General features: G+C 46.9%; 2 protein-coding genes across 2 annotated transcripts; both read left to right on the plus strand.

Moving 5' to 3' along the window:
- Nucleotides 1-6,220: 6,220 nt before the first annotated feature.
- Nucleotides 6,221-57,162, plus strand: LOC144128027 (alpha-tocopherol transfer protein-like). Its single transcript, XM_077661079.1, has 7 exons — nucleotides 6,221-6,663; nucleotides 6,743-6,856; nucleotides 32,813-32,956; nucleotides 34,282-34,533; nucleotides 39,009-39,202; nucleotides 43,142-43,252; nucleotides 56,894-57,162. Exons 3-7 carry the CDS (start codon nucleotides 32,827-32,829, stop codon nucleotides 57,080-57,082), a joined length of 876 nt encoding a protein of 291 aa, XP_077517205.1. The 5' UTR covers nucleotides 6,221-6,663; nucleotides 6,743-6,856; nucleotides 32,813-32,826; the 3' UTR covers nucleotides 57,083-57,162.
- LOC144130160 (uncharacterized) lies at nucleotides 28,443-31,147 on the plus strand. Its single transcript, XM_077664166.1, has one exon. It carries the CDS (start codon nucleotides 28,602-28,604, stop codon nucleotides 30,909-30,911), a length of 2,310 nt encoding a protein of 769 aa, XP_077520292.1. The 5' UTR covers nucleotides 28,443-28,601; the 3' UTR covers nucleotides 30,912-31,147.
- Nucleotides 57,163-72,089: the final 14,927 nt, after the last annotated feature.

Consider the following 72,089-nt stretch of genomic DNA (forward strand, 5'->3'; position numbering starts at 1 on the left):
ATTGTAAAAACCAATAAAAAATCCGCATCATGAGGGTAAGTGAGAGCGTCAGCATTGATACAGTGCCATCAGCTATCGCACGCCGACTAGGTTACGCAAGCTTATAAGGTATCTGTATGGCAGCGATAGAGACACCGTCTTATGTACTTGTTCAGGTGATCCCGACTGTTGCTTGCAGTTTCTTGAGAATAGAAAGAAGCTCCTAGAAGGTGGATCTATTTCACCAATTCTGCATATCGAGCTACGATCCCATTAAAGCGCTCATCATGCTTTCGCTCAACTCGTCGGATTCCTCGACGATAAAATTTTCACCGCTTGCAGATTACTGCGCGTAGTAGCAAGGCACTTCTTGGTGGCCTAAGCGCACTTTTAAAAAAAATACGGCTGAATATGAAAGCTGGCTATGGCGCCAAAGGAAAACATTAGGCCTTTCTGTTGTCAGAACTGAATCTGAGATCAATATTAGGAAGAATACACGACCGTTCGCTGTCATAAATTACAGCCTTGAAGTTAGCGGAACTGCAAAAAAACGCATAATTTTTTTCTTGCCTTTTCCAGTGCAATGACCTTTATCCCATTTCGACATTCTCCAGCACCAGGCACTTGCGAACACATGCCGGAAGTATGAGGCTCATCTATCAAGCCCTTTTTGAGGGGTCGACAGTTCTCAACATTCTCTGCGAAATATGGCAGCCACCAGTGCTTTCTTTGCCATAACATTCATATTATTTCTCCGATTATTTTCAGTTACGTACTTACGACGTGTTTCCATTACTAATAGCTCCGTCTTGAAACCCGCTTCGAGGCTCCAGCAAGCCAAGCTTTAAGCGGCAAAAATGTTTTTCGTGTATAAAGAGCGCGTAATAGCTAAGACTTCACGAAAAAGACGCCGTGAGTGCCCGAGGTTCTACAAATGATTTATTATAAGCATGTAATTTTTTTACTTTCCCGCCAAAAACAAAACTAAAAGGAACAAAAACCAGGAGTGGGGGACATCACTGCCCCATCATCCTTTCATGTCTTACAATTCTGAGAATGCGCCCTCCAAGAAAACAATTTCCCGACTATCTAGAGATAATGAAGACTAGTATTTGCATTTTTTTAGTTCGTTTTTGAGGAAAGGATATGACACAGTATCTGTCTCATATATCGTTGGACACCTGTACCGCGCCGTAAGGGAAGGGATAAAGGAGGGAGTGAAAGAAGAAAGAGAGAAGGGGTGCCGTAGTGGGGGGCTCCGGAATAATTTAGACCACCTGGGGGTGCTCTGACATCGCACAGCACACGGGCGCGTTAGTGTTTCGCCTCCATGAAAACGCAGCCGCCGCGGTCGGGTTTGAACCCGGGAACTCCGGATCAGTAGCCGAGCGCCCTAACCACTGAGCCACCGCGGCAGGTTAGTATTTGCATGCAGAATGGCCCTTATCAATATGATAAGTTTTGAACGCCTCTCTTACTGTCTAGTCCTTATGATTGTAAATGACAGGGGTTTGATTAAACAATCCAGCGTCTTCGTGTTCGGGTTATCGGCAGCACAGTACTAAACTCAAACCAGCTATCTACAAGGAATTAGGCTCCTTCAGGCCTACTATAGACAGTTAGTTGAAAGTAATAGCTTGTTTTGTCTTTTTCGTTTCGTCTCCGTTATTTCGCCCTGTTTTTGCAATGCATCAGGACCAACTTGGCCACCTTTGTGTCCTAAATATTTCTCCGCTATGCATTGGTTCTGGAGCAGCTGATGTGCTCAGAGCGATGTAAATCATGTCAGATATTGTAATCACAAAAAAAAAAGATGAGTGGAAAGGCTCGCTGAAAGCCCCTACAGTGTATTTGGTCTTTTGTCATTTCAATTATTCGAAAGTTAGCACTATTATGCAAATGCGCTGGTAATCGTTACTTTTTCATTCATGAAGCCACGCGTCACCTGCCGCCATGCTTAGTGTCTGCCCAATGGCAAATGAACTTTTATTTTTCTAGCGCCACAAATAAACCGCACCAATTGTTTTTTCCAGTCTCTTGCAAATGCTTCGAGAAATGAGTGCTCCTATGCCAATCAGGAAAAGGCTTTGGTGCGGCACGGCAGACAGTATACCTCCGATGAAAACAAAGCCCTTATCCATTAAATATTGCGTAGTACAATGGCAATAAGAACACCGCAAAATTGTTCAAATCCGCCACGCGAAAAAGATAAAAAAGTGCTATTTTCAAACTAAATCTCCCGCTTCAAAGGGAACGTTTCTTATCAATCCGGAAACACCTAATCACACACTAGGCTATTTGTAAACATCGAAATTGTTATTGAATGGAGTTCACATGTATTCGGCCGCAAGTAAAGAGCTTAAAAATAGTCAGTGAAGCTGAAATTGTGTTTGCCTTCAGGACGACAGCAGGCTGGCGGGACCTGTAGATGCGTTCCACCCAAGGTGCACCCGTCGTAGACGGAACTTGCCAGGGGCACATAGATCTTGGCGAAGAAGATTAATGAGTCAGCGAGATGTTTGTATACAACTCGTGTACAGGTAATGATACATGAACCGGAAAAGGGGGAAAGCGTTGGAACTGTATGCCTGCGATATATTCGCCCTTTGGAGCAGAACACCAGACAGGGTTCCCAAGGCCAGTTTTGAGCCCTAGTAGTCCGGCCCACATTCGGCGTTCCCCCAGTTGTAACCAGCGACCGAAATTATTTGTCTACAATCACGTGCCCAGCACCACATACTTCGACAGGGTTATCAAACCCTCTCTCATTGTAAAACAAAAAAAAGCACAAAACGCCGCAAATTCCTGCTATTTCCTATCCGGTGTCTCGCAAAGGACTGCAACCAGCCGAACCGCTGTCAAACGCTCGTCAGCCTTAATTGTGCGCCCGCTGGAAGAAAGCAGCTGAACCATAGCCGCCAGCACTATACGCCCCTTGCTCGAGGAATGCATGCCGCTCGTTGTCCCGATGGGGCGGAAGCGCCCCCACTTCTAGATGAAGGCATGCGCTTCTTTTTTTCCCCCCACTTCCAGCGCATACATTCCAGTCTCTAATTCCACTACAGACTACCCCCTTTCCCCGTCGGCTCGCTCGCGAAGGGCACGGGAAACCACCGCGAAGCTGGCTCTATCCGCATTGTTGCCAGTGAAATTTGCTGTCACGTGCGCAGCCCCTTCCACTCCCCCCCCCCCCCCCCCCCCTCGTTTTTCTGTTTACCGAAAAAAATGCTAAATACGGGTTTCTGCTGACTCGCGCGGGTATAGATCTGTCAGTCTCCGATGATATATCGATCAGGCGGGCTTGACTTTCCGCTTGCTGTTCGCCAGGTAGTGCACGTGTGACATGAACTTTCAGTGGGTGCTACCTCAGACGGCTACGCCCCACCTCGACCGCTCGTGCAGTGTGCCGCGCGCGCGATTAATTCGAGACAGGAAGCTGCATGCGTGCGGCTATGTATATACAGTTTATTTCTTTCCTGTAAATAACTGTGCGCACTGGCCGCTCGCGCGCACTTATTTTCGAAGAGAGCCTGGACATATGCGCGCGAGTGGTGCGAACTTGATTACTTTCTGTGTTTTGTAAATAGTGTACGAAGCTCTCCCCTATCCTTTCTTGCTATCGCTCGTAGTTCTAGCTATGCTCTCCCTTTCTCTTTCACCTCCGGCGGCTGCAGCTCGGGTGCTCAAGATATTAGAGAGTTTTAGTTTCACGTACGTACAGAGTTCACGCACGGAAACGTGAGAAGTCTACGTAGCATAAGCGCAGGTCGTATCAAACCCTTTTGCACATACGCGACAGAAGCCGCGCGTTCTTCCTAGCGCCATCTACTGACAGATGAAGGCACTGCTGTAGCCACTCTAAGACAAGACGAGTCAAAGCCAAGCCATTCGAACTGCGTCGGAGCGCTGCTTCGTTAGGCTTAACAGGTGGGAAATTGCCCTTATATCTGAAAAACGAAAGCTATTTGTCGCTTGAAACTTTATGCTAGGGCAAGAATGGGCAAATCGTTGGCGAATACAAGTTTAGAAAACGATATAGCGTCGAGGGATTAGCGACGAAGCTGTTACCGCTGTGAAGCGGTGGACAGGGCGCCGCCATGTTGTCAACGCTACGTACGAAAGCAACGACGCAAAGACCGCAACGTAAAAATCCGAATCTCACGTACGTACGTGAGACTCGCGCATACCCTTTGCGTTCTGCGCATGCGCACTGGTCACCCGTAAGAGCTCTACGTACGCGAATCCTCTACGTACGTGAAACTAAAGCTCTCTATTAGATAGCAGTAGCCGCGGCCAGGAACATTCTTTTCCTTCAGTTTTTTTCTTGTTTTCTTTAAAACAATCACCCCTTTCTTGATGAGAAAATTTATAGAACCCTTGTGAGCCATTGACGACTGAGTGTAGCCACCCTGGGGGCACATAAAGCATTTGTCGTGAGAACCACACCTTGCGTTGTAAGCGACCAATAGCTCCGAGCGCCTCCTTGAGCGAAGGCAGCCTGTAGGAGGAAAAGCAGGGTACACTGTGGCGGTATTTGGTTGGCGCATGTTGAAGTGTAGATATGGAGCGAAAAGAAAAAAGTACGGGCACGCTGTATGTTCTCGTCGTATTAATGTTTAAATAAAGCATAATTTTATACGCTGCTCCGCCCGTCATGCACGCCACAGTCGATTCATGAGGATTGTATGCATCTAACCATGCTTCCATTTCCTTGGCCGCAGTGATGAGCCTTGAACGAAGCGACAGACGTCCCATCGGATGAAAAACTCTTCACGGAAAGCAATCATCATGAATAAATCCCAGCAGAACGCTAAACCAGCCAATTAGCCACTCTAACACAGATAAGCAATCATTATTCCTGTTTGCGATTTCTCACTGGATCAAATGATCTGATGACACAGTCACAAGTACTTCTATAGAAATGTTTGCTAATAAAATTGAGGAATTGGACTTTTCGTTGTTATATTGTACATATGTGGAATTCTCTTTGTTTTGCCTTGTACACGTGACGCGATATTTTGTTGTTTTGGATGCGAATCAATCTTTGTGTCATGTGTTCTTGAAGTAATTGATACGTCTGCTGTTGTACTATTTATTTAGCATCCCCACTCCTGCATGGGTCCGAGATTGGCCTGTAGTGCAAGCAAAGAAAATAAAACTCAACTCAGGCATGTAAAGACAGCATTTTGCACTCTGCTGGGAAGCGTCCAAGCGTCTTATTTTCCGTCGAAAGGCCGCGGTTCCTCGCAGTGCCATCAATATTCCTGCTTATCACTGTTTTATCACTTGGAAGCGTTGCTTGTTTGTTTAAGCAAGAGGCATGGTCTTGGAAGTGTGCGCATTAAGGTGAGCAAGCCTGCGCGAATGCTGTAAAGGACCACTGACAGTATGTTTGCTCCACCTTATTTAGATTGTACCATGCATTGTGAGGGAGCCGGACAACCTCCAGTTTCTTTGTGCGTACTGCACACGCATCCCAACAGTATCCTGTATCTGGCTCTCATAGTATTCCGCAGTGAGGTGTCACCTAATAGCGTACACTCGAGCAGTGCCTTTCGTTGCCTATGTTTCAGTGTCTCAGTTTCAGCGTCTCAGTAATATCCTTTACTATTGTGCTTCTCCATTTTTTATCTCCGAGCCCTTCCTGCAGCCGCTTCCCCCTTTCCTATATTGGGTCTTCTGTTGTAGCATTTCTTTCTCTTTATTTTTTTTTTGTTCGAGCGTTGCACCTGCACCGCCGTTTGCGAATGCAGGTCTGTAAGGTCGCACTCTCCTTCCGTTTTTTTTTTCTTAAATGCCCGGGAAATTTTGCAATTTTCTGTGAAGACGACTTCTCAGATAACGCAATTTTGCGAGGCTCTTCCGCGCTCTTTTTGCTGGCATTTAAATAATGGGGCAAAAAGGGCTAACTTTGTAATTCGTAGCGAGTGAAACCCTTGCGCGGATGCGCGCACCGCCCTTCGGCTCGACCCGAGTGTCTGCGAAATTTGGACTCAAACAGTGCAAGTCCGCGAATGCATTTTTCACGCTTGCTCACGAGCTCCCTTTCACAGCCCGCACGATGTGGCGATCAAGCTCGTAGAGTCGCTGCTGCTACCGCAGACAGATCACCTGACAAACTGCGGACAGAAATGACCTTGGTGTCCTTCCCCCCCTCCCCACCGCCCCGGCAACACCGCCGGCGAGTGATAGCGTTCGCGTAAAGCCGTTTCACGAAGCGGAGATCACCTTGCTCCCAAATAGCCTGCCCGCGGTCGCACGCGTAATAACGGCGGCGGCTGGCGGAGGACGGGGAAAGTAAGCCGCCGATGGTTCCGCCCTTTTTTCTGTTGCTGTTCCCCCCTCGGCGCTTGTTGCGCCCTCACCGCGGCTGTTCCCTCCCGCGGAGCCGACTTTTTCCTACGAGCGCTGCGTCGCCGCCGACAAAGCTCGTTTCCTTGACCGCCGAAGGAAGAGGCGCGGCGGAGCTCCGCAGAAGGCAGTGAGCGTGCGTCTGCAAGCGCTGATAAGCCTCCTGCTGTTTAGGAGTCATTGACAGCTACTACAGTGCAGTGGCGTGTGACGTAAGAGTTTCGGGCTCGAGTGCTGGAGAAACGTCGGTCTGCAGATACGGATACTTTGCACTGCAGGAAGTGTTGTTCGCCAGCCGAAACACTCGCGGCACTTTATGCAAGGTAACCGGAGGTAGGTGTTTTGCCTCTACGAAGCTCGCCGACGGCGACCGCGTACAGTTCTTTCACTACCGTGCATACTTGTTTTTCAGCGCCTCTGGTGAGTGCGTTGCAACTTCAACAAAGCGGTGAAGCGTGGCAGCTGCAAGACGTGATCACTCTCGTCGCGAACAAGCACTTGTTTCAAAGAGGAAAAGCAACGACTGGTATGTACGATTCTTTGTTCCTGATCAAATAGAAAAGTTCCCCGGTGTTCAAACGGAACCAGCTGATTTGTAAAGAATATTCCCGTAACATTTACAGAACGAAAAACGAATTTGTTATTTTTCTGTGGGCGCCTTTTCTCAGGAAAATAACTACATATTTGAATGCACTGCTTTCGTTACGTTCTAAATTTTGCTAGCGGGGTCGTTCTCATACTTGGCAGGCAACGAAGAATCCAAAGTACTATCGTGATTATTCGCGTGACGTCAGTCGCAATGCGTGCCAATGTATGCAACAGCGCATGTCCAAAAGCATAACTGTCTAATGCCCGTTTCACGTGTTGCGAGTAGAACAAAAATATTCGGCGCAGTCGGTGATGTCGCAGCGATAATTTCGGTCAGTGCTTTCGCATGCGACGCGTACCCAACGAAATCGGTCGAAGCGACAGACAATGGTAGCTTGATGTTTGCATTGGCAACCTATGATTAAATGCGAGAGTAGTGATACACGCAATGCGTGGATTTTGTTATGACCGGCGTACATTTAGATGCAAGGCAATAATTCCTGTATGTTTTGACTGCAGTTATGCTTTCGCTTCGGCGGCAGCTTCCATCTCACCCAACTTCGCACGCCGTCTCGACGCTAACCGTTTGTCAGTCCCAGAACGAACACACAGGAGGGGGGGGGGGGGGGGGGGGTAGTATCCACTGAGAAATGTTCACTATCCGCCAGAACAAATTACGGTAAACAAAAACTTAATTTCCGTATAACTGATATTCTTAACAGACATGATTTCAAATTGTACTTTGTAAACAAATTTTCACAACCCCTAACTATTGATTATGTATGCGCATCCTTCTGCTGCTCCTGCTATGATCGCCCCCACCAGTGTGTGGCACTTAAAGTACGTTGTTTGCCCCTAATAGGTTTTCCAAGTAGTTTGTTCATAATTTGTCACGTATACTGGTCTCTATACGATGATGTTTTCTGCATTGATTTGCTCTTTATTGGCCACCACTGTGCTCCTGTACGACTTACCTTCCCTGCCTGTAAGTTTTACTTTTTTTTCACGTAGCTTTTGTAACGTCCACAGATATTTTCAAGCTATTTCATTTAGCTTTTGGCCTGTGGCCTGTTCAGAACATGTACGCACATATGGAAATAAAGTGGTCTGGTCTACAAAAACAAAAAAAAAAAGAAGTTCCATCCGCACGGATACCCGTCGCGAGACGCTCTCTCCTGCCGCAGATTGACGATATACGCAGCGTCGGGAGGGGAAAATCGCACCTTATGAAACGGGCCTAACCAGAGGTTTTCCCAGTATTTGAAATTAGGGAAGGAGGAGAAGTTGAGGATTGAGGAGCAGCAATAGTCGTTTTCAATTTTCATTTGTGTTGCTGATGTGTAGCGTTGGGCTAGCAACGTTTATGACTCCAAAACTCAAGACAAAGAGGACAAAAATTCCTCGTTGTGTGTAAAGAAGTAAAATTCGTTACGAATTAAGGGGGTGCCCCCTCCTCCCCCCAGGGGTGCGTAGGGAAATCTCTGGGCCTAACTCGAAGGCGGTCGCATTGCGTCAAGCCCACACAAGCAGAGCGGTGCTATCCTGCAGCAGCCCCAGGGGCATGCAGGCCACGGGATCTAGTGACGGGTGGAACCAAGCCAAAACGGAAATCCTCCTTTTACCTCCCCGTCTTGACCTTAGGCTTCCCGGAAAGGTATGTAGTTGATGACGGGTCGCTTAGTATAATATCACTGAGTTAATCAAATACACAGCAGTGTGATGCCTACACGTGCGAAGTTCCCTTCCCATTCCAAAAATGTGGTGCGAAGTAGCAGTAGGTGTTTGAGGATTTCAGCCTTTAGCCACGCAGCTGGAAAAAAACCGCAGTTCAAGCTTCCAGCTGCAACGTTTGCAACAAAATGACGCCAGGCTGGGATACAGTGCTACCGTGCGGGAGCTTCCCCCAGCTAGCTGAGAAATTTGACGCTGAATATGCTCTTTAAGGGACGGAACTCAGCCGAATTCTGGAAAGGGTACCATCATCGTCATCACTCTGACTACGGCCACGTCAAGGCAGAGGCCTCTCCAATGTCCCTCCAATTAACCGTGACTTTTGTCAGCTGCGTTCGCCGTATCGCCGCAAACTTCTTAATCTCATGCGCCCACCTAACTTTCTGTCACGCCTTGCTTCTCCTGCCTTCTGTTGGAATCCACTCCGTTACCCTTAAGGATCAGCGCTTATCTTGCCGTCGTATTACATGGCCTGCCCAAGATAATTTCTTCCGGTCTCTTAACGTTACGCCTATCATTTTTCTTGCCTTAGCTCGCTACGTTGTCTTTAACTTAAGCTTAACCGTTTTCGTTAGCCTCCACGTTTCTGCCCTATAGGTGAGTAACGGTAAAATACAGCTTTTGTATACTTTCCTCTTGACGGACATTGGTAAACTGCCATTCATGACCTGAGAGAACCTGCTATATGGGCTCCAACCCATTCTTATTCTTTTAGTTATTTCCCTCACGATCTAGATGAGTGGTCACTACCTGCCCTAAGTAGACGTATTTTGTTACCACTTCCAGCACCTCGCTGCCATCTACAAACTGCTGTCCCCTTGCCAGACTGTTTAACATTACTTTGCTTTTCTGCGTGTTAATTTTAAGCACTTTCAGCACCTCGCTACCATCTGTAAACTGATGTCCCCTTGCGAGACTGTTGAACATTACTTTGGTTTTCTGCATGTTAATTTTAAGACATACCGTTCTGCTCTACCTGTTTAACTCATTTATCATGTTTTGCTGCTCATCTCCTGAGTAACTTAGCAAGGCAATGTCATCAGCGAATTGCAAATTACTTTGGCATTCTCCATTAACTCTTATACTCAACTGTTCCCAATCCTAGCATTGGCGAGATCGTGTCTCCTTGCCTGCTGACGCCCTTCTTTATTGAAATTTTATTGCTGACTTTAAGGAGGACTATGGTAGCTGCGCAGTCGTTGTAGATATCTTCCAGTATTTCCACATACGACCCTGATTCCGCAATTCATGTATGACTGCTGAGGTTTCCACTGAATAGAATGCTTTCTCGTAATCAATGAAGGCTATATATGGAGGTTGGTTATATTGTGCGCATTTCTCTATAATCTGATTGATAGTGTGAATGTGATGTATTGTCGAGTATGCTTTACGGAAAGGGTATATTGACATTAGGTTAAACGCCCTCAGGAAGCGTAACAAGTGAAGCTCCTTAGTAGTAATATGGAGCTGATGTGTGAATCGCTGGCCTGCATCTTGTCCTGACGGGACGACACGGCCGTCGCCCGGCGCATGCGCGCTTTTCACCAGTATAGCAGTCTCAATATAGATAGCGGAGGTTCGATGTTGTCTCATACTGGCACACACTGCGATGCACTGGTGGCACGAGCGCCTTCTTACCAACACCGTTTGCTGCAGTGGCGCCAATAGCACAGTTAGTTTTTGTGCAGCCGCTTTTTGCAGCGCTACTTTTTCCTTAGTCGTGGCAGAGCAGGTGGACACTTTACGGCTTCGAAGGAATTTTCACGCAGACTTCTTCCCGTGCTTAGAACGTGCTGAGGATGAAGTAAGAAAAGTATGCGCTGTATCCATGCGGTCATCTCTCAGCTTTTACGTTAGCTTTCGCGCTACTTTGAAGTGTCGAAAAACGTCCAAGTGTGTCACGGAGCCACAAACAGTCTTGCCTGCACGTTGTCTAGATTTCAAGTACCTCTCTAAAGCAGGCGCTAAGACTGAGAAGACGGTGCGCGTCAACAAAGTGTCTTTACTTTGTGCCACGAAGCCATTTCCTTGACAACTATTCGTCAAAAGCGTCCCTCAGAGCAAGCTGTTAGATAGATTAAGCGTACGTTGTAATGCTGTTTTCACTTCGGTCACGAATAGAGTGGTCAGTCATTTGTTGGGCCGTTTGACTCTCTTTTAGGAATTGCTATTTCAGTAACATTTACACTACGCTCTGAGCCTTTTTCTCAAGGCAAGAAGCATGGAGAGTGCCGGCCTACAAATAAAACAGCCACTGCCTTGATAAGAATCGCGTACCGGTTCTTCCGCGAGCAAGAAGGGACTGAATGGGGACCCGCGCACAAGGAAATGCAAATAAGCGGTAGCGGCGGCATTCCACACGACGAAGTAAACAGTGGGCACACCTCCAGCCCACTCGGGTACGATTTTCTTAAGACGAACATAGACGCATGTACCGAGCACAAAGCGTGAGCTTTTACAACGCTCCTTCATGCACGCACACTTCCTTGTAAGACGAGTTGGCACAGCGGACCCGTTGTAGCGCCGTACGAATCCGTAAAATGAAGCTGCAACACAGGGGCAAAACAAGTTTTTCTAAGGGAAGACGCTGATATTTGGCCTAATGAAGTAATACAGTTCAACCTCGTTAGAACAAAGCTGAAAGGTCCCGGCGATTACTTGGTGATAGCCGTATACCTTTTTTATAGCTCGTGTGTCCTCGAGCTTCCAACGGGAATCATTATTCTTTCGTTGTATCCTTTATTTCGTTATTCGCCTCGTGCGCTGCAGTTTCATCCGTACATGTGGCGCCATCTGGGAGGCCCAGCGGGAAAAAGGTGGCTGTTCAGATCAGACGTCGCCGCTGCAGCCGACGCTGCGCTCCCCTGACCTCGTCGTGACTCTTCGCAAGAACAAGCTGGAAATGCCTCGTAAAACACCTACCTCGTTTATGTTGCGTTTATGGCAATCCCACACCTGAATTCGGGTACACTGCCTTTTATTTGTTCTGAGCTTTTTATTTGGTCTTTTTTTTCGGGACTGCGCAGTCACAGCACGACCTATCGCATGAATCGAGCGCAGGGGAAGCGAAAAGAACCACAGAGCTGTAAATTCAGATGGAGCCTTTAGAGTAAGACTGTTATGCGCACATGCCTGACTCGAAGCCTCAGGGCAAGTGTTCAGACATTACTCGCGTTAATGAGCGAACGCGACGTCAGTCCGGCCTGCAGAAACTCTTTCCTATGACCTGCTGACCGTTTCTATCACCGTTTGCTGCTGTTCTCAGCGTTTGCTTCTGGGGAGTTTATCCTGCCGTATACGCACGCCACTGGTAGCAAAGCTCATAGCAACAGGGCTTTCTTGTTTGCTTGCTAGGCGTTCGATCTGGAGTCCCACAAGAACCAAGACAAAACGCCTTTTGAAACAAGCGAGTCGATTTACTGTTGCCTCGATGAAAATGCCGCCGGGAAGCAGTTAAATATTATGTTTTATCGTTTTTCCTGGAAATCATACGAGTGCAAAACGAAACAGCGCTGCCGAGAGCAGTACGGCGTGCAGGGTAAACAGGCCAGCGTGGAGAACCGATAGAGAAAATCGTCAAGTGATAGCTGTGTACACAAACAGTAAACAAATCGAGTTTCACGCACTGTCCGAGAAAAAACTGCGAAAGCGACTACCGTTGGGCTAATTTACAAAACATAAAAAAGCACTGTATATACAAAGCAGCTTGTATGTAGCGCCCTGTCGCTAATAATCCCACAAGCGTCACACTGCAAGCATCCTGAGTGATGCCACCGGCCGCATGAATATCGTCCGAAGTAATTTACGCGCTGAGCGTTCACGTCACTGCGCGCAATACCTGGTGATGAGCAAGAGGGATTTCAAGCTCGATGTTTCTACCGAGTGCTCGAAACCAACAGACGGTGAAGAAACGAGCCATAAATGAAATAAACGCCCCTCAAAACTGAGCCAGCACATATCTCGAAGGTGTCCGCGGACATTGCTGCACAGAGAGGTTTACCGCACGCATCATACAAAGGCTTAAGGTTGCAGAAATCTGCGCCCGCACACCGAACCGTTGTTTTTAAAAACGCGTCAACATTTACATTCTTCCGAAAGCTACATCATCACGCGCTGATGATGCTAATTAAGCCGGCCATGCATGCTGCTCTTTCAGGAGATCGCTCAAGCGCGACCTCGCCGTCGTTTGGACCGAGCGAGCGAGAAAGCAAAAGAAAGGTGGTGGGGACCGAACCTGCTAGTGGATATCGACGGCGCTTTCACAACAATGTTGTAGTTGCACATATGCCTGAACCAGCCTCTGAGGGCAGATCTTCAGATGCGACCCATGTTACTAAGAAAGTGTGTGGTCTGCGCGCCCCGCAATTTTTTTTTTTTGCAACACTTTAGCAATGGCTGTTTGGGTGTAAACTCCTAAAACGAAGCGCCGCCAGCAGAAGCGCTCACGACAAGAGACGCACCCAAGGCGCCGGCGTACAAAAAGCGCGCCTGGCGGAGAACGGGCTGTGACTTGCATTGCTCTGCTTTTAGTTTATTTTGAGACACAAACACGGTGCATGCGAATGTGCAAGCGACGCAAACACAAAAGCGGCAGAAAGAAGCCCTGTTCTAACGCGCTGACGCTGTCGGTAAGCACGCATTTTACGGCTTGTTCCGCTGCCTCACACGACAGCGGACAGCCGCTTTCCGCGCGCGCCGCGCGTGAGGTGGCGCCACCATACCAGCGCACGAGGCGGACGACCAGGTTTGACTGTATCTACATCACGTAGGACCCAATTAGTTGCAGACAGTCCCAGACGCATGTTGCCCCGTACGCGCCGTCCTCAACTAAAATGTACAAAAAGATGTCGGCGGCACCATGAGGTGAGTAAAAAAAAGGCGAACAAACGTGGAGCAGAAAACTATTCACCACGGCTATGCACACAAATACGACCAGGCCCAAGATTGCTCAGAGAACAGAGCCTATATTCAGACCCTTGAACACCGGCGGTCATTATGTCAAAACGGGAAGAGATTATAAGGACACAGCGGCTACTATCGCCTGGCCAGCGCAGCCAGGCCTGAAAAACTGGCTGACCGAGGCAGGATGAAAAAGAATGACTGAAATGTCCAACCCGGTTAGGCTACGGGGAAGAGCTGCTAGTGAGAGCACTACGCCTTTCATCCGCGAAGGTGATCGAAAACGAGATGATTACAAAAGCTTGCTAGCTTTGTTGAGAAGAATTTCAGGCGCAGGAGACCATCTCCAGGCCGGTTCTGCTATTTTTCTGATTTAGTAGCTTTGAACGCATGACTGCAACGCGAAGGTCTTAGTTTTAATTTGCTGTAGAGTACTAGCTTTCCAAAACAGTACTACCTCCCGCCCTCCAATGCCAATGCCCCTGTATGCCAACAAAGAAGGGCCTTTAAGGGCGTGTTCAAAATAATTAAATCAAATAAATAAATTATTGTTTATGCGTGAATACAAACAAATACTATTCGCCATTTAAAAAAATAAAATGTATCGAGATCAAGAAGATTGCATTCAAACCTTACAGCAACAGACACGAGGAAAGTGCCATTTCACTGCGTCACAGTACCGACAAATAAAGCACCTCATGACAGTGCGCGATCGCTCATTGTCTGCTGACTGCGGCTTGCTTTGGCTGGGGATAACTCATTCGGTAGAGTGGCTGAGCAGCACCTTGAGGATCCTGCCGCGCCCCTTGGGCACTGGAAGCATCCAAGAACAGAAGAGAACGCTTTTTTCCATTCTTTCTAGGCCTACAGATCATCAGCAACACAGCATGCTTCCTACCGCATGAGTTGACCAGTGTTCGGGATCAACGCGGAGCAAAGAACTAACTTAAGAGCTCATTGTGTTGTCCTCTCCCTAACAACCATATCGAGCTGCCACAGTGAAGTAGTGCAATGAATGATCCTGCGAGCGAGCCGTTAAAAACGAGCGCGTCCGTTCTGTGCTACAATGTGGTCTCCGTGTTTGAGGTGGTCTGAGGGGTCATATCTGTGCTCACCACTGGGTCCAAGAATCGCCGTCGGATGCAAGGAATCACCACCGAACGCCGTTCCGACGTCCGAGCGTGCGCTGCCTTGTGTTCGTGCGCTTCCTCGCTTCTTTATCTCATACGCTGAAGTGCGCACTTCCGGTTTGAGCAGCCCGACGAGCATGCGGTGTCCGGGCGCTCCTGTTGGGCTACCTCCTCCTCGGTTATCTGGCGTAGATGGCGTCGTGGCGACCGGTGAACGCAGATATAGTGATCTAGAAGGGGGTAGTGGGGTCAGGGAGTGCCCGCGGGTGCGGCATTTCATGTCGACAGCGTGAGATGGCGCCACCGGACCACTGGCTGTAAGGAACCCGCGACATACCCGCGATACGCGCTGCGTTCGCAGCGCCGAGAAAGCTGTGTGCATCTGGGGTAACACCGAAAATCGGACGTCTGCAGCTCTAATGCATATTTTATTAAAACCTACCTCTCAAGGCAAAGAGCCCAGAAAAGGTGGAAAGGCGGACATGCCACAAGTTTGGGCGAAGATAAAGCCGACCCGACGAAGAGACAGAACCGCCGTACGACGATCCGGTTGCATTCCTAAACGCAGAGCTCACAAACAGGGCAGAAGTAACAGGGCAGAAGTGTGGATGAGTAAATCGCATAATTTTCAGTCAAAATTTTCGATGCACGTCCAGGCGCAGTCACATTCACTGTTAAAGTTAGCCAAACAATTGCGGCATGCGTACTAACGCATCCTGAACAGAGATATCCCGAATCGACGAGGCTTAAGATTATTTCATCAAATTTAGCTTTTATTTTCCAAAGTACACATTCACTGAAATCTAGAAACAGAATTCCTGCCACGATGATGCAATTAGTAGGCAGTGACGGCGGTTCCTAAATTGCGCGAAATTTCGTAATACACCTGCACAAAAAGTAGGGGAACTGCACCGAAGAATTTTATTGGTACAACAAACGCGCAGCCACCTCCTTCTCAAGGCTCTGCTTACGGCTGCTACGGGAGAGGCACTATGAAGAGCGGCTTATCTTCGTGTGCAATTTCTTTTTACGTCGTTCCTGTCGCGATTGGTTCAGCTCTTTTACATAAAAGTGCAGCCTTGTCAGCACATAGAACTTCAACTTTGCTGTGAGCTCATCTGCATGCTGGCTGCAACCTAAGGCTTAACCAAAATTGGCCTTCACAAGCAGCATTATATCTACTATGCTGTCACTGCAGAGTTCCTCGAGACTGAAGAATACAGTGAATATATCCTCTAACTTCTTCACTGCCCGGAAAGGTTCTTGCGAAGGATACCACAACCCTCCCTTGCCACATATCTGTGAACTCAGAATTTCTGCCTTCTTTATTGGAGTTTTCCAATAGGCTTTGCAGTGCGTGCAGTGATAACGTGTCAGAAACTTTCGGGCAACATACCCTGCCATATGTATAAGGCGGTCGTCGCTCTTCTGCTCTAGATACTCTCTGTGCTCAGCAGGAATACTCTGAAGCATGCGCTCGGATGAAGCTAGGTTGCCTTTCTCGTTGAGCTGGTCGATTGCAGCAACCTTGTCTTCTCGAGCAGGAGCATCGCACGCATCCAGGAGAGAACTTATTTCTCCACTACCTCCATTAAGGTCAGCATTGCCTGAGCGCACTGTCTTGGCAAGATTGTAAAACGGCAAGCAGCTGACGGCAATTAGAAACTGTGTTGGTGTTGGGTGGTCGCTGGACCCGCACGATTGCCTGATTATGCCAAATAAATTTTCCAGTGGATACTGGCTCAATCCGGGTGTCATGAAGTACTTAAATCCCTGGCTGGCAAATTCCGCGTCTTTCCTCATCTTTCGGCACGGTAAACAACGACGGCTGCTTTCCTTTAGTCCAATTGTAGTCGGTTTGACGACCGCGGGAACAAAGAAGTGTCGTTGCCGTCTACGGTTCCAACTTTCACGAATGAAGAAGGCAGCCGCGGCGAAACAAACTGAAATAATGCGCTGAAAAAACGGAGAACAGTGGCGGCTGCGTTTTTTTTTTTTTGAGGAAGAACGCTAAGGCGCCCGTGTGCTGTGCGGTGTCAGTGCACGTTAAAGATCCCCAAGTAGTCGAAATTATTCCAGAGCCCTCCACTACGGCACCTCTCCTTCCTTTCTTCTTTCGCTCCCTCCTTTATCTTTTCCCTTACGGCGCGATTCACGTGTCCAATGATATATGAGACAGATACTGCGCCATTTCCTTTCCCCAAAAGCAACTATTATTATTATTATTATTATTATTATTATTATTATTATTATTATTATTATTATTATTATTAAGCCGCAAACCATGCGCGAACAAACATGCGAGAGGCAGCACATGGGCACCACCAACAGCCAGCCCACGCGACTACAGCGCCGCCCCTAACATCCGGGTCCCGTCCGCTCTCGCCGCCTCGCCGCAATGCATGGGGCGCGCATGCTGCTGAACCCACTACCCCATTCTAGAACACTATAACGCAGACTTCACGCTTGCTGCTGCGCCCCCTCGTGCGCTATTTGTACAGGTTTTCGGAACATCAGGAGAACCTCCCATGAAAGCCGCCGCTTGCGGCTCTTCCGCACTCTCCTCGGCATTATTGTCGTCCTGGAAAATACAGGGGTAAGGGTGGTGCAGCGTGCAGGGCTGCCAATGCACCACTAGTCACGTTTACATGAACGCGACAGAAGTCGATCCCAGTCCAATCTTTGGGGGCAAGTGTAAAAGACATCGAGGAAGAGAGTGAAGCTGGAGTCACACGTCTTCTTTTCAAAGCCTGCTCTTTCTCACGAAAAGTCGACTTAAGACGCATTCTGTCGCATTCGTGTAAACCCGGCTAATGATCATACGCAGCAAAGAACCGTTGCCTGCAACTCCGCGACCACGCAGAAGGAGCAAACACGCATAATCGACAGCGCTCAGCGCTCTCCTTGATAGGAGAGCTGATCGAGGTTATTTACTTATACGTATTTAGTTGCTGCGCTAAAAGAAAGTTGTGCAGTCGACATCGAATGTGTGCATACCACTAGTTTCGAATAGCTCCATAAACCTAATAGCTTTTCGAGCATATAGCTCGAACACTCGAACAGCTATTAGTTTTTGTAGGGATGGGAGGGCTCGAAAAAAACAGAGAATATTGGAAAAACAATTGTTCTTTCTGGTTTTTTCCCCAAGGCATGATAATCAGAAAAAAGCAGGCTGTCTGAAGACAATCAGCAGAAATGGCTTGAAAACTTATATCTGAACAATAAAACCCTGCTAAACGGTTGCGTCAAAAGAATCGCAGAAAAGGTTACAGCTAGCGTGCCATTCTCATTTTCTTGTAATTAGTTTTGGTAGCAATTACCAGTGGCACCGTTTTATAAGAGAGCCTGAATTACTGAGACGTGTTAGCATGCTGTTTTCTTGTGTTGCCCTTTTTGCATTGCGTTCGTCGCGAGCGGGAACCTAACACATTGAGCACTGCTGAGCTGTACTGTTTTGCAGTGCCCCGTTTTACAAATCAAATTTACGCATAAATAATATAGCGCTTATTTTTTTTTATTAGTAGTATACGCCTCATGGCGCTCATAGTCGCGCATGGTGATATTAGATGCAAAAAGTACTATTGGCAACATCAATTAGGAACTGTGCCGTATTACGTGCCTTACTTCGAAGAAGATATTGTCGCAAGTTGGAAGCCATTGTCACCACATCTCTGAGGTGAATCAGTTCCGAAAAACGCATGTCGAAACGCAACATACCAAGAATGATATTCATAATTTTAACATTTTATTGAACATTTTTGGTTAAGTCATTGCTTTATTGCCACAAGGTTGCTTTAAGCAAAAATACCAACAAAATTTTTATCCTAAAAATAATTCATTGAGAGTAGATATGGTCTGACTAGAAGGAGATAAGAGGAATAACGCAAACAACTATGTTCAGAACATGCTATTAGCTCAGATTACTCCGAATCGCTGCTGGAGTCATTTCCATGGTCACTCATCAAACGACAGTTTTTAAGCTCTAGGTAGGAGCGGACGAAAACCAGCTTCTGCACTCTATGCTCCTTGAGCCTATTCCTGTTACTGATGTGGACACTGCCGAACCTTGACCAGTTCCTTTAGCAGGCAGCAGTGGAGGGCGAGACGCAACCGCTGTCAGAGGCTCGATAGCACAAAGGCCTTGCGAGACGTGGTTCGCAGTGTCTTCGAACCTTTTCCTGGACCAGGCGCCTGGGTGGGTCTTGTATTCGGCGAGCATTCAAGGCCATTTTCCGACGCTCAGACCGAGGGCTTCAGCAGCTTGTGTGATATAGTCAAAGGCGTGTTGCACGTTTTCTTTACATAGTGAGCGTCCTCTGTAACTCGAATGAAGCAAATTTGCCGCTGCTTGTGCTGGACGGAGGACGAAATCGCATGTGTCACGGAGAATTTTCACTGCAGTTTTATTCTCACTTGTTGTCAGAGAATTAGGGAGGGCCTTTTCCACTTCTGTAGACACATTGAGCAAGATCTCGTTAACGTCTGATAAGCGAGCGCTGTCAGACTCGGTTTCGGAAATTGCATGAGCAATCGGGCTCAGCATGTCAAAAGTGCTCTGAAAATCCCTCCAGAAATCATTTTCACCAAATACTGTTGTCCTGATTTCTTTGCCTACTCCCAGTTCAGTGGTAATCACAGTTTTTTGCGCAGCTTTGCTGTTCAGAAGGCTTTCGAGTAATGTCACAACACCTGCCCAGCGCGTTTCAGCAGGCAGTTTGAGAGTGGTCTTATTTCCATCGCAGCACTCTAGCTGTTTCTTCGCGACATGAGCAGAGGTCACATGAGAGTGCTTCACAGACTTTACCACACATTTCGCTTTTTAATAACTTCTTGAAGAGTCATCATCTTAACCATGTCAGACAAAAGCTGCGTGGACGCAGCAACCCAACGTAGTAACAGTGAGATATTGCTGCTTTATGATTGCCAATGCAGCCTTCGTGTTGCTAGCGTTGTCTGTAAGCAAGGCAAATACTTTCTGCTGGCCAAGCTTTTCTATTACCTTTGAAACCTCAGCTGCTATGTACTCTCCTGTGTGCCTATGATCTTCTGTTTCCACTGCACTGTAGAAGATTAGGTACGGTGTGGCCACAACAAAGTTCATGGAGCTTTCCCCGCGCACGTTGGTCCAGCTATCAGTAAGCAACGAGATCCTGAGCGCTGAACTGATTTTTTCGTCTACTTGTGTCATCACCCGGACGTACTCAGCTTCCAAAAGTCGCCGCAAAGCGAACGCCTTGACGGCGACACAAATGCGGGCCCTAGAAGCTTGAAAACTTCCCTCCAGTATTTGTTTTCTGTGAGCGACAAAGGTGCTCCACTAGAGTATATCGCGCGTGCCAGAGCCTCATCACGGTTGTTTTAAAACTCCGGTGTCACTCTGTCAAGGAAAGTTGGTATGGAAACATTCTGAGTGGCTAGTCCGCCAGTCTCTTTCTTGTCCGTCATGCTGTCATTTTTTGATGACAAACTCTCCAACTTCACAACTTCAACGGATGGGCTTTTGGAGCGACTGCAACCAAGTGAAGTTTCCGAAGCATCGTCTTGTACCGCTTATGCAGAGGATCTTATGTCCGGTGGACATCTCCGGCACCTTTCAATGTGACTCCTCAAGCGCGTTGCATTCGGAAACTCGTACTTGGCGCAGCAGAACCTGCACACCGCTGGTACCTTACAGCTGTTAAATACGTCAAAGTTCGCCCAAATGTTCGAACGAGGTCTCAACGTGGCTTTGATGGCAAGGAATTCAAGACCGATGCCGCACGCCGACACTGCAGTCCAGGAAAAGTCAGGACACCTCACGAATCAAAACTCACTTCGCGGTCGCCGGACCGCTCTCACAATGCGCGCACTAGCGCGCGTTAATATTACGGAAGGCCGCAATTTGCAAACACTGTTGCCAGATCAGCAATACTAAATGATCTGAGACCACCAAAGGTGCAGTTAAAACTTTTGAAATCAAGAAAAGTGTTGCAATAAAGGACTTAACGACAAGGAAGCACGCAAAAAAAAAAATCATCGCTTTTGAAAATACAGTTGTGCGTACTGTTTTATGCCTGTGTTTGGTATTGTTCAAATGTTTGCCATATTTCCAGAAAAAACACCTGTTTTTTTCCTCGTTTTTGCCGGCATTCAAAATTTCCGGAAATTTTATATACCTAGTTTTTGGTCGCAGCACGTTACCTAAAAAATATAAGCTGCTTTCCAATTTCGCTCTCTACTGACTGCTGCATTCAGAAAATCTGTAAATAATTTTAACCAAGAGTCTATTTGCAGCTTCCTCTGGATTCCTCTGAAATCATTAGATGCCAGGCCCAAATGTATAACTTCTTGATAGCTACTCAAATGATCCGAAACGCTGCCAGCACTGATAGCGCGCTGAGCCACTCCTTGCAAGAAGTGGACAGGTTGCAGTAATTGAGCGTCCTGCTGCGGGCAAATGAGAACAATGCTTAGCTGAAGCGAGAGAGACAGCAGCTTCCATGTTCCTCGTTGTTCATAAAAAATAAAACACGCGACTTCTATTTCTATAGCGATGACGTATACCACTTTAAGGCATATAATTTTATTCCAAATATAAAATTTTGGGTAAGAAAACAGCCCCGCCGCGGTGGCTCAGTGGTTAGGGCGCTCGACTACTGGTCCGGAGTTCCCGGCTTCGAACCCGACCGCGGCGGCTGCGTTTTTATGGAGGCAAAACGCAAATGCGCCCGTGTGCTGTGCGATGTCAGTGCACGTTAAAGATCCCCAGGTGGTCGAAATTATTCCGGAGTCCTCCACTACGGACCTATTCGTTCCTATCTTCTTTCACTCCCTCCTTTATCCCTTCCCTTACGGCGCGGTTCAGGTGTCCAACGATATATGAGACAGATACTGCGCCATTTTCATTCCAACGAAAACCAATTATTATTATTAAGAAAACATAATGGTCTATGAAGTATGCTGTAGTGGAATGCTTCGGATTAAGTTCTATGGCCTGCGAGTTTTTCAGCACCACCTGATTCTCGGCACACGGGCTGCGACCAGCTACGTTTTTCTTGTTTTGAGCAGCCGGGGGAACATGGCATTAGTCAGCCGTTAAGCCTTGCTTTAATTGTTCAGAAAATGCCACTGAAAGTTAATGTATGCCACCTCACAATTAGTTCATCCTTTAAGGTTCTGTAGCGAACTTAATGCGAAAATTGAAATGTCCGATGTTCGTGTGAAAGAACAATGTGTGAGAGAAATGAATAAAATTCTTGTAGAGTTAGTCCACACATGAAAAATACTGGCACAATAAGTTATCCTAAACAGCGTAGAAATTTCCGCCCTACATCACCCTAATTCATGCGACGTAAAAAAGGGCTATCCGCGATTAACAACGTTCGCAATGTGGTCACTGCCTCCGTAGAAGCTGACGACAAGCAGCGTACCTTACGTTTCCGCCCCAGAAAGCTTGAGAGGAGAAACGACCTCAGCATTTCAAGCATGCCGAGACAAAGCTTTTAAAGTCATCCATTTAAGAAGTATCGCCTACTAGCTCTACCAGGCAATAAGAGGAACTTGTTTTTTCGGGCCGCTGTGCCTCTCATTGGGCTACGTACATCGACTTATCGGGCTAGGTTGGTATAAATAAATGTCAACAAAAACGCAAACCCAAATGTAAGACTGCAGAGCGAGTGGTTTTGTCAGCGACGCGTCGTTCTTGCTGAACTTTACTTCCTTGCTTCTCTTGCTGCTTCCATGGCCGTGCTCGTGTTCCTTCCACTTTCTGCACTTCGTTTCCAGTCGTCTTTTCCTCTCTATTGTCACCGGCTCTCGTTTTCTCCGTGATTAGCCTCCACTCGTTCAAAGCAGGGCCCTCTAATTGTCAACCTTCGTGATTTTCCTTATTCGGTACCTAATTTATTGTTGTTTAAGAGTTACAACTTCTACGGTGATGCATTTGCCCAAGAAAAGTTAGAGAACGAGAAGAACGCGGCTGATATCAAAGTTGACTTATGAACCAACGTGACTGGTCATGCGCGCGCAACTTGGCATGTTGAAATCCACGCGGGTGTGCAAGCTTAAACACACGCGATTTACAGGTCACACTTTTGCGGGCGTTGTACAAACTTCTCAATGACACCTTCAAATAACCATTACTTCTCAGTTTGCTGCTACTTTAGACAGGTTAAAGACAGAACCAAAACTACATTCTATTAACGTGACGTGAATTTCGCCCGAACTCTCGGGTAATTCGCAAAAGTCCCGTATTTAAGGTTACCACACTGATTAGGGGGAATGTGGAGCGAAACAAGCTTTTTTTTAAGAGGCTGTCTGTTTTTGCAACCTTGAAAATAATTACAATGCTATTACTTTTTTAAGTTCTTCGTGCCACACACATGTTGGTTATACTTATTATCATCATCAACAATCAGGATAGGCGATTCATTAACAGAAACCTTTATTAAGCTCATATGGTAGATGTTTCAGGGAAACCCGCCACTAATTTTTAAAAGCAGATTTTTTTCATATATAATAGGCTTTTTGCGGCATAGTGGTACTGGTATGGGCGCACGCCAGAAAACAGAAGGATCCTGGTATTTAGCAAAGGGATTAAATAAATGGTAACAGTCGACTTTATAGCAGCCGCCGATTGGCGCCTGAATGCAATGCGGGATTTGAAGCCGGCCGATATTAGCAGCCATATCACTTTATTATTGTCGAAACCGCGATTACCCTCGCCGCAGTGTCCGAATAAATTTGGGCTATTTCTTGCGCCATTCGAAAACTGCGCACCTGAGCGGATCGCCAAGCGACGTCCATCACACCGCGTCACACCGTGCCGCATGTACCACGTGACATTCTCTGCCCTGCCCGCGCTTTAGCACCGAAGTGGCGAGGAACGGGGGTAAATAAGTAGAAGCTCCTCTACCGCGTGAATGACGTCAAATAGTGTAATTGATTTTGCCCACAATGCGTATTAAAACACCGTTTCGAATTTTCTAGATGTTAACAGAGCAGCAGCCAGAACTTCGCACAGCTTAGGCCAATGTTTTAGAACGACCTGTTCCGAATAACTCCGCAAACGAGGCCTGTGTATCGAAGCAAACGAACTTCACGGCATGCAATCTTAGCAGTATCGCCTTTCTGCTTCCTTTCCGACCGCCCTGAAAAGAAAAAAAGGCGCGAGGTTGTTATTGATCAACGCTTTCCGCAGCTGCCTCGCCCTTTCAACGAAATGTAGAACGCCTGGGAAATGCGTGCCGTGCCCCACAGGTGGTTACTACGGAAGCAAAGCTGCGGCCCCGTTTAAAGGTCGACAGGTGGTTCCTTTCTGGGCTCTGCGGCTTCCGATGAACTCGTTTTCTGCAGCAGCTAGAAATTGATTCCGGTGGGAACAAAAGCTGCAGGCTATTACAAGCCGCAACGAGTCTAATTTATTGGTCGACAGAGCAGTGGGAAATCGGCCAAACGACAACAGGCGGCTCTGAACACCCTGTGCGGGCGCGACACCAGCATTCCACGCAGGTGCGAGCGAGCTGTTTTCACTGCAGGAGGGGGGGAGCGTTGGCATACAGTGACGCTGCCGGCGCCCGGCAGATACGCCGTGTGGGCGCACGCCTAGCTCATCACTCTGCTCACTATCGCGGATAATCGCGGAGAAAGCAGGCAGGCGTTGATATCGAACGAGCCATCGCGGTAAAAGGACGCGGTGGTCGGAGACGGTCGGCAGAACGAAATGTAAAGAACAATAAGCGACGTTCGGCCGTTGGTACCTTGAATTAGGCGCGCAGTGATTTTACCAGCATGAAAAACCCGCAACTTACTGATGAGTGTTCCCTAAAACAAGCCTGGGACCATTTAACATACGTATACAGCCCCGTGCAGACATTCATGTCTTTTTCTCGTTTGTATTGTCTCTCTGTAGAACCACGTTCTGGCCACGTGTTTGGTGGCAATAATGAGATTAGGAAGTCTTCACGGCCAGGCCGGCCGCTAGTTGCGCAGTATGGGCTTAATCGGAGGTCAGTAGGCGAAGCCTTTATCCTGCAGTGAACGTAGTTGGAATGATGATCACAACAATGACGCAGTAATGTCAGTGAGCGAAGATGCCGAGTAACGTCAGTGAGCGAAGATGCCGAGTAAACAACAGTAGCTCGAAGCCCCTGAAAGAGTAATGTTAAGTATGTATAAACTACATTAATATGCGTTGCTGGACATCCCGTACCCTTTCTCTTGCGCCCTTTTCTTTCAAATTTGTTAAGCACGTATGCTTCTAGGGCTGCATCGGCTTCGTGGAGGTTTGGCTGGTGTACCATGTCCTCTCTTCAGCAAATGTGCCCGAATTTCAGTGCATTCAAGCGGCAGAATGCACTCACGGGGGTATGGGTGCGGAATAACAACTAACAACATAACATCACATCATAGTCTTTGCTTGGACGCACGGTACGATGTATGCGTCAACGCTGTTGCACACACCACGCAATTAAAGGCACGCCTGCATGATGTTTTATCCAACACAGCCAATATTACACTTCCGCTCATTTTGTGGACTTCCCGAACTTAACAGAATCCCCAAATAAACGAAGCTCGGCGGCGCCCTTTGTGACGAGCACAGCCGTTATAGTTGTCCACCAAATGCAGAGTCACGTATCCGGCAACCGTTTGAAGGCGTCATCGTATTCTGGGAGCTCATTGAGGAAATCTTAGAAAATTCTACAACCACTGCAGCGAAAGCGAATCTGGTGCCGAGAGCGTGCCTTTAAAGGGAACAGAAACGGTCTCACAGTCCATATAATCGGTATTAGCGAAAAACAAAAAAAAGTAACATTATCCCTTTAACCCCCCAGTGTCCTGTTTTTGCGACATGTTCGTCATGTACTCATTACTCTGGGTGAAAAAAAAAAAGCGGGCGCGAATGTCCGACTTCCAACCAGTGTTAACTTCATGTCTCTCATTCTCTGACATCTTTGACAGTAATAATGGGAATACATTTGTGAATGAAAAAAAAAATGACTGCTGTCCGTGGACCTAGGAATTGGTTCCAGGCCTTCGAATTGGTCTTTCGAAGAACTTAAGCTTAACTTACTGCACAAAATAGAACAAATGCCCGTTGTTCCAAAATAGTCACATACCAACCTCTGAAATTTTAGCGTAGCTAGCAAACTTTTCATATTGGCTTCTGAATGTGGTTGGATTATCTAGCTTAATATGGAGGTAATGATATTTTTCTCTGATTCATGCGAGATTGGGGAATTCAAGGGTTTAATAAGAAAATGCAATGACTAATCGAAAAAGCTTGCAAGCGAAAGACGAGAAACAGACTTCTTTAAGCGCATCTGCATGCGGTGCCACCCATTGTGTTATGCCCAGGTTTCGTATAATCTACGCTTTTTGGTAAAGGTGCGTAGCTGTGGCTTGCACTTTGCAGCGTTGCACCTTGGAGCCTTGCATCTTGCAGTCTTCGCCTTTCAGGGTCTATCATGAGGCTCCAAGTTTGCTCCTCGTGTGCGACATCAATAAAAAAGGAACGCATGGCATGCCCATAATAAGTAAACGCGGAGAAATGTTATCACGTGATTTTTTATTTCTTTTTTAAGAACATTTGGTGACATGACGAGTCACTTAACTAATCTGGTAACATGACGAGTCACTTGACTAATCTGGTAAAATGATGAGTCACGGTCAGTTTATGTGTGTACATACACTAGTTCAGTACGAAAGACAACATAGTTCGCATTCAGCAAAAACTTTTGCTTACTTCTGTTCCATACTTGAAAAGCCATTAAAAGGATCAGACTTTCAAGGGAGAGCTACACGGCAAAAAAAAAGGAACTGTGCTCCTAACGCATACCTGAGGAGCAATTGTTTCTTCCATGCGAATAAAATGCTCCGTTCGATGTTACCTGGACTTCTCTGCGCGGGTAAAGCCACGAAAATTGCAGTCCAAGCTTTCCAGCCGTCGGGACGGCTTGCGAAGTGGCGCGCGTTCCTAGTGCGTTGGGAGTAAAAGCGGGCTGGTAAATGGCGTTCCCACGGCGTGAGCGTCCATCCAGACGGCCTCGAGTGTTTCGGGGATGAAACTCTTGCGGATACACGACTGTCGTCGAGCATCGCACGGTAACGCTGACCCCTGACTTTCGTGGGACAGACGATGCAATCTCGCCGAGCTTATGTAGAGTACAGAGGAATGTCATTCGGACTTACACCATTGTTGCTTGAACCGCTTCCTTTAAAACCCTGTATTTGTGCCGCAGCTTCGACCACCGTCAAATGAGGCACTTGCCAGTCGAAAGAGGTTCTAGACGGTGGTCCGCTGATCTGGGGCGGCTGCGCGCTGGCTGATTACAGGCGATGCGGTAACGATCCTGTCACCGGACTACGAGCAGATTCTTCGTTTTGTTGAGACACATTGCGCAAGGCTGAATGCTCTTTTGTTTCATTTTTCAGTTATTCTACCGTCAGGGCTTTTCCATTACAGAAGGGTGGGGGCATTCACGGGAAGTAAAAAAATAAAGCACACTGTTCAAGAGGGAACGCGATACATAGGAGTGGTACTCAAGCAAGCTTCACACACCACGCGCGTGCGCGCACGCGCACGCACACACGCACACACAAACAATGGGTACAAGTTGCAGTGGTGAATAACAAGATTACAAAACAAAGATATCGTGAATTCAGATCCATGTATGGAAGCGCAAGAGATTACTCAGATTCCAGCAGCCTGATTAATTTTCTTTAAAACGCGCAGAGTCGTTGATACAGATGGCTGTCAGTGAAATATTATTTCCGTCATTGCATGTTTTAGTTAGGAAGGAATTTGTGTAGGTCACTGTCTTGCAGTGGGGAACAGCTACTTTTCGATTGCGGTCAGTGCGAAGTGATATGAAAGACGGTGACTTTACACAGGTAGCTTTCAAATGAGGGTTGTGGTAGTAAATTTTACGAAAAAGACAAATGCGTGAGAACTTACGGTCAATAGAAAGTAATGGAAGTTCAAGGCTAAATTTCACATGTGTTAGGCTAGCTGTTCGATAATAACGCCAACAGTGAAACGGACTCAGTGATGGAGCTGCTCAAGCTTTGCTAATACTCTGCCGTTTTTTCGTTTTGCCGTAATGGTCGCCTCGTAGCCTGCTGTCGACCATGAATGCGCGAGGAACATTGGTATTAACCAGCAATTATTTGAATGCGTACAAGGGAGCCTTGGCCTGAAGCCTTGGGCCTCAAAGTCACCAAGCCTTGGGAAAACGGAAACAACGTAGCGGCTGGTGGAATACGAGAAACAATCTTTGATCTTCGATCGCCCCTGTCTGTTTTACAAGCTTTATATTTAAAGTTGTAATAGAAAAGGTGCCTTATTCTGCAAGCTACTTCCAATTGTGTCCCACTCGTCTAATAACGTGGATTGAAACTATATAGAGATATTCCCTTCTATATCGTTGCATCCTGACCGCATAATTGTTATTTCTGCTGATTGCGTTTGTAACGTTCCCGTCCGGTTGAATATTGTTATCACGAATGAGGGCGCACTGTCGGGAGACATGTTATATATTTACAAGTTCCACCAGCGTAGGATGGGCATGCGATCATCATGCATAGCTGTGCCCAAACGATATCCAATAAGTTTTCTGCATTAGCGTGGCTCCAAAATATCGAACATGCAAAAATTGTTCTACTCCCGTGATAACTAAGCGCAGGGTTCGTAGCGGTCCTTGAAACCCTTAAAAACCCTTGATTTTTAAAACGCTATATTCAAGGCCTTGGAAACCCTTGAATTTTTTTAGGTACTGGGAAGTCCTTGAATTTTACGCTCGGCTAGGCTTAACGGAATTGACAGAGCGTCTGGCCACATTCATCAAGTCCTAATCCAAGTCAATCCAGTGTACTTGTTTCTTGACCATTTCCTCGTGGTTAGCGTGGTTCACGGGCTGTGAAGAAAACTTCCCAAGTTTTTCCGCTATGCCAGGAAGGTGCAAGTTTCAGCGGTCCTGGCTGGACCATGATGTTTATAAGCAGTGGATTGCTCCGGATCCCTCGGACTGTCATTGCGCAAAGTGTAGGGCGTGTTGTAAAGCATTTGATGTTTCCTCCATGGGCGAGTCGGCAATTAAAAGCCACATGAGAAGCGCAAAGCACATTGCAAATGTACAAAATGGAGCGCAAGGAAACTCGATTCGGAACTACGTGGCGGCTACCGTCAGTGAGCGACCGGAAAGCGCCATGCCTTCAGTGTCATCAGACTTGCGTCATGCGTGCGGTATGAACAAACTTGTGACCGATGCCGAGGTACTGTGGACTTTGAAAGTGGCAGCTTCCCACTACTCATACAATTCGTCTTCGCACACAGGGGAACTGTTCCAAAACATGTTTCCCGACAGCGAAATCGCGAAAGCCTTCTCCTGCGGTGAAAAGAAATGCGCGTACGTCCTTTATCACGGCCTGCGGCTGTATTTTCTCTCGTGTTTGCAGCACGAAATAGAGCAGTGCGGCTCTTACGTTGTCCTGTTTGATGAGTCATTGAACGACTACCTTCAGCGGAAGCAGATGGATATCCACGTGCGGTACTGGGACGCCGTTTCTGAACGTGTAACTACCAGGTACTACACATCAGTCTTCATGGGACACAGTAGGGCAGAAGACATCCAGGAAAAGCTTTTGAATGCCTTGGATTGTTTGCCACTTTCAAAAATAGTTCACTTGTCTATGGATGGGCCCAATGTGAATTTGAAATGTTTCAAAAATTTGCAAAGTCACCTTCAGAACAACTATCAAGTTCAATGCCTGGAGTTGGGGACTTGTGGTCTTCACACTCTGCACAATGCGTACAGAGCAGGTGTTGGTGCCAGCAAGTGGTGCCTGGATACCCTCCTTTCAAGCCTAAGTGGCCTGTTTCACGATGCACCTGCACGGAGAGATGACTTTGCCTCTGTTACTGGCCAGACAACCTACCCTCTCAACTTTGTCTCGCATCGCTGGGTTGAAAATGTACCTGTTATTGAGCGCGCCATTCTTTCGTGGCCCCATGTGAGCAAGTATGTGCAATGTACCAGAGTGAAACAAGTAAGTTTGCCTAAGTGTATTGCATTCCAACGTGTGTGTGATGCCTGCGCTGATCCGCTGACGCCAGCAAAACTTCAATTTGCTCTGGGAATTGCAATGATATTCAAGCCATTTTTGACTGAATACCAAGGTGACAAACCTCTGGTGTTCTTTTTAGCAAAGGACCTTGAAAGTGTTGTGAGAAAACTAATGACAAGGTTTGTAAGGTGCTCTGTGGTAGCAGCGTCTGCTGGAATCTTGAGCCTCTTGAAGATTGACATCGATGATCCAAAGAACCATGCTCTCCTTGAAAAAGTAGACCTTGGTCATGCAGCAGAACAAGTTGTGAAAGCTGTCAAGATAAGTGCAAAGGATGTGTTTGCATTTAAAATTGAGTGCAAACAGTTTCTGATTAATGCAACAAAGAAGATATTGGATAAAAGCTCACTAAGATACCCTCTTGTTAGGGCGCTCTCTTCTTTAGATCCTGTGCGGATGTGTTCAAGGCCGGATGAGTGCCTTACAGGCTTCAGGAAAGTTTTTGGTGCCCTCATTGAAGCAAACCGGTTGAGCGAGCACCAGCGAGATGCAGTTCTCGCCGAGTACACAGAGTTGCTCCAGGAAGAAAAGCACACCCTTGGATCATTCGAGAAGCATTCTAAAAGTTTGGATGAGTTTTTTTGCAATCTTTTGAAGTTCCGTTCTTCATGCTCAAACCTCTGGGGTGTGGTCAAAGTTCTGCTTATTTTAAGTCATGGTCAAGCTACTGTAGAAAGAAGATTTAGTATTAATTGCCACATCTCCATTGAAAACATGAAGGAAATGTCTTACGTGTGGCAAAGAATTGTGTGCGATGTCATAGATAAGGCGGGAGGCATCCTTAAAGTTGCAATAACAAAGGAGCTGCGGACATCTACTTCAGCCGCATGGAACTGGTACCAAGCATACCTGGAGGAGCAGAAGCAGCAAGAAGCTCAGCAGTTGAGGCAGTCAAAGAGAAGCCTTATTGAAAATGAAATTGAAGCCAACAGACACAAGAAAAAGAAACTAGAAAAAACTATTGTCGACTTGACGGCAGCTGCAGACAGTTACTCCAAAAAAGCTGAAGCAGCAAATGACATCACATATATTGTGAAATCAAACAGTCTTAGAAAAACTGCGAAAGAAAAGATGCAGGACCTTCAAGCAATTGATCGCGCGATTGCAGAAAAACTTCAAGCGCTTTCTTGATATGCTTAACGAGTGTGTGCTTCAAGGAAATGTGTGTGTGTTTACTTATATGTGTTTTAAGGTGGTATATGCCTCTTTTCTTTTTTCTTTTTCAATAAAATGAATGATTTTGTTGTTGAAGAATTTCTTTTTTGGTCCGAGCTGCTAAACACAACATCGTTTGAGGTCCTTGAAATTGCTATGCCAGGGCCTTGAAAGTCCTTGAAAACCCTTGAATTTTTTCAACTAAAACTGCTATGAACCCTGTAAGCGTCATCCTGTGAGTTTGCCAATCGCCGCCGCAAGAAGCCGGCGCTATGTTTGCTCATCACAGCGACCATATAACGCCGAGAGTTCTTAACTGTGCTCTTCGGCTCGCAAGTTGCGGCACCACCCATCGTTCTGATTCGCTCGTCTGCTTAAATTTTAACTCGTCCGGCCGGCACTGACAGGTCAACAGGACGGTAGAAAAGGCCACGCCGCTGGGTAGTCCTTGTTGAGTGCCATACATGGCCCTAAAGGGAAGGCGCACTTGACGGGTTTTTGCATTCGGTCCTCCGCAGGTGTAGCTTATACGTATATCGGCCGAAGTGCAGACACTACGCCGCAACGCCGCAGATGCCATCCCGTGCTTGGCAGACATGGCTCCGATGGGGGCGCAGGCGATGGCTTCTGCGCAGGAGTGTATCGAAGGCGTTCTTCCGCACGTTTCGCTTGAGCGCTTACAGTGGCCGTCTTGCGGTATGCTGTGTAGGTAGCGAAACTCATGGGCAGTAAGCATACACGCTGTCTTCATTTAAAATATTGGCCCCTTTCACCTCTTTCTTAAACACTTCGACGATCCAGGTGTCCACCTATTGTAAGACTGCGACCATGCCTCTCCTGATAACTACTTACGACCCATACCCATAATGATGCTGCTTATTGTCTCCCGTGTAAGAAAGCATTTTCTTCCCAAACAACTCTATTCTTTGTGTCACCTGCATACGTTAATAACGGTTTCTGAATCATATTCACGTATTAAGGGGGTGAAATATTTTTAATTCTATGAAAATCAAGACGGACACCGAACTACAGAGAACTAGGGGTACTGAATAGAACACAATGTATCTGCTCCACGTTCACCCAAACAAACACTTATTTCCTTGTGCTCTCAGACAGCAATGAATGCGCTGATAATTAAGGCACCTCTCGGAATTTGTCCTTCAAATGCCTTGAGTCACATCTGGTCGAATTGCTATTATATACAAGCACAGGAGTCCGCGTGTTTTCCGTTTATTCTTTCTGGGAATTTCGCTTTGTTTGAGTGTAGCCTAATTAGTATTGCTGCAATAAAAAACTCACCGGACGGTTAGGACTATGCAACGCGATATTCACGTGATGCACCCCTGCACTCGCAGGTGGCTGTTCCAAACAGAGCCAACCGTAGGCTTATGCGACCCAGGTTGACCGAAGGCAACCGATGGGCGCTACGCCCCGACCGGTTACGACGACGGCGACGAGAAAGCCAGGCACGGGCGCCTAACAGCTATCGCTGCAAAAAGTTCAGTATTAGAGAATTTTAGCCTAGCGTATACCGCCTACCGTCACAAAGTACTGTGACCTCCAGCCGCGAATAGGCAGGCGTACACATTGGCGACTGGCTGCCGAGGTAGGCGGTAGATACAGATGGTATGTGCTACGCTAATATTCTCTAATGTATGCGTAGTCAGAGTTGCGCAATGATCCTTTCGATGTGGGTCTGCCTTTTTTTTTTCAGAACGCCTAGCCCTTTTTCTTTGTAGTAAGACGAAGCCAATCATTAATTCTAGGGTAACTGTAGCTACGCTGCTATGATAAGCAGAGAGCGATTTTGTGCCTGAAACAGCGCGAGCCAATCGGTGCACAACCGAGTGAATCACAAGGAAACTTCTTCACGACAGGTTCCAGTCCAGCGATGCCGGATGAGCCTCAAAGACGCCAACCTGCGCTGCCGGAGGACCTGATGGACGTCGCGCGTCGGGAGCTGGGGGAGACATCCGACGTCAAGGAAGCTGCTCTGAGCCAGCTACGCAAGCTCATTGCAGGTAGGCACATTTTCCACATAATTCCGGCTTCATGCTAGCGAAGAGCTAGTATATTTGTAACAGACGATTAATAAAAAGAAAGGAACTACAATCAGCTACAGCTAAGTTGTTCTATAACGTGATATTCGGTAGTGGGAAAAGAGCCAAACGAGGTATATATTCACTAGTCATTCTCTAGCCTACATACGATGTGGTGAACATTTCCATTGATCAGCTCTTCTCAGATCACTGCAGTCCTGCTAAGTTAACTATTAATTTGCGAAGCAACCAGTGTAAATAATATTAAGGTAATGATCATGCAAGAGCTCTTTTCGCTTTTCAGAGTAAAATAACGCAACAAAAAGACGGCCTATACCCCCCCCCCCCCCCCCCCCGGCCAACCATCTTAGATCTGCTGTTATTTTTTTTCCTTACAAATGGTCAAAACGAGGTGAAGGAAGGTGGGACCTAGTAATATTCAAATTCGTCTAAAGCTAGCCCATGTGCAGTATATTATAAGACCCCGATCGATTTTAAGACAACCTACTACTAATACCCAACCTATACAATGCTTCCGACGCGAAAATTGTGCCAAAGAAACGATGAGGCAGGTATGCAGCCTTAACTTTTTTTCTTGTGTGCTGTGCCCAACGGTAAGGAATATTAAACAGGTAGGTTTCAAATTAATGTTTTCATATATCTGTTGTCTCAAAGGCACATACTTTTCACGTTCACCTAATTGGCCTCCATCGAACGTAAGAACTCCTCAAACACTCGTCACGTAAAGTCGCAATAAAGGCCCCCACTTTGGCTCCGCCCCTCCCTCTTGCAATAAACAACGACCACTATCCGATACCTATTCCGCGCATGGCACCGAAGTTTTTATGCGTTTATTATTATTCCAGTTCATACTTATAAATGCGCCGAAATGCTAAGTAAAGGCGTCCACACACCTATCTAGAGTGCTCGAAACCGTGCACTCGACCGCGACTACATTGTGTCCTTTACGGGTAGCCTAGAACTGGAAACCTGAGCGCATTGTACATATGCGTTCCCACGGATCGCTTTCCACTCCTCATGTCTGTAAATCTGTATCAGGCTCGCCAGGCAGCGGTGATTGTCAAAAATGGACAGCACACTGTGCGATCTAGGCAAGTGTGTGTAGGACTGTACATATCTCTTCTTGAACTCTTGAATTGTGAACCAACTACGTGGCAATGTTCCCGCTTAGCCGTCGAGGGATTTTGGTTCTGTTGATCTCAGGTTCCATACTTCGCTATAGCCTTCTGTAACCATACAGTACGCGTACAAATTAATTATTCTATCCGTTATATGGCACCCAACAGGTGAACCTCAGCTGGATTGCCCCGTTGATGAGGACTTTCTGATCAAGTTTTTGCGAGCCCGCAAGTACGACGTGGACAGCGCTTTCAAGAACGTCAAGAAGTATTTCAAGGCTCGTATAGAACACCCGCAGGTGCTTCAAGGCCTAAGTCCGCAGTCTATTCCATTCGACGCCACCTGCCGCAAGCATCGTCTGTTGACGGTGTCACGAGAGAGAGACCCCGAAGGAAGGGCCGTAGCCATGCTCAACATCGGTAAGCACGCTGTAATCTTTCATCATCTCCTGTCAGCATTACCCACGTTTCCTTTCACTGTGCAAAGTTTCAGATACAAACACACGTACAGCTGTATGAGCCTTCCCCGGTCCTGTTTCAGTGCGAACTGATTATTCGCCGATGTGGCTGGATTTTGCCGCGCAATGAGTTATTTATGCAAAATAACCTTGCTCCCGCTAGACCCAGAGTGATAGATTTGGGCTTTCTTCACAAATGACATCGGGGTACAATGATTCAATTGTTAGTAATCCTGATTTTTCATTGCTGGCATACGCAAAGCAGCAGTGCACACGCACAGGAGGCTGCTATGAGCCCTGGCCACCATCGAAGATGAGCGCCTCGGAAGCGAGGGATAGAGGGGATCCGCTAGGAGGAGGTTGAGGTTGCTGCAGCTACTGGTTGGGTTAGCTTTGAGGATTCTGCCGGCAATTGCTACACCGTAGAGACAATTCAATGCTGAATATGGTCCACAAAGCAGGCACATACCTGACATCTGACTGATGTGCATGGCTCTATACACAATCACCTATAACAGTGAATAGTCAACTCCTGCTGTTACCATCTGGAGTCCGAATCCTAGTCCTGTAGGAACTTTAAAAGAAAGTGTAAAGCCTCCTTTCTACAAGACTATTTTCCGCACGGGCCAACAATGTCCTGAAGGGAACTAGGAGGGGCACCTGTATTCTTGAGGGAAGCGAACAACACGCACCTTTCCGCGTTGTAAACTGGACAGCACGTAAGATAATGTGTCATATCGTCGCACAAAGCGCATGTGGAACACGGCGGAGACGACGTAAGACTCGTGTTATACATCCACGCAGAGGTACGAGCAGCGCTCGTGCGAATGCGATGTAGCAATGTGGCCAGAGATCTTTTAAGGCGAAAGCTTTAATGGCTCATGCTCCGTCCGTCCGTTATGCTCTTGCGTCCATGGCCTTCGAGAACACCCACGCACAATAGCGCGCGCGAGGGTGATCTCGGAGGCCATGTTGCGCCATTAACAGTTCACTGCGCATGCGCGAACTGGCGCCGCCGTTCCGCGCGCCGCGCTCGCACCAGACGCCTCGCAGCTGTCGACCGATTCGGGTACCGCGCAACCTCGCTCCTAGCGCTCGCTTTATTGGAGTCTCAGAATGCGGACAAACGAAAGTACTTAGTTAACATTTTAACTACACATCAGTGACACAAGCGGCAACACCGAACAAAAGGCTTTCGCCTCACTGCACTTTAGGTCAACACAGTGCGCCCTGAATTTTTTAGTCCCTTGGCCACACATGGCTTGTTGAGTGAACTCCACAGGGTTCTGAAATGGCCGAGCACCATTTCTCTGAAGAGTCTCTTGGCATCTTGAGGGACCTTTCTTGACGAATTACCTTACAGCGCTGCATGGGCGAGACTGCCCGTCACCTCGTTGCCTATGGCGCCTATATGTGAGGGCACCCATTGGGATGGTATGGAGAAGCCTCCGCTGTGCAGATTTTGCACCATGCGTAGAGAGCTGAGACAAGACATGAGTAAGGAACTCGTGCTCTAGCCTTTGAAGGGCAAATTTTGAATCCGTCAGGATCACATGTTGAGCCGGGCAAGGCCTTACCTGGCGTAAAGCCGCCTCAATTGCAACGCTTTCGGCCGTTGTGCAGGGCACGGCTTCAGTGTTCAAAGAAGGAATATAAAAAGCTGCTGCGCTAGCTCGTCTGGCTTTATCCACAGATCGATCAGTGAAAATTTGAGGTCCACGGGCATTTTCTGTTTCTAAATGTTCGAGTACTAGACAAGACGTTACCGCCAAAGGATAGCTGCGCTTAGCGCGCATGTTAAGAATAAGGACCCGACAGTTGAGGCTCGCAAATTACCAGGGTGGTTTCAACCACCACTTGCTTCGTCCTCGAACATCAAGTTCTAGGGAACTAAGAATATTAAGTTCCATGTAGGCTCGAGACTGATATCGTTTTCGGAGCCGCTGCAGAAGGGCTTGCCCAGCTGCCGTCTCTTCGAGGCGACCAAGCTGCATTAGTAGTCTCTGAGAAGCGATAAGGCTAAGAGGCTTCGGTAGAGACTCATGAATAAATGCATTGTTCGCTGCCGCCCGCGGAACTCCAAGGGCTCTTCTTAGGCCCTCTCTGTACAAAATTTCAAGGCGGTCAAGCTGTGATACCGAGGGGGAAATTAAAGGCAGTTCCTACGTTATGCGACTAATCACCAGCTCTTCAGGACGGTGTCACAATTGAGGAAGAGTGGTTTCCCCATTGCTTACTTGCAATTCTACGGATTACATTCAGGCGCGAAGATAGAGACGAGACATTCGACTCTACAGCTCGTCGCCACTGTAGACGGGAGTCAATAATAATGCCCAAAAAGCGCATGTGACTGAATAGATGATTGCAAGAGCGACCAAGGTCTATCTTCAATCGCGCATGTCTTCCTATACCTGGAAACAGGACGAAGCCGGATTTGTCCACTGATAGAGACAATCCAACACCTTGAAGGCAATCTTGTACCGAAAGTAGGGCCTGTCGAGCTATCAAGGCTAATCGCTTATGCTGGTAGCCGCTAAACCAAAGACAAATGTCGTATGCATATATCGACATACGCAGATGCCTGTAATCTTTCTGCACTGAATCGGGGAGACCCGCCATTACAGCGTTAAAAATCGCGGGGAAAGAACACTTCCCTCAGGCACACCTCGCGATACATCCCTTTCGGTTCTTATAGCACTCCCTAACCGCACTCGAATTGATGTGCGTGGCGCATGATGGCCTTAGCTGCCTATGTGCCATTAAACCCAACAAACAAACAAAGCACTCGAATTGCAGGCTCACAGACAAACGAGTGAAAGGATCTTAGCAGACGGCCCTGCACACTTCTTGCCAACTATCAGTACTGAGCTCTGAAGGAAGCTATCATAAGCCTTTGTGACGTCAAGGAAAACGGCAGGTGTGGAAAGGCCGAAAGCACTCTGATGTTCGATGTTGCTTACCAAGTCCAAGACGCTATCTTGCGCACTTGAACCTAGGCGGAAACCAGTCATACATGTTGGTAGTGCCTTGCGGTCTTCGAGCCACCACGATAACCGTTCACTTTCCAGCTTCTCCATTAGCTTAGCCACACAGGATGTCAGTGACGCAGAATGATACGAAGCCAGGTCCATCATCTGTTGGCCAGGCTTCAGCACTGGAACAACACAAGCTATCGTGCATAGTATAACTGCACAAACAAGGTAAAAAGGTAGGCTCCACCTACGAAGTCTTCGTCATCCAAAAAATGTTCGCTTTTTTTAGTTGTTTTAGACAGTTCTTACCCGATTTCACTAATATGTGCCCTCGCAGTATTATCGTTATTTCCGTGCCCATTATACACCTGCCAGGATGCGCGCTTTCTTAGCTTCGACTGCACAAACGTCTTTTCAGTCTCACAGCTGCTATTACAATGCCAACGGCATGAAAGAAGCTTCGTTGGTGCGGTTTGCTTCAACGAATAATGGCAGCTTGCACTGCAAAAAAGCCTTTTTGAAGTGAAGCGTCCGAATTCGCTCGCAAGCAAAGCCTTTTCTTTTGTATCACAGACAAAAAAGGAGAAAAAAAGGTGGCGACGGTTCATTCGATAATGAATAATCGCAGAGACCTTTCTCATGTGATTTTGATGTAATTTTTGCCTCCAATAAGATGCCTCCGATCACCTGTTTATAGGAGGAAACTGTGCTTCTTGGTGCCAGTTTTCAGGTATAAATAAGGTAATTATTAATTTTTTTCTGAAGCTGCTTCATGGAAGATAAATGAAGAAAAAACGCGTTTTACAACACAACGAATCTGTGTGTGTATATGCCTCAGTAATTTATCATTTTCACGGCGTGATAGCGGAGCCCAGATTTGAGAGATGCACACAGCCGACCGTGCACGCAAGATCAGATTTTGGTTGCAACGGATTGTACATTTGGCCTCTTAGATGCGTGCGCTGGTTGGGAGGAAGCACGTCTCTGCCTCTTTATGACAAAGCCATACAATCTAAAGGACAACGGCCCCAGATATGCGGTCTCATAATGCGAAACACATTAATCAATTGCATCAAAATATTAGCAGGTTGAAAACAAAGAAGGAAATACTTAGGACGTAGGGTTTCTGCTAAGGGTTGCTTTTAAAAACAAATCAATGCTCGTATTTCTTACTAACACTTCAATCACATACAATAAACAGACATATCTGTTCAATACGCAGAACTGGAGAACTCAGGATTCTAATTTACACTGGTAGCATGGCAGGCTGTACTGCTGCCGGCGTGTAAACAAATCTAAAGAGAACAGCTGGTGGTACATTTATCCGGAAAATAAAATATAATCAGCGGGCAACACTGAAAAATAATCATGTATAGAACTTCGCGTTTTTCTATTTCAATTTATTTCTTCTGTACGCTAAATTTATCCTCATCAGTTGTGTGCATGCTGATATTCTTTTCCTCAGGAGCTTGGAATGCCGACATCTGCTCGCTGAACGATTTCTTCAGAGCGGGCTGCGTTCACTTGGAATATCTCCTTCTTCAGCAGGAAGCGCAAATTAAGGGATTCGTGTTTATAGTAAACGTCCAGGGACTCGGCGTCTACCACATGGCTCATTACACGCCTTCGGTCATCAAACGGCTCCTAAGTATCATACAGGCAAGTGCGACACTATTTCTGCAGCATTCGTGCACCGAGTAAGTGAACTGAACATTATAAACGCCGGACACCTTTTGAGCGACAGCGTACCAAAGAGGGTGAGTGACGGCCAAGTGGCCAGCATCTATCTCAATCACGAGGCTTAGATTAGAGCACGTGCAATAGTGGTACGCTTCTCCTCCCATGCTTAAATAGGAACACGTGTACGGATTTTGAGCTTCACAATTCGAATGTGCTCATGCGCCGTTAGTGTCAGACCGTTAACTAGCGGCAGGGCCCAATGTGGTATGCTTTCCGAAGGCGGCAACTTGCGCGTGTGTGCCATTTCAGCATCAGGTTTCTCCTCCTGCGTTAAAGGCCCTTTTGAGCGCACTGTGCATAAAGTTAGCTCACAGTCAGGGCGAGCTCCGAGTAATGTAGGCAGGAAAGCCATTTGAAATGCCGCCTTAGCGCCCCGGTGACGTAAGCCGAGTCGATCGTTCTTCCATGCTTCCTTGACCTGCGCACCGCTTCACTTCGCGACCGCCCTTCCCAGCGCTCTCTCCCCTTCAACACTTGGCTAGATGCGAGCGCTAACCATTCACTCCGCGAAGGGATAACACCGAAGGATGAGAAAAAGTACCCACTACTCGACTGCACCACTTCCATGCTCGGCACGTAACGCGGTGTCCACGCGGGGCGCTTCTTCGCTGCTTGCGGTGAACGGCGTGCACCCATTTTATAATTTGCAACCGCCAGACGTGTACATCATGATCTATACTCCGTTTCATACATCGGATGCAACGCTGTGAAATGTACGGAAATAGTCCGGACGGGAAAATAAAGGGAGGCGTATTACTCCGCGCTTGTTCTGTGCCCGAGTGGTCTAAGGCTAGAGAAAAGTACAGCGTGACGTCAGCAGTAAAAGTCTGTTTGATCAAGTTCATGACAAATGTGTCATTTAGTGAGCCTGCATACAAAGGATTCACTATTTCGCTCTCCACAAGGAACGCACTACTTTTTGGTTGCGGATGCAGGCAGCGCAAACAAATGCACTAGCTTTGTCAGCGTTGTACTTGATGTATGAAACGGAGTATAACAGAGCGGCAACTAGCCATGACTGAGAACTAAAAAAAAAAAGAAACCATGACGCCTAGCCAGAGAATCTGGGGCAAAATTCGCACGAGAAGGGATCCACTTGCATCAGAGGTCGTTGATCATGCTAGTTCCGATCTTCCCCATATGACCATGCACCAAAATCAAATCGTCCGGTTAAGCCAAAACTCGGAGATTAGCGGACTGTACCGCCGCTCGTGGCATTCACACGAACTACTCAGCGCTGCTAAAAACGTTCAGCACAAAAATAAATAGTTTCGAAACAGAGATACGCAAAAGTGCGATCAGAGACTACTGGTCTAGGTTTACGCTCCGGCTTCCCTTTGACATGGACGCGAGATGTTGGAGACATATATATATATTAATCTTCTGGGTACCTCAGGGCACAAAACACACTTCTAAAGCAATGCTCTCGGTTGCCGAAAACACACCTGCGTCGCTGACTCTGAACTGTCTCAGCTCCAATGCACATTGCATCAAGAGATTTGAACGAGCAGCACAGGTCTCGAAGGTTAATGAGGAGCTGACATTTTCTTGTGATATAATTGGTCCAGAATTTTCCTGAGATAAATGACGTCATCATGCCACAATGTCGCAATGCCGGGAAATACGAAAAACTGCTAAACATGTACTAGGTGTTTCAGGGAAGGTGATCACTCATTTTTAAAAATTGGCTTTTTGAGGTAAATAGAAGGTTTTTGCGGCGTAGTAATAGTAGTGTTGGCGGACATCAAAAAACAGGCGAATCATTAACTGGCAAAGTGGTTCTAATAGTTTTTAACTATTACCGATAGCCACTTGATTGCAATTAGAGACTTGTAGGCAGCATTTAGTAATAGTCATATCAGTTTTTTTAATTTTGAAAGCGCGGTTACCCTCGCTGCTGTGGCTCAGCTATTTTTGGCTACACCGTGCTGAAATGCATGCACTTTCGAGAAGCATGCAGGCAAAGCAACCCCTGCAGTGCATGTAACCTGTCAAAATAGCCAGTTTTTGTCGAGCCATAGAGCCGAGGGCAACCACGTTTTCGACGTTCTAAAAAATGATATGGCTATTAATTACGGCCGCCGGCTACACATCTCTAATTGCAATTAGGTACCGATCTTTAATATTTAAAAACTTTTTTGTTAGAATTTAGATAATTACTATCGTAGTTAACATGATTCGCCTGTTTTTTGGCACAAGAGTTAAATTGATCTGCTAGTTGGTTTTCAGCCATTATGTTCATCTCGTTTAGCGTAAAACGCACACCAGACAAAAGAAGGACACAAGAGGAAACACGAGCGCTGCTCACAAATTACTCATTCAAGGAAAGGTCAAACGATATAAATGTTCGCTGACCTGGGCAGACGCCACCTCACTAGAGATCTTTTTTTTAAATGAGCACGCAGGAAGTTAACAGACGAGGTGTGAAAAAAAATTTATTCCCCTATCGTAGAGAGCAAGAGAAGTATCACTCACACAGTCTTGCATCGCTTTTCTGTTTAAATAAGCCTACAATGTTTCGCGAGTGGCTTTTGCGCCCACTTCTGCCTAGGATTCATAAGGCGACGGAAACGCGGTGGACAATCGCTGCAAAGGTGCACAAGATGCGTGCGTTCATTATTAGCAGAGTCTTGCGTGCTCCATGAGCAGCTCATTCACACATCGTCCCATCTGTCCGACGTACGATTTACCGCACGACAGGGGAATCTCGTACACGACGTTTGTGGCACAGTCGACAAAACGCTCATAATTCTTCTTGCTTCGCAAACGCTATACACGTTAGCATGTGAACTTGATTGTCGCTTTGTTTGATGTGTTTAACTGTAGCTTTGTGTTGTTTTAGGTGCAGCACGCAGGTGTGACGTAGACGAAGACCTTTAGCACTACCTGCGGCCAAAGTAGTTCACGGACGTCTGTCGCTACCGCTCTCCCCCCAAGCATGCTATCACATTTCATACTTGTTCAGGTTTCATTGTATTTGTTCACAATATCGAGAGCAGAAATGAGAGATTGTTCATTCAGATGTTCATGCAATTGCTTTCGGCGGCAAAAGGAACATGCTCACATAAAAAAGCTTCGTGTGTCAGGACTAAGCACTCATACGTTCGGTGAAAATCGGAACGCACCGGACGGGGTGAATAGAAGGCGATATGGGTCAATATTTATCTTTCAATACTCATACACAAGAACTGAAATACTTCAAGTGAAATCTAGTGTATCTGTGTCAGATGGCGCTTTCGAAATCAAACGTCGCCCCTTAAGAGCTCTTTAATGTACGGACCGAAAGACAAACTACCTCGAAAGTATTCACAGAAAAATGAAAATGCTCAAGGCTCAATCGTTGCCCTCACGTCGAAGTAATTCAATCCGTGCGAACCACCGCCGCAGTGATTGCGGCCTTTTGTGTCATTGCGTCGGGGTGACAGCCTTTCAAGCGTATAAATAGTCGAAGCTTCAAGAACGCAGCTATCTATGCCCTTTTTCGTTCGCTTGTAGCACCGTCTATTTCAGTGCATAGTATTAAATACACGGGTATTGTTTTACATAAAACGAGTATGTCATAATTTGTAGATCCGCTGCCTGCCCTTGGATTAGATAATGTTTAATTCTGAAAAATAGGTCGTCGTCAGCCAGAAGAAAAAAAAAACTAGCACTTTGGACTCTCAAAGCCGGCTTCAAATCTATAATGTTGAGATTATTGTAGTGCTCTAGGAAGAGCATGAACCAGCTGTATGCTCCTTCATGCAAACTCTAGGCCATTTCCATAATTTAGGCTACTCCAAAAGCTAACGGAGTGCAGCAATGGCTTAGCTTCACATAGCGTGGTGCCGTTGCTGATAATGTGCACACTAATTTCAGGACTACCTCCCACTGCGAATCAAGGGCATCTACATAATAAACAACCCTGCACTATTTGACGTCTTGTTCGCCATCGCCAAGCCTTTCATGAAGGCCAAGCTTCTGAAAAGGGTAAGGTTTCTTTTTCATTTGCTCTTTTTTCCCAGATTTCTGAGTGCTTTTCATTCAGTGCTTCACATCATGAATTACGATAGAACTGCATGCTGCAGGATTTGCCAAGCTCCGAGATATTTATCATTATTTTATATAGGATAGTGGTAATAACGTAAACTTGGTTGCATGGGGATATTGATGATTATATTTTCTAGCACTTTTCGCGTATTTCGCCGTGATCGCGAATCAAGAGGGGGCGGAGTTGCTTTTCTAGTAAAAAAAAAACGGTTGTCTGCATTTTTCTTTTACAACAGATTGACAATCATGAGAGTGTCACCTCAGAAGTCAATTTCTTGGGGCAGAGTATTTTGTTATTTGCTGTATATAGAGCACCCGATTCTAACTCCCAATTTTATGAATAATTTGTGTGAACTATGGCTACATTTACTGACGACAAAATAATATTCACAGGGGATATTAACTTGCCTGGCACTATTTGGAACAAACCACCCCTTGACAGTGTGCACAACAGTCATTCTAAGTATATGTTTTACAGAATGCATGCTAAAAACATAATAAAAGTAGTCAACGAGCGTACTCGTATTACTGACTCCTCTAGTTCTGTACTGGATCTAGTCTTTGTTAGCAGTTCAATTGAAAATTTTGAAGTGACGGTTGAGCCTGGCATATCTGGTCACAAAATGGTGTGCTTTTCATGTGCTTTCAATGCTTCACGCGACTTGCTGTCCGTACATCCTGAAACTATGAAAGATTTTTCACGCGCAAGCGACGAAAGTGTACTGGACTATCTTGATCTTCGACTAAGTGATATTCATGGGTCTGACGTCAGTGTACTATGGCACCAGTTTAAGGAGATATGCAGTCATTGTCTCGACAATCTTATCCCAAACAAAATCAGGAAGCGTACCAAACCAACACCTTGTATTACGCGATGTATCTTACAAACCAAAAGGAAACTGAAACGTTTGAAACGGAGCGGCACCTGCCAGCGCATCATTGATCTTACACGGGCCACACTTACTCAAGCTGTGAGCAGAGCCAAGCGGCACTACTTTCAGGTCACTCTGCCTAACTTTATAAAGAACAAGCCTGATAAATTTATCTAAAAAGAGAAAGCCCGTAGATCAAATACTGCATGGCGGTGCAAGATAAGCAAGTAATCGCGAATCATTTTAATGAATATTTGCAGAGTTTTTTTTTTCCCCATTCCAATCAGACATGCGCAAAGCGGTGTCCTCCACCAACAGAACGACGATGAGTGCGACTTGGTGTCTTTGCCTGGTGTCTGTGCAATGCTTCTGAACTTAAAACTACGTTCGTCTCCAGGACCAGATAACATCTCCAATGTATTCCTACGCCGTTACGCTGAAATGTTATCAAAGTTCTTAGTCGTTATTTTCCGAGCGTCCATTTCGTCGACAAACCTCCCTTCTGACTGGCGAGCGGCTCGTACAGTCCCTGTGCTCAAAAAAGGTAACTCTACCCACCTCCACAATTATCGCCCCATTTCATTGCTATCATCTTGTTGTAAAATGTTAGAACACATAATTGCCAATTACGTAACTGAATTTCTATATAACAAAGTTTTTATAACTCCCCTGCAGCATGGTTTTAGGAAATGTTACTCAACTGTAACTCAATTAACTTCAGTTGTGCATAGCTTCGCAGAAACCCTCGATAGATCAGGCCAAGTAGATGTAAATTTTTTTATTTTACGAAAACGTTTGATCATGTTTCACATAACAAACTCATTTGTAAACTCAATTTTGCTGGTCTACCTTCTTTTTTAATCAAATGAATTACTGCATACCTCACTGACAGAGCCCAATTTGTGTTGGTGGTCAATCCTCGCGCTCTCTCCCGGTAACATCTGGAGTCCCTCAGGGAAGCGTCCTTGGCCTGTTAATATTTTTTATCTATATAAACTATATTGTTAACGTTATCACAGAATCAGTTCAAATTAGGCTGTTCGCGGACGACGGCGTTTTATTCACAGAAATTAAAACTCCGGAGGACCAAGTAGTGCTTAACTGTAACCTAAACAGCATTAACGATTCGTGTTGCAGACACGAGATGAATTTAAATACCGACAAAAACAGTTTTCATGAGTATAATTAACAAAAAACACAGTCTATCTTACCAGTACCGCCTATCATCACGGTGCCTATCAGAAGTAGCGCAGTACAAGTATCATGCTGCAACAATAACTAATACTTTAAGTGGGAATGCTCACAATTCTAACATTTGTGCATCATCCTTCCGTAAACTGTGTTTTCTTAGATATAAATTAAAACGAGCCCGTCCCTCAACTAAGCTTTCAGCTTATACATCAATCATTAGAACAAAATTAGAATATGCCTGTACAGTGTGGGATGCTTTCACTAAAACTAATATCCATGCATGAGAAATTATTCAGCGGAAAGCAGTTCGTTTTATTTTTTCTAAATTCCGCAATACCGATTCTCCTACAACTTTAATGAATGTTACGGGCATACAGACACTGAAAACTCGAAGAAAGCTTTTGCGACTAAGATTTCTCTTTTTGTTAAAAAATAACAAGTTTTCAATGAGCCCGGACCTTTACTTAAAACGACTAGTGACGCGATTAACGAGACATCGTCACACCCAGTCCTTAACACCTTATCGTGCCAGAACAAACGTACAAATATTCCAATTTTCCCCTAACAATAACTGAGTGGAACCAGCTTCCATTGAGTGGACTTTAATAAGCACTGAGAACATCGCCAATTTTTCATAAAGACTTTTGAATGTTGTATGTACAGTTCTAAGGAAAAAAAATTGTGTTCAATTTACCCATTTTTTTTGTTCGAATCATGCATGTGTTGTCTTTGGTTTGTTTATTTTTAATTTGTGTGCTAAATGTTGCCATGCCTTGTATGTCGTTGTATTGCCCCCCCCCCCCCCCCCCCACCCCTGCCTGGGCCTACCAAGGCTGGCAGTATTTAATAAATAAATAAAATAAAAAATGCCCGAGGCGCTGGGGACGGAGTGGTTGCAACTGTTGTATAATGTGTAGTATGCAACAATAGCAGGTCATATGGCGTCAGTAATTTTAATGCCAGAAAGATCTCACAATAAGCGGTGCACAGTTATATGATCAGTCCAATCAAAGCACACTGCATCAAAACAACGAGTGGAACAATAAATCTCACAGTTCTAACAAATAATGAATGCTTGGAACGAGAGCTCTACAATTATGCAATCAAATCACACCAGAAAAGTAGAAAGTTAATGTCTGACAGAAACACTGTTATACGTTGGAAGCGGCATTGTTGTTGTTGTTGTTGTTGTTGTTGTTGACCTCACACAATGGCACATACCCACAAGGGGGATTGGCCATAACCAGGCGGTGACTATTTAAATGACCAGTTGCATGTGGCAAGCATGGGATGACCTACCAAAATTTGGATCGCACAGTTTCCGTAGCCGAGGTGGTTGCAGGAGGTTAGGGGGGTCATACAAACTAAAATTTAGGCAAAGAAGGGGTAGGAATTACTATAAGTAAAAACCGAAATACAGAAGCTGATAATGGGATGGGCAGGACGAAAGCTCATGATGGTAGATGTTTTGATTCTAGGAGATGATTTTGAACGGCAGAGCAGACATTCCCATTGGTATGGCCAAGCATAGAAGCGCCAAGAGACAGAACAACCGCAGAAGACAGGCACAAACTGAGATTCTGTATTGGAACTTCTAATAGTCGCCTCCTAATTGATGAGTACCGACGGCAAAAAAGAAGAAAGTGCTCTATTGTTTCCGGCTCCGCACAATACGGACACAATGGGGAGATCGCCAGACCAGGCCTGTAGAGGTAAAAATTTAGTTGCGGCACCCGGCAACGAAGCCTCGTGAAGGAAACTTCAAGATTGCGCGATCGCCAGACTGAGCTTCTCCAAGGGAACAGTAGGCGCTGGAAGTCGTCCAAGAAAGTAAGCGCTGATGCGCCCAATTAGTTCATTACAGTGTACCGTCGAAAGCGTGCCGCCGTGATGTAAGCAGTTGTTGGAAGCGGGTCAACAATCGGTCCACTCAGGGCTGCCTTCGCTAAAGCATCAGCTGATTTATTTAATAGAAGACCCCTGTGCCCAGGAACCCAAAGAAATCGAATTGATGTGATGTGTGGAGGGATCAGGAATTTTAGTATCCGAAAGAGCTGCGATTCAGTGGACGCCGAGAGGGAAGTGCGTAAAGATAACGAGTCCGTAATTATTATTACTGCTGATAAAGAAATTGGTACCTTGCGCAGAGAGAGAACCACTGCTAGAAACTCGGCCAGATAGATAGGAGTGAAATCTTGGAGACTGAGAGAAAAAGACCAGTCAAGGGACTGGGAGTAAATACCTACACCTGCCTTTTTTGCACACACCGAGCCATCAGTCGCAATTGCAACATGTGAGCTGAAGGTCGACAAATAACCCTGCAACATACCATTTAACCATGAGAAAGGCAGTAATTTTGCATTACATGGATAAATGTCATCGTAGATGATATACACGGTTGCGGGGATGGACCGCACCGTAAACAATTTCAGGTATTCGCACGTTGAGTGGGCCCAGCAAAGATTCAACGAAACAGATTTGGGGAGTTTGAAGGCGAGACCATCCGACACCCAAGAACTCCGCTCGCTGCCCTAGGAAGATCAACTCGGATGCATGCTGCTCCGAGTCGCAAAACTTTAAAAAACGTTTGTACTGTCAAAAGGCGAAACCTTGCAGTAAGAGACGGCACCCGCGCTTCCAGATACAAAACATTGTTTGCCACGTGTTTAGGGAGACCCAAACACAGGCGCAGAGCTTCTCGCTCTAAGAGCAGAAGTGGGCGCAGTTTGTATGCAGCTGCTCCAGAAAACAAAACGCAACCGAATTCCAAGATTGGCCGGATATACATTTTGTAAATCAGCAGAAGAGCATGTCTGCGCATACCGCAGCGAGGGCTACTCATCCTTCGCAGAAGGCCTACCGCCCGAATCCCTTTCGCAGCAACCTGATCTATATGTGACCACCAAGAGAGAGAGGAGTCATAAGTTACCCCGAGATACTTTAGGGAACATACCTGAGGAATGACATGATGACGATAAGACAATGAAGTGTGTGCCTGTTGAGTAACTGGAAAAGGTAACAAAGCGCACTTGTTTACATTAAGACTTGAATGTAATTCAGATAACCATCGGTCAAGGAAATTTAAATATGACTGTAAAACCATATACACAGAATGTAAATTACTCGCAGCAGCAAAGAAAGCTATATCGTCTGCATACACGTACGTAGTCACGTCAGGGGAAGTCAGAATCGAACTGAGTAAGAGGTTGAATAGAACAGGGGAGAGAACTGCACCTTGAGGCACACCTCTAGATTGATGAAATTTCCTTGTAGAAACTCCGCGTTGACAACAATAAAATTCTCTGTCAGCCAGGAAAGCTGACACCCATTCCACAAAATAACTTGGCAAGCCCAGAGCCCGTAGTCTGTACATCAGAGGCCCATGTTCCACACTGTCATATGCTTTCGAGATGTCTAGAGTTACCAGCGCAGCATACTGTCGACGCCGGCGCGCTAGTCGGACACGGCTTTCAAGGTCAGTATGCGCACACCATATATAGCACCCTGGCCTGAAACCAATCTGACAGGGGTTAAGTAGTCCCTTTTCAGTAATAATGGGCATGATTCGTCCATACAGCACGCGTTCAACCAATTTCTGATGTGAATGAAATTGGTCGAATGTTGTCTAAGACCAACCCTTCGCCCGGCTTTTTAAGCACCGGGATAATTTTGGAAACACGCCATACGTCCGGGATCCATGGGGTTCTAATAGAGTAATTTACCAGCTCTAATATAGCATTGGGAGATTCGTCGAACAGTATTTTAATCATCGCAGAGGTGACACGGTCAGGACCAGGAGCTGCAGAAGGTAACCGATTTATCACCTGGGAGAGCTCAGAAACCGAGACATTATGGAAATCATCATAGTGATTCCCAAGCAGTTGTGGGCGAGAGAGCGCAGCCGAAAAACGGTGTTCCAAGCCTTTGCCAATTTCTTCTAATGACCTGGCAAGCTCTACTGGAGTCAGCACATTAGAGGGAATGTTGTGAGGCGGTGGCAGCCTGTTCCTTGACCTCAGAAAGCGAAACAAGGCTTGTCTGTTATTAGATTTTGATAGATGGTCATAATGCTCTTCATCATATTTTTCTTTTGCCCTAGCGACTGTGCGCTTGAAGGTAGCTGCAAGAAACTTATAATCGATCCAATTCCGGGGACATTGATTATGGATAAGTTTCTTCCAGGCTGCCTTGCGCCGCCTATAATCCTTTGAACATTCTGCATTCCACCAAGGGCTCAGAGAAGTGCCTATGCTATCGCACACTGTAAACTCTGATTGCCTCCGTACCCGATCTAAAATAGAGCATAAGCCTAACACCCTGCTCTCCTGAGACAAATTCGGCAAAGAGAGTAGTTCTGAACTGAGTGAACTTTTGAACTTGTTGTAATCGACTAGGGTGCAACTGAATCCGCCGATAGAAGTCATCGGACACACAATGTCAAAAGTGAGTGGGAAATGGTAACTGTTTGTTGCAGAGTCAACCGGAGTCCAGGAGGAAACTGCTACCCCTGGGGTTGAAAACGTTAAATCCAATGCTGATCGGGAGTGCCCACGGAGAAAGGTCGGAAAACCCGAGTTATGACAGTTTAGGTTATTCACACAATCCCAATCCCATAAACGCAAACCGCACTGGTCTGTTCGATAACCCCAAGTCAAGTGATGCGAATTGAAATCCCCAACAAGCAACACATGTGATCTGCTGACAGAGAGTAAGGAATCTAGTGGCCGTGTGTCATGAACCCCAGATGGAAAATATACATTTGCGACAGTAATGGGATGGAAACCAGGAACTGAAAGATCCACTGCCTGAATTTCGCAATGAGCGTCCACACGCTGAAACACCAATCGTGCCTTGTGACAGAATCTGGATGAAACCTGCAGAAGCAAACCGCCCCCCCTCCCCCTTGATAAGCGGTCCATTCTAAAAATTCGATAATGTTCCATTTGAAATGAAAACTCTTTCGACAACCAGGTTTCTTGAAGTGCAATGACATGAGGAGAAAATCGATTTGAAAGAGTTACTAAATCAGTGAAGGCTGATTGAATGGAACGGCAGTTCCACTGCAGCAGTCTCAGAGACCCTATTCTGCCGAGAGATCTGCAGCAGCAACTGCCTTTTCCAAAATGCTGTGGTGACCAGTTTTTCCTGAATTACTCTTTTTTGTTTTGTATTGAGGGGGCTAGACGGACCAGCAACGGCCAAAGGAGACCGGCTACGTTTTTGAGCTCGAGCATCGAGCTCCATCAGCTCAACACACCCATCAATTGCTCCGGTCGTGACTTCAGGTACATGAGTTGGAGGCGTGCGCTCTTTTTGCGGCTGCATTGAAACAAGGGAAGGCGTCTCCGCACTGAGTTCAGTAGGTACTGCAGGATCCAAGGATGACTTCAACGCAGCATTGGAGGTCATTATTGAAGAGGTCATTTGCGCCACCATGACTTGCCATATGCACTCTGTTACTGAATTCACTAGCCGATCCATGACCTTGGCCATTGCCTTTTCAACCGCTGTAGCAATCGCATCTGACAGGCTTGAATCCACAACCGCAGTCTGCCGTGCTGCCACACTTGAGTACCCGTACGTCCTTTCCTTAACAATAGCCATAGCCTCGCGCCTTGAGCACAGGCGCTTTTCTAACACTTCCAGCACCTTAACCTCCTCAGCCCTTGCAGGACAATTAGAATATGTGGCGGAGTGACTACCGCTGCACAAGCAACACATCTCATCTTTTGAACACCTTCCTTCACGGTCATGATTACCACCACACACACTGCACCTTGAGCTCGACTTGCAGGCGTTCGCGCTGTGGCCAAACCTCCAGCAGTTGCGGCATTGAAGTGGCCTTGAAGAATACGGATCGACCCTGAAAACCAGGGGCCACACCTTCAACTCAGATGAACAGGAGAGACCCGCAAAAGTGGCAATTACCGTTTCAGTTGGAAGTTTTGTTTCCTCGACTACCCGAGTGCACCGATGTACAGAAATCACCCCTGCGGAGGAGAGTTTCTCTAGCGTTTCCTTAGGGCTAAGGCGTGGGTCAACCCCTCGCACCAGACCTTTAGAGCACGCCAAGTGCGGCGGTATAAATGCGCTTACCGACTGGCTTCCAAAAGCTGTGCACGTTAACAAATCCATGACGCAGGCCTGGTCGGCCGACCTGCACACCACGCCTCCTCTGCCGTACTGCCGGACATCACAGATTTTTAAGAAGTGAGGCGTAATCGCCTGTAGCGCAGTCTGAACCGCATCCGGGTTACTGAGTCGAATGGCGCCACCATCCGATGGAACCAAGGCCACGGGAATAGTGCCGACGCCACCCCGAAAGAAGGTGTCCAGGGGGAGTTGGTTAGGGGGGGAGGCTGGCCGACCAGGGGGAGTTACCCTGGCCAGGAGAGGACGTCGACATGCGCCCCTAACGACCTGCGAGCGCCCTGCAAAAGCGAAAGACAATCAAGCAATCAGAAGCTAGTTATACGAACAGTCACCGCCCAGTGAGACCACGCCCGCCTGTGGTATCTTAGCTTCGTGGTATCTTAGCTTCGGCTCCCAGCTCCCAGCTTCGGCTCCCAGATCTCCCTGGGCCTGGAAGCAACTCCGCCGCCGTCACCTGCCGCCGTCACCTGCTTGGCAGCAGCCGTTCTCAGCAGCGGCATCAGCAGGAACGTCGTTCATTGTCTTTTTGTGTGGGGCATGAAAGAAGATAAATTTGAATGATGTCGGCACAGCATACGCCCAACTTTCTTCTGGCGACCAACTCGTAGTAGGCAATGAAATGATTGCAGCCGGCCTGCTCTTATGATGGTACACTTTACGAAATATTCTCAGGCGGTAAGCCTCCTGCAGGCATAGTTTTCCCGTTATGAGGTTAACTCAAAATACAAAAAAAACGCCAGTGTGCTGTCAAAGAACCCCAGGTGGTCTATATAAACCCGGAGCCCTACGCAGAGGCGTCCCTCAGAACCTATTTGTCGCTCTGGGACTTTAAGCCTCGAAATTTACAGACGATTTATTTTATTCAACACCTACCCAATTTGTTCTCATATTTATGGCATATAACGCTCGCGTCACCCGCTGAGGCTAATAAGTGATTAGAGCGGTCGGCCGCTGAGCCCGAGGAGGCGAGTTCAATCCTGGTTGTGGCGGCCGTATTTCACTGTAGACGAAACGAAAAAATTCTTATGTTCTGTGTGATGTTGGTGCGCGTTAAAGATCCCCAAATGGTCGAAATCATTCCGGAGCATTCGACTACGGTACATGTTTCTCTCTTTCTTTATTCAGTTCCATCGTCATCTCTTCCCCCAATTTCCCGTTGAGGTGTCCACCGAGAGGTGAGAGTGATCGTTTTATAACGCTAGTCATGATGAGTTCTGGTGTACCCCACGCACACTCATTAATTATGGGACACGACTGCTGCCATTCACGCTATTTTCTTGGAAAACTTGCTTGATTACAAATAATTGCAGCTTCATTGTTCTAAACATTTTCAAAGCGAAGTAATACAAACAGTTTTGTTCCTGCGTTGTGTATAATAAGGACGCTTAACTGTCTCATCTTTACCAGTTGTGTCCAACAAATTGCTTTTTAATGCATACTAATCTGGATCGGTGCACAAACCCGCTAATACAAACTGCTTTCTGCTTTGGTTCAATGTTTAAGGGAGTCTCCCAAGGCGGAGTAGATTCGTAATATGCTCCACGAAACCTCAGCCAACTGGCTAGAGTGTAAAGCTATGCAGCTTTTACAGAAACTTTAAAGTTGAAGGAAAATTCGTCCTGGTGCGGGGCTTGAACACGGGACCACCGCTGCTCCGAGGCAGTCGCTCTACCAAATGAGCTAACCAGGATGGCTAGAAGATGGCATGGTGAGAGCTGATTGCTCAACTTGAAGTGGGAACGGCGCTGGTTCAATGTTAAGGAGAATCCCTCATGACGGGGCACGTTTGTGAAACTGCGGACTGCATTTAAGAATGCCTACGTGTTGTGAATGCGAAAGCATGCACGCGGGTGTTCGGCTGCGGCGATGGCTCACTACTCTAATGTTGTAGCCAGCGAAGCTGATCTGTTCGCGCCATCCGAACGGAAGTGAAGACGATGATACTCAAACCCACCGAGACTGGCAGTTCAGCGCGTGTGGTATTGTGGAAAAAAAAATTGCGTAGTGCTGTAATAAAGTGGCCAGCGAAGCGTATGTTTGCTCCAAACACGGTTCGAAACCACTTCGGGAGAAATTTTATTTTTCTTTCCTGATGATGTAGGCACTGCCGATGACGTCAGCAGGTCACGTGGGGGTTTCCGACAGTTTCTCGTGGACGGTCAGTCAACGCCGGATTTTCTGAATGAAGAACTGTATAATGTTTTCGCACCAACACGGGAGTAATTACTCATGAAGTAATTACTGTCTGGTTATTTTCAGCTTTTTTTCTGGGATTGCAACATCATGCATGCATATAAAATAAATGTTGTTTTACTAGCTTTGAAAGTTTGTAAATTTTAAATGTATACCTCCCGCGATTATGCGCCTACAGGCATCGATGCAAATTCCCTTTTTTTCGAAAAAATAACCGATCTATGCAAACGCAAAAATTACCTGTAGAAAACACGGAAGCCTCAAGTTCAGCACCGCTCACGCCCATTTTTTACCTCTCCCCTCTGACAAAGCCGGATAGCTTGATGTCTGTAGAGGTCCATTTTCTTCTCTTTGAATGTGCACTACGTTTCGCCTTACGAGTTTTTTTTGCCTCCTCTCTGTTATCTTTGTTATTTATTTTTACTTTATCCTGATTTGTTCTAATGTCAAATAAGAAGCCCCCCCTTTTTTATTTCCCGCGGGTGCTGCGGTCAATGTGATAAGCAAATAAATAAATGTGATAAATAAAAACTATGCCGTAGCACAAAGCCAATGACTTCATTCTGTCTTTTACTTTGCCGGAATGATTACTAATTTCAACCAACCAGTCTTTGCGTCTGCGAATTGGGGACATAATGGGCTATCTTTTTTTAACTTAATACAGGGGAATGCATGTCGGGCTTCTTACAGCAGCTGGAAGCAATCGAAGTTGCAGTAGAAGTCTGATCTTCGTTTCCTTCAAGAAGCTTTCCAAACCATTCCAATCATGTAGTTAGGCGTGGGTGAAGGTGACCAGGAGGGTATGTACTAGAAGATGACAACAGCTGATATATTTGTTAAAGTATTTCACTGAGGCAAGTACAGATGCCCACGAGCCTGACATAGTGTCGGTCATTTTCCCTTTCACCCTTGCCACACATATCACTCAACAGCAGTTAGTAATATCGTTTTTAGACAAGTTTTCTGGCAATAATCACCGCCATAAGGGCAACACATCAAGGCAAAATAGAGGACATGACCGATTCATATCACGAATACACAGCTGTAAACATGACATTTCTGCATTGCAAATGAAAGAAAAGTAAACAGAAAAATGGCATTTGTGACGTATATTTACAAGATATTTACACAAAACTGCAGAAGGCAAAACTTATTTTATAAACAAGAACAAACTTTGCGTTTTGTTCATCAAGCATGGAGCCCCACCTCAGACCGGACTGGACTGGGCTAATCTTTCGTTCCTTCTCTTATGTTTTTAAAGCTTCCCTAAAGCTGTCGTAGTAGCAATAGTGGTGTATTTCATAGAATGAGAAATGATGATGATGATGAATTTTTATGGCGCCAAGGATATCTGTGGCCAAAGAGCGCCATGGCACAAGGTATCTTTCTTCTACTCAAGGTGGTGTCAAAAACCCATTTCCCAAGCTTTTCACCCTATATAAGCCGAGCACCAGACCAGAAGAAAGCTTGGGCCAATTGTATCACCAGTGAGCACCCGCCGGCGCTGGGTTTCAACCCCGCACGTCCAGCATGCGAGGCTGATGCTCAGACCACGAGGCCCCTGCTGCGGTCATGAAATGAGAAAGCGTGGATATAAAACCGTGGAAATGTGGAATAATTCCTCACGTTTTTCTGCACAGCAATTCTGAGCATATGTGATATCGCCATTATGGCAAAATGTCATTTATTCCAGAAGAACACTCCTGTTTTACTCGGTAATTTCGAAAATCGATAAATGATTACCTAGTGTTTACCCATCAGTCATCGTATTCAGACTCGTACTGAGAAAATAGCGAGGGTGAATTCCATGAGAGGTACTCTGGCACCGAAGATTATATTACCCTAAATGAAAAAAAAATTACATTTCCAACAATCCTCTCAAAAATGAATTTATTGGTCACAAAATTCAAAAACCACACAACCTTAGTTTGGCACACTCAAAACCTCTCCGCTTAGTTTCTCGTTTTCTTATTTTGCACTGAACAAGCGCATTTGTTACGTCCCTATTCAGAAAAACAGCATTACTCGCTCGTACTGTTCGACCTCCCTGCTGGTGACGCGCCGAGCACATCGTGAAAATAATCATGTGTTTATATGAATACCGCATAGCCAGTTTTAACCAAGGACCATGATGAAAAATAAAGACAGTAAACGTACTGTAACACGGCTATAGTAATTGCCTAGATGAATTTAGCGAAAATTTACGCAGCGAAGTGAGGTGGCAGGGAATGTAAACACTGTCTGAAGACGTTAAAAGTTCGTCGCTATGCCCAAAAATGTTCTGCTCTCAAAATGAGCAAAAGTGACGGTCAAGCACGTTTCCATCGTGAGCTGCTTCATTTTCAACGAGAAGGTTCGGGTACCAAGCGCTGCATCGCCGCTGCGTTCATTCCACTCCCTGCAGCAACTGAATGCCCTCTCGGCACTGCGCCGGCTACGATTAGCACTGCACGCCTCGAAACTCAGTAGCGGCCCCTCTGTTTTCTTTAGCTCAACACAATAATGGAATGCAACTGCGCCAGGGTATAATGCCAGTCAACGTGCCAAATAAAGTGATCTGTCGTGCAGACGACGCCACAAAGGACTACAACTAAGATGGCGCTTGGCTGCTTCGGGTAAACGCGCACGTGTGCAGTGGCCTTTGCAAAACCAGTATATTTGTTTTGCGGGCGCTTGTTTCCGCCACCTTCGAAAGGCCACGCAGCAGCGCGGGCACCTCGAGGACGCCGGGCGCGTCTCCAGGAACAGACAGTGCAACCCTTTCGATAAGGCGGCTCCTGTAGGTTGACATTCCGGCGGACGCCTGAGTTTCTGAGTTTCTTTGGAAGTGCAGAGGGTTAGTGGCACGAAGCGCATGCATACTCGGGTCCAATTGTTTCCTCCCTTCGACACTCCATAGGAAAGAGAGAGTGCGCGTCCGGCGTCAGGGGGTCCCGCCAAGACGGCAACGGTGTGTCAATGACCCTGTCCATTTCCCTGCTATATGGTGCGTGCGATAGAAACCAGCTTCGGCGGGTGCAGGCGCCACGCACTTTAATACTCGAAGAGAAAGGAAAGTAGCTGGAAATGAGCGCCGGCCTTGCAGTTGCTTTCGCAGCAGTACAATTTCCAGCGTGCCACTCGGGGACTCTGCTTGCCTCTTGTCTCATCGACCCTGCACATCCCATTCCAGATTCGGCTCTTCGGATACGACCTTCGCGAGCTACGCGACCTTGTCCCAGTTGACTTGATATCCGAGGAGCACGGAGGTACTTTCGAAAGCTTCGACTACGACAAGATGGAAAGGGACCTGCACAGCCACTCTGACTACTTCCAGAGGATCAACTGCCACGGATATCGCAGCTCGAGAAGTGCTGCTTGATCTCAGTGGCGCCGCGAACTGTACATAACCATATTCCCACCTCACCGATATGACATTAAAGAACTTCCAACACCTTTTCAGTGTTGCAGGCAGCTTGTCTGCTAAGGCACCTTTTCCAGCCAACTCATCACCAGGTTGTCTGGACCACGCCCGCATTGGAACAGACATCACGCAGTGTTGGAGGTGCTTATCAGGGTCCCCGCAGGTCTAAACCATATTTGCCGTCATTTAGACGATACGAAGGAGTTAAGTAAAGCATTCTGCTAGCGCTGGGATAGCGAAGCCACTACATAGTTTATTCAAGCTCACATGTGGGAGTGCTGCACGTGACAGCGAATTTACTCTAAAGGTTCCGCGCAAAGGCAACCGCTGTCGCGTTGCAGTTCATAGTGCGCGTGTATGTATGAGTCCTTCAACCAATGGGTGGCCCTGTGTGTGCAAGAGCCAGCCACGGGGCACCAAACTAGCTTAAGAGCCATTTGAGACCCCAGAACCTTCTTCGCAAACGGACCGGAGTAGTTAAATCCCCGCTTTGGCTGCGGACACAGTGGGCAAGGAGGTTAAAACTACCGCTGCGGGCAAACTACTTTTCAGGGTTCGTGTTACTGCAGAGTTACCTTTCATGGAAAACAAACGGCACCTCTGGAGCATACCTAACAAGCAACAATTTCCAAAGCAACATTACTGATATGTGTGTGTACGTTTGTCTCACATTTCGGTGCTGTAATAAATGTTTCGTTCAGTATCGAAGAAGTTTTGCTGTTTGAAACACGGGCTTAGAGCGACCGCACTAATATCTCAAAGGGTGCCACAGCTAACAAAACCCAAAGGTTTAAAAACGGCTTATGTGAGCTGAGGGCAGGAAAGTGATTGCTGCACGGTTGGGCGTCGCCTAGAGGAAACAGGAGCATCGTTTACTGCTGCAAACAAGTACAAAAGAGAGCAGGAATGGTACGTAGTAAGAAAACACTCAGCTATGCATCATCCATCCCAAATTTTCACTTCACACTAGTACAGCAAAAATAATCATAACCGCAAAAGTCGAAGTGGCATTTTTTGTAGGATGTTAAGGCGGGCTGCGTCATGTGCCTACCGTTCAAGTCGTTATTCATAATTTTAAAGAAATTTTGTGGTTTCGTTGGGCACATGGTCTCTTAACCATATCTCGCCCCCTCCCCCCTTCATAGCACTTACATGAGGAAGGAAAAATGCAATCAGGAATCGGGAGAGTACCCTATGAAAAAGAACTCGTGTGAAGTGATACTTGTCATACACGTATGAAGACTTGGCTCTATTGTTTGCCGTTTTTGCGTGAAACATTTCGTGGTTCAAGCAACCGTGGACAGGTTCCAGATAGGTTTGCCTCTCAGGATTTGATTAATGAATTGATAATTGTGCGATGTGAACTTTGCGTAAAGAGCATTTGCAGAGGCTGCAGATGTATAAGCAATACTTGCAGTGAAGGGGCCCTTTTGATATCTCAGCCTAGAGAATGTTGCGTGTCACAGATTCATTGTCCTCTTGCCCCTCTCGGTGTGCTATATAACCACAAACGTGTCTCAGGACGGCTCCCAACCTTCCGCATGAGCTTTTTAGTTTGGTACCTAGGCACCTCCAGCGCAGCACTTGGCCATGCATGCCAGGCCTTGCACTGATAAAAAAAAGGCATCAGAACAGTGGATATTGTCACCTGTAAATGGAGGAGCACGAGGGTTTGCAGAAATTGCGCAAAAGTAAAATTATAGGTGAAGAAGCCTTTGCAAAGAATCAAGGTATGTAACGTGTCTGCTTTCATGGCGATAAAAATTCAAAGTGCATAAAAATCCAATAGCTGCACAAAGTGGTTTTCAAGCGATATAGCTGAAAAAAATTATTTCTTTAATTTTATCACCGAAAATATGTGAAGTTTCCGAAAAGTGAGGCAACAGACTATGCCCCCAATGAAAACAGTCAACTTCTGCTTCTCTAAGCTTCTGTAAGCATGTGTTCCCAAGTATGTCGTTCAAGTCGAATGTGAACGCCTGTTTAATGGTGGAATTTTGAGCAGAATGCCTGCGTAAACGAGAACAACTCATTTCATGTTGCCAGACTTTGCAGCGCCCCCTGAAGTTGAGTTTGCTCGCAAATACAGCACCCCTGCACATGTTTGCTGCAGCTTCGAACCTCGAGATAACAAGCCTCTCCTCCCGTATGGATGATACCATTCCAGGCTCCCAATGAGGGGCACCATAGGGCCCTTCTTAAAAAGAGAAAAAAAAGACTGGACAGTTGCATCCAGTCTTTCTTGTGGTTCCTTAGTGGCTTTTTTCCGCCTCAAAAACTGGATTCCATATGCAGAAAAAGACCCACACAAGACAAAAAAGACAGCTCCGTTTGTGAAATGTGCCGTGGGCGTGGAATATCATATACCTCTAAGCTGCGGAAAAGTATACATATGCCAAACTGCAAGCTGTATTAAGGATCGTCTAACCGAACACAACCTATATTTAAGGAGTGGCACGGGGCCGCATTTACCTCATCACTGTAAAGCATGTGGTAAAGAAGAGAAGAGAAATTGCGTGGCGAGGCTCAAGGACAGCAATATCTTAAAAAGGAATAAGTATAAGATAGCCCGTGAACTGCCCGACGCTTTGCTTATCAGAGAAAAGGGTAGTGATAGTGTAGGCACCCCGTCAATCACCATGTATAAGAATGAAAGTTTTTTTTTTTTACAAAGATTGAGGTGAGAGAAGTGTGTGCTATTTCTAAAATTAGCACCTGTCCAGTCTTTCTTGCTGCCTGTTGTCCGATTTGGCGCCATTTTTTTTCTGTTGATATGCACCACTAGCTTCCGAAAATGCTCTACTCTTTTTAAAAAGCTCACCAATGAAATCTTGCTTTCACAGACTGCACTCCAGCTTTCCACAACACGTAGAAAGAATGCTTTCTGCTGGTTCTTCAATTGAGCTCGCGTAAGTGGCCTAGTCGGCTCTAAAAATGAGCATGTCAAGCTCAGCCACATGCGATGGCCTGAAATCAAACAAGAGTCACAAACGTGTCGCTGTGATTCCACGTGTGTATGTATTTTTGCACTCCCTGAAAAAAGTTGAGAAAAAAGTACGTGTCGATGTTGTGTTTTCTGCGCCTGATCGCCTGGCTGGCTAGTGCCGAGCTGTGAATGAAGAAAAGGGCAAGGTGGCTGAGTGCACAACGAAGCACCAGCAGCGTTTCGTCCCTTGAGAGATGGGGGTTGTTTACAAGATTCCTCTGCCCTGCAGTGGGCAATACGGATGGCAGACTGGACGCTGAATAAATGAAAGACCAAAAGAACCAATAAAGTTGTAGAAGTAGTTTCTGGACACCTCAGAACTTACTGCCGAGATTGCGAATGGGCAGAAAAGGAGAAAAACAGAACGTGCCGCTGTATCGTGAAACAACACACTTATCGCAAGAAACCGCGGCAAAACAGCAAGAGAAATAATCGAGGCTTACAACAGATTGAAGCAGGGAAATGCTTGTCTCAGCGCCCCTTCGTTAGCACTGCTGCAAAGAGAGCTGACACTTCTGGGAGACTCATTATCTTTCTTGATTTCCCGAGTGTTTCTGTTGCCATTGCCGCCTTCTTTTTTTTTGCCTGTTGTCTTTCCTTCTATACCGGTATAATCTATGTATTTATACTTAGTGGCACGAAAATTAACCTTCAATTTATAGCCAGCGCTCTGTTCTTCCTTTCCTCGTCTCTTGTGCTTGTCTGTGTTCGCGCTGTTCGATGCAGGATGCTTAACCGACTAGCCTGCAAAAACGTTCTAGCTCCAAGTGTGCTCAAGACACGAGCCTATATATAGCGCGATATTGGAACCAGAACATAGAAGAAGCAAAATTAAAGGCACTGAGAAGTAGCTATAGTCGGCTGCACATCCGGTGTTGATTGAAAGTCATGAAGTCGCACTCAGGAATGGTGTCAGGCAGGGAGCCACGATATCACCAGTACTATTCATCGCGTGTTTATACGAGGTATTCAGAAGAATGGATTGGGAAGAGTTGCTGACGAAAGTTAATAGAGAAAACATCAGCAAGCCCCAATTCTCTAACGACACTGGCTTGCGGACTAACTCAGGGGACGAACTGCATACCATGATCGAGGCCTTATCGACAGGCAGGGAAGAATGGTCGGTTTGAAAGTAATTAGGACAATACTAAAGAGTCTCGGAAGTGAACAACAGCTTACGATAGTCAGCAATGCAGTGAAAGTGGAAAGGGAATACATCTACCTAGGGCAGTTCATTTGGAGGGCATTCTCAGGTCATGAATGACAGTTTACAAGTATCCCCCAAGAGGAATGTATTTAGCAGCTGTGTGTTAACGGCACTAACGCATTGGGCAGAAATGTCGATTGTAAAGAAAAGGGTTCAACTGAAATTTAAAACAACAAAACAGCGAGCTATAGAAAGGAAAACGTTAGGTCTAACTTTAAAAGACAAGTGGAGAACAAAATGCTTTAAGAAACGCGAGTTATTGATATCTTAGTTAAAATCAAGAAGAATGGTCATGGGCAGTGCATGTAAAGGAAATTTAACATCTTGTAAATGTAATGTAAATGTAAGGTCTTATGGTAACCGAATGCATTCCAAGCGGAGGAAAGCGTAGCGGGGGCGCGCAGAAAGTGAGGAAGGCGGATGAGGTTAAGAAGTTTGCGAGGATAAGCTGGCAGCAGCTCGCACATGGCAAGGCTGGCTGGAGGTGTACGGGAGAGGCCTTTGTCCTGCTGTAGATGTAGTTGCTCATGATGAAAATGATGAATAGTGCTATGGAGGCGCCCTAGCACGACGTAGAAGTACCTTAAGACGTAGCGATCGGTAAATGTTATAAGTCGTTGCTCATTGTTGTGTTGCTAGGTTTAGATCCGCATCGGAAAAGCCCGCACAAACAGTGTATTACCAATACAGCACCACCAAAAGTCTTTCACGAGTTGACATCTGCTCGTGTAGTGTACCGCACGCGCGATTAGATTGAGACAGGACGCTAAGTGCGCGCGGCTGTGTATGTACAGTTTATTTCTTTTCTGTACATGATTGTGCGCAGTGGCTGCTCGCCCGCGCTTAATTTCGAACAGAGCCTGGACTCTAGCACGCGAGCGGCGGGAACTTGATTACTTTGTGTATTTTGTAAATAGTGTACAAAACTCCCCCCATTCCATTCTTTCTATCGCTCACCTCTATACTTGTCCTCGCTATCCTCTCTCTTTCCCTTTCACCTCCGCCGGCTGCAGCTCGGGTGCTTAAAATATTGGATAGCAATTGCCGCGGCCGGCAAAATTCTTTTCCTTCACTTTTTTTTTCTTTTTTTGATAAACCACTACTACTACTACTACGAGTACTACTAGTTGATATCTGTTTCTGCGAGGGCTGTCATGGGCGAGTGAATTCTTCTTGGCGCCTGGCTTGCATGGGTTCATAGTAGCAGACGGCGCCGAGGAAGAAAGACTAGAAAAAGAAGTGCAACAGCACGGGCGCTGACCTTCAGCGAATTTGTGCAAAAACATCCCGTCTGAACAGAAAAACAAAACAGAGAAGATATAAGGATAAAAATGAGCGCTCCCATAAACAAGCGCAGAGAAAAACGTGCTCTTTATCTGCCAAAACTTTCAAGGGTTTACTATGCAGTTGTGTTCCGTTGAGAAAAGGAACGCTTAACACACTTCTCGAGTGGTCTGATCTGTGTGTGCATAAAGCTCCTGTGTGGGACGAAACAATGCAGTGCAGTTGTCCTTGTACCGTTGACAACAAGATATGATTCCCGACTGCTGTTTCACAAGTTATTTTTGTGCTCTCGCAGATACATATTCATTACCGTCCTTTCTGCACGATGCGTCGGCCGGGCCCCATGTGACAGAGGAAGACTGTACACGACGACAGCGTTGCAAGTAAACAACTTTACACCACGCGCTATGCCGCACCGGTTTCTTGTCTTTTTCTGCTCATTGTATTGCTAGGCACGCCTACTTAAGCTTTACAAGAGCGGAAAAAAGTACGCCTGCACTGTACCTTTTTGGTGCGTTCTTTAGCCCGTGGTTGATACGGTGCATATAGGGCAGAAATGAAATTTTTATATATTCTATTTAGCTCAGCTTTCCTACAGAGGCTGATCGGGTTGTGGTTTCACCTACTGGAGTAACCGAGAGAACGCCCCAGTCATTACAGGAATTGTTTACCGGGCTTTTTTTATGCTAGCCAACAGCGCGTGAAAGCTGGCACCCAAACCATGATCGCAAGATTTGACCGACACACTCCATTCGGAAATACAAAATTTGTCCGAAAAGTTCCGAGACTGAGTCGATTAAAAAAATGCGTTTAACATTGAAATCATTTGTGCACACCGCTTCGAAATAGTCTCCCTTGCAGTCTATACACAGCTTCCAACGCTTCTTGAGGTCTTGGAAAATTGTTATAAAACGCTTCTTTTGGCAGCGCTGTCAGCTCCTTTGACGTGGCGTCTTGAATGGCCTCCACGCTCCCCATCCAGCGACCTTTTAGGGCTCTCTTCACACGAGGAAACAGGAAAAAATCGCATGGGGAGAGGTCAGGCGAGTATGGCGGATGGGGAAGTACAGTAATGCTGTGCTTGGCGAGAAATTTTGACACGCTGAGATCATTGTGTGGCCGTTCATTATCGTGGAGAAGACTCCATTGTCCAGATGCCCATAAGTCAAAGCGACGGCGTCGCAGTGCATCACGCACGTGTTGGAGCACGCGAATATAAAACTCCTGATTCACCCTCTGCCCTTAGAGGACGAACTCGTGGTGCATGACACCTTTGCCATCGAAAAAAACTATTAGAATCGTCTTTGATTTGGTCTTCTGTCGCCGCACCTTTCTCGACGCCGGAGAACTTGTGGATCGCCATTCGACGCTCTGCCTCTTTGTTTGAGGATCGTATTGAAAACACCATGTTTCGTTTTCAGCAACGATGCTGTTGACAAATGCAGCATCCTTCTCTGCCTCGGAGAGCAAATCAGCGCTCACTGATGCCCGCGTGTCCCTCTGGTCCTGTGTGAGGGAGTGCAGCACAAGTCTGGCAATCAGATTTCGTTTCGCGAAGATATCACGCAAAATTTTTGGCATGTTGTCTTACTAATGTCGAAAGCATCTGACAGCTTGCGGACTGTAATGGTGCGGTCTTGCTGTATGATTTCCCTGACCCGAGTCATGTTGTTTTCATCCGTGAGGTTGAAGGGCGCCCCCACCTTGTGTTGTCTTCCACCGACGTTCTCCCCGAAACGAACCTCTTGTGCCACTCGAAAACTCACGCTCGCGATAATGTCACTAAGGAAATCATACGTCTGTCTGGCTGTCATGCCAAGCTTCACACAAAATTTTGTTTACACGCTGTTCGAGGTGGACGTCCATCTCTCCACATTCACTCACAGTAGAATGCGCAGACGACTAGTGACAACGTATTTTTCTACATGTAGTGCCGTCTAACGGCTGCCACGGCAATTAACATAAAAACTCAGGTTAGCCCGAAAAGATGGCGCTACACATACGCACCAACATTTGTTTTGGGGAATCATTTTTAGAGAAGAAAATAAATCAGTCTCGAAACTTCTCGGACAGAGGTTGTAGTAAAAATATACTGTTAATTCCTGCTGACAAGTGTGTTGACAAAATCCCGCTTTCATGGCCTGGGCGACAGCTTTCTGTAACTAGTGCCTAAGGTGAAAAAGGTAGGCTACCCAGATCACGTAATGACTGGGACTTGTTCTCGGTTACTCAAGCGGGTGAAACGGTCGAACAGCCTGTACAGAATACATGGCCTGAAAAGAAGAAAAATAATTTTGCCCTTCATGCAGCGGATCTGCTACGGGCTGAAGAACAAAGCGAAAACGGCACAACGTTGGTGTAGTTTTTTCACCCGTATAAAGCTCAAGCAGGTGTGCTTAGCGATACAAAGAAATGAAGAAGACAAGCAAAGGGTGCGGTGGCCCGCGTAAGGTAAAGTTCCTTATTTGCAGAGCTGAAGTCGTGCAGAGTCCTCCCCTGTTGCGGGATTCACACAAGGATAAATCCACCCCTCTTTATATTCACACGGGGGACCTCGGCGCGGATGGACGGGGAAGGGCGGCACGCTACGTCACCGGCCGGCCAAACTCCTCCCTCGCTCCCAAATTCAGGATTCACACGGGCAGCGGGGAGCCTCCACGGGGTATCCAGACGCGCGAAGCGGCAGGGCTTCGGAAACAGAAGTGGGAAGGGTTAAAAAAAAACGGCCGGACGGCCGGTGTTGCTGTTCTTTGAAGACGGCAAAGGCTAAAAAGAAAAAAAAAGAAACAGATAGAAGGGATATAAGAGGGAAAAGAAACCGAAAAAAGGAAACACAAACACAGAAAGTCCCCAGCACCGGAGCTCAATACATCTCGAAATGTCTGGCGCTGAAGGATCCGAAGTAGCAGAAATGGTCATCGCAAAAAGGCGCACGTACGTCGTGCTTCGTGCGTCTCGAATTTTGTGCATTTCTACAGGGGGGGGGGGAGGGGAGCTAGGATGCTACGCAGCGACGAGGCAGTTTTTATTTTTTTTTACAACAAAAGCCGCCGTCTGGGTGTACCATGCTCAAGGAGCGGGGTTGTTCTGATCTGAGGGGGGAAAATGCCGACAGTCGAGGGGGCAATAATGAGAGAAAAAAAAACAGATGCGCGAAAGGTAAAAGAGAAGAAACTCAAAGAGAAGATGCAGACAAACACAAAGACGACGTATGCCGCTAAACGCATCTTGCTCTAACCAGTTCATAAATATTGGACTTCAAAAATGTTATTTATGCGTACATTATTAGCGCACGCATTCTTCCACGTCCAACGTGCGCGAAATCCACGGCAAGAGCTCGTAATACAGCTCCATCGACACCGGAGCGCCACTCACGGCGGCCCCAACGCGTGGCACCGAGACCGAACTGCCGCCGCATCTCCCGGGGACGCAGGGATTGAACGTAGCAGCCGAGCGAACGGTCCCCTCCCCCGTCGGCGGCGGCCGCCGGAGCAAAACCAGAAACTGCGTCGCCGCGAGCACTCTCGAAGGCGTGACGTGTCCGCAGCCGCCCTCGATTGGGGAGGGATAACATCGCCCGTGTGAATACCCCTGAACCCAAAACCTGATGCCTTCGGGCGCGCCTGGCCACTTCGCGGTGGAGTGGGGGAAGGGGGGGGGGGAGGCAACGGCTTGTGAGCCGCATGAAAACACAAAGAACTTCAAAAAATAAACCTCCCCCAGCCTACGTCAGTCATCAGCGCATGTGTTTCTGGTCTGATGAGCAAAAGTAGGGACTTTAGGCAATACATGCGCCGTACCTATATAGGATGCTCTCACCGGGAAACGAAAGCTGCGAGGAGTCTCGAATCAGGAAACAAAGGCAGCTGGGAGGCGCTCGTAACCAGCAAAATCGGTTCAGAACAGAATGTGTAGAATTTTGTCCATCGGACTATTACAGGCGCGGTCGTGGAGAGGAGGGCAATGCCTTATGAGTTATATGAGAACACGAACAACTTCGAGGAAACTGGGCGCGGAAGCCAGACGCATTCTCATCGGCGCGCACTGAACCTCTGTCATCTCGTCTGACAACAGCAACAACCATCTCACACTTCGCTTTCCGTGTGTATACGGGAGCGGAGGTATCATCTTCGCCGACTAGTGATGTCATGAGCTCCATCCGCTCTCGATGTCCCCCGTGTGAACCCTGCTTGTCACGCAGGGGCCCGATACACTGGCCAGACTGGGCGATGCTTAAACACGTGCCTGCGAGACCACAGAAATAACTTGTGAAACGGCAGAAGGCAGACATATGTATTGGCGAAACCTGGTCAACGACAACTGAGCTGAATTTTTTCATCCCCCACACGGGCTTTATGCTCGCGAAGATCAGACCAATCCAGAACTGACTGAAGCATTTCATGCAGCAAATGAACATGACGATGGCACTAGTAAACCTTCGAGAGATTTGCCAGATAAAGACCTCGCTTTTCTATGGTCATCTTCATGTACGCACTTTTTTATATATATTTTTTGTTTGCTATTGTGTATTATCATTTGTTAGTAGTAGTAGCAATAATAGCGGTTGTAGTAGTAGTAGAAGAAGACATTTATTCGGCCATAATTTACAGGCCGAGCATGTCGACCCCCCGGGCGACCAGACGACGCTGTTCTTCCCTTTCAGCACCAGTCAGTCGAGCCAGGCGGTAATGGACAGAGAAGCTGAGATAGGAACCCGCCTGCTGAGCAGCCGGGCAAAAGACGGGGCAATTGGCCAGGTCTGCATTGATGTAGGGGCAGTTGGGACAGTAAGCGCCCGATCGATAACGATAGACAAAGAGGCGGAAGGGGGTGATGATTGCATTCATTTGGATGTGCCGATGAAGGCGAGCTTCCGGCACAGTGAGTGATGGATGAGTGGGAGGGTAAAGGCGTTTGTCGAGGCGGAGCTCGAGATAGAACTCCTTTATGGTGCGGCGCAGGGTGAGTTTTTCACCGTCCTCCGAGGGCTTGGGCCAGGGTACCAGCGGCGCCCGGTAGAGAGTGTTGCCGGTGAGCTGATGGGCCAGCTCATTGCCGTCAATCCCTTAGTGCCTAGTGACCCAACGGAAGAAAACGATGGAAGGCTTTAGTGCGGAGACCGCTCGTTCGGCCTCCTGTTGAAGTGAAGGGAGCAGGGTGCGGTTCTGTTTGTGGGAGACAGACTTCAGAACGGCTGAACAAGGGGTAGGCGCTTAGATGATAGCCTGTTCGTGGCTACCCAGTGCATAGAAATAGCTAAGGCAGAAAACAGGCCTCTGTATTTACCCTTCCTGGACATCAAGCGATGCATACGACAACGTGAACAATAGGGAACTAATCTGGAACATATTAAAAGATGAAGGTATCGGTCATGAGGTAACTAATTTTCTACAGGAAATACACCGAGAAAATAAAGTTGAAATTACATGAGCAGGGATTAAAAGTACGACAGCTGTCGACGTACACAAATGATTAAGTCAAGGTTGTCCTCTATCACTGCTGCTGTTTATGCTTTATATGATAATTCTAGAAAGAAGGCTACAACGAAGCAATCTAGGTTATAATCAGTCGTACAGATTAGGCGGAAAGGTCGTCGAGCAAGTGCTACAGGGTTTAATGTACGCGGGCGAAATTGTACTGGTAGCAGATAGCCAGCAATATTTGCAAACTCTTCTTAATTGCTGGGGAGGCGAAGAAGACGCTCTAGGTTTCAAGTTTAGCAATGCTAAATCAGGTGTGATAATTTTCAACAATACAACTTATCAGGCGCTTACAATACAATACCATAAAATACCCTGAGTGGCCGCATAAAAATATCTCGAAGTATAGGTAAACAAAGGGCAGATATACACGAAAAATGGCAAAATGGCAAAAAGATTCCGAGATAATGAAACATAGGCTATCCTGGGGGCACAACAAGAATGAAGTACAGAGAGGTATTTGGAAAGAAATAATGCTGGAATTGCCGACGGTCCGACCAACGCCAATTGCCAAGCATCGCATTATAACCGACCAGCACGCCCGACCTCTATGTCAAAGGCCTACCGCGTGTCGCCGCGAGAACGACAAGCCATCCGGGATCAAGAGGTAGAAATGCTTCGCGATAACGTCATCCAGCCTTCAAATAACCCAGGGCCGGCACCGGTTGTTCTAGTGAGAAAGAAAGACGGCACAATTCGATTCTGCGTTGACTACACTCACTTGAACAGCATTACAAAGAGGGACCTCTACCTCCTCCCCCGCACCGACGGCACACTGGACCGGCTCTGCGACGCGAAGTATTTCTCATCGATGGACCTCAAGAGCGGCTACTGGCATATTGAGGTCGATGAAAGAGATCGCGAGAAGACCTCATTCATCGCTCCGGATGGCCTCTTCGAGTTCAAGGTGATGTCATTTGGTCTGTGTTCCGCTCCAGCGACGTTTCAGCGAGTAATGGATACAATTCTGGCAGGCCTAAAGTGTCAAATTTGTCTGGTATATTTAGATGACGTCGTTGTCATCGCCTCGAACTTTGAAGAGCACCTGAAAAGACTTCGAATAGTACTAGACGCCGTCAAGTCGTCTGGCCCAACCTTGAGAGCAGAGGAGTGCCACATTGCCTATGAGCAGCAGCTGTTTCTAGGCCACATACCCGCAGAAAACAGCTGCTATTGAACAGTTTCCACCGCCGGCCGATAAGAAAGCAGTGAGCAGACTTCTAGGACTCTGCGCCTGCTACAGACGATTTGTGAAAAACTTTTCGCGCATCGCCGAGCCCCTGACCCAACTGACGAAGGCAGGCAGGCATGCCATTTAGATGGCAAGCGCCGCAAGCAGAAGCCTTCAAAGCACTTTAACGTCGATTAGAGTAGCTACCGATCCTCTCGCATTTTGCTGAAAACGCCGATACTGATGTTAATACCTACGCAAGCACCGTGGGCCTAGACACCGTCCTCGTTCAAGAAATCGACGGGCTGGAGAAGGTCATCGCATACGCTAGCCGTTCCCTTTCGAAGGCCGAGGCTAACTATTCGACAACTGAGAGGGAGTGCCTGGCCATCATATTGGCTACGTCGAAATTCTGACCCTACCTGAACAGACGACCGTTCAAGGTGGTCAGCGATCACAACGCGCTGTGCTGTCTTGCCACTTTGAAGGACCCCTCTTGCCGCCTCGCTCGATAGAGTCTGCGCCTCCAGGATTTTGATGTCAGCGTTGTTTACAAGTCCGGACGCAAGCACTCTGACGACGGACGATGATGAGGACGCCTTCCTGGGACCCATCAGCCCCAGCCCTTTTGCATAGCAGCAACACTCGGACCCTGACATAAAATGCCTCATTGAGTACTTGGAAGGCAAGGTTTCTTCACCCGCCCCCTCATTCAAGCGAGGATTGTCTTCTTTGTGTGTACAGAATGATGTCCTCGTGAAGAACTTCGCAGCGAGCAAAACAGCTTACCTCCTTGTTGTACCTGCTTGTCTCCGCGAAGTTCTACAGATTTGACACGACGAGCCGACAGCTGGACATCTCGGGTTTTCTCGCACCCTCCGCCTTGTTCAAGGCAAGTATTACTGGCCCCTACTGGCTGCCGATGTCGCACTTTATGTGAAAACCTGCCGAGGTTTTCAGCGATGAAAGACATCTCCCACCCGACCAGCAGGATTTCTGAACCCATTTAACCCCCTCAAGGCTCTTTTAGCAGATCGGCATGGACTTGCTTGGCTTTTTTCCAAAGTCAACGTCTGGAAATAAGTGGATCATCATAACGACCAACTACATTACTCGCTACGCAGAGGCAAAAGCCCTACCGAAAAGAACAGCAGCAGAAGTGGCTAAATTTTTCGTGGAGTGCATTCTTCTGCGACATGGCGCCCCCGATGTGCTCATCACGGACAGAGGAACAGCATTCACGGCAGAACTCACGGAAGCCATCCTGCTTTAAAGCCAAACCAGCCATCGAAGGACAACTGCATACCATACTCAGACCAACGGACCGACCGAGCGCATGAACAAAACCGTCGCCGATATGCTCACCATGTATGTCGATGCCGAATACAAGATCTGGGACGTCATTCTCCCTTACGTCGTCTTCGCCTACAACACCGCAGTGCAAGAAACACTCAAGTGACGCCTTTTAGGCTCGACCATGGTAGGGAGGCCATGACCACGCTAGACGCCCTGCTGCCCAACGTTACCGAAGAGAACGTCGACGTCGCCGCCTACCTCACACGCACAGAAGCTCGTAGTCTTGCCCGTTTAAGGATCAAAGAGCAGCAGCGGACCAACGTCAGGCGCTACAACCTACGAAGACGCCACGCGGAATACAAGCCAGGAGACCAAGTTTGGGTTTGCACGCCTATTCGCCGCTGTGTATTGAGTGAAAAGCTTTTGCGCCGCTATTTCGGCCCGTACAAGGTTCTTCGTCGGCTAGGTGAACTGGATTATGAATTCATCCCTGACTCAATGACTGCATCCCAACGACGCCGCGTACGACAAGAAATTGCCCATGCCGTCCGTCTAAAGCCATGTTATGCGCGATGAAGAACTCTGTGTTTCCACACTGTGTCTTTATTTTCGCACGATCCGCTTTATTTGTTGCTGGTCGCCGTACTTGCTTTAATGCATCGGGTAGATGCTTCCTTGAGAGGGGTGTAATGCCGCAATCTTTGCAGTGTTTGTTTGTTCATTCTTCAAAGCTGCCGGCACTCCACTTTATCGCTTTGTTGGCGATGCAAGACGCGACCAGGTTTATCTCGATTGATCGCATCTAGGCAGAGCTGATTCTACGTTGTTCCGGAATGTTCTAATAACTTTGCACGCTTTATCTCGAAAGTTCGCTATCACCTTTAAATTGAGCAGGGCCGACAGCGGCGGGCATTCTGTTCGACGACCGCCAAGCACGCTTGTCGCTATGCCGCCGCCGAGTGAATCAGTCCATTGAGGGCGCAAGTCAGCCGAAATAAAGAGCTTTCTTTAGACACCATTGTCGCAGCCTTTCTGGTCTCCGAACAGCAGTCACCACATCGTGGCAATATCACTATCATCATGAGCTTAACTGCATCCAAAGAAAGGAAAAAGGCCTCTCCCGTTTCCTTCCAATTATTTCTGTCTTGTGCTAGTTTTTGCCACCTTATCCCAGCAGATTCGTTAATCTCATCCGCCCTCCTGACTTCCTGCCGCCCTCTCCTACGCTTGCCTTCTCTTCAAAATCATTCCGTTTCCCTAAGGAGCCACCGCTTATCGTGATTTGGTATTGCATGCCCCGTCCGTGCCAAGTTCATGATTTCTGCTGGGATGTCATTAACTCCTGTTTTTTTCTTCAACAGTCTTCAGTTTTTGTCCCTTCACGTTACACCTATCATTTTTCCTTCAATAGCTCGCTACATGTTGTCGCCAATTTAAGCTGAACTGTTTTTCTATCCTCCCCGTTTCTACAGGTGAGTACAGGTAAGCTATTACCACTGTATACCATTCTCTTAAGGAGTACTGGTAAACGGCGATCGTGA

This window comes from Amblyomma americanum, chromosome 4, assembly GCF_052857255.1.
Source record: "Amblyomma americanum isolate KBUSLIRL-KWMA chromosome 4, ASM5285725v1, whole genome shotgun sequence".
In the NCBI taxonomy this organism is placed as follows: domain Eukaryota; kingdom Metazoa; phylum Arthropoda; class Arachnida; order Ixodida; family Ixodidae; genus Amblyomma; species Amblyomma americanum.

Bases quoted from the DNA above. Each gene is read 5' to 3' on its own strand.
- LOC144130160 (XM_077664166.1), top strand. From the start codon at position 28,602: ATGCCAGGAAGGTGCAAGTTTCAGCGGTCCTGGCTGGACCATGATGTT.
- LOC144128027 (XM_077661079.1), top strand. From the start codon at position 32,827: ATGCCGGATGAGCCTCAAAGACGCCAACCTGCGCTGCCGGAGGACCTG. The intron at 39,203-43,141 runs GCAAGTGCGACA...CACTAATTTCAG, and splicing joins GGCTCCTAAGTATCATACAG to GACTACCTCCCACTGCGAAT. The intron at 43,253-56,893 runs GTAAGGTTTCTT...ATCCCATTCCAG, and splicing joins AGGCCAAGCTTCTGAAAAGG to ATTCGGCTCTTCGGATACGA.